Consider the following 60,948-nt stretch of genomic DNA (forward strand, 5'->3'; position numbering starts at 1 on the left):
TCCAGGATATCAAATGATCCTCGGACGAGCGTGGATCCATTCTGAAAATATGCCTACTGACAAAGCGCATTTGGTTGCACATCTCTCCAACGAAGAAAGTTCTGATCCGGATGATTTGGCGGACATTCCATCATTAAGGCACTTGGAGGAATTTCGAACTTTAACGAGGTTGAAGTAAGAACCTGCGAAAGATGCATAGACATTCATCAAGAGGTTCAACATTCAGGCAAGTCTCATTCCTTCCATGTATATGTCATCTATTTCCTCATATGATATCCTAGCATGGGGGACTCAATTCTGCTATCAACTCTGCTATTGCAAGACATTATGAATGGGTAGCTTCACTACATTATTTTTTTACCAAGTGGTTGAATATGACACCTCTCGGAATCGAGCATCTCACTGAGACATTCATTACTGAGATGACGTTCAAGCACGACAAATAATATCTTGGGTATTCCAAGTAACTTTTGCATGAGTATCCATATGTGCCACAAAATCAGAAAGCTTTGATGTCTGCACAAGTTTGCAATCCCACCGCAAAAAGAATGCCGCATCAACAGAAGATACTCGGGTCCGAGACGATCAAGCTTAAGACATTCGACGTTTAAGGGATGTGACGCTTCAACGCTCAAGTATCTAAGGTTTGAAGCATTTAGGATTTTCTTAACTTATCCGTTATTTTCAATTCCTCCAAATTATATGCAATACTTGCATTAAGTAATTGAATCTATAAAACCAAAAGAAAATCCCTACAACTGTCAATCACCTACTTCTCCAAGGCCAACCGAAAGTCAAAAACCTCTCATCTCTGAGTGTTATATTCTTCAGAAGCCTTCAAATTGTACTCTCAATCAAAGATTACACCTTTGATAATGGCGCTTCTAGCTTCAGCACAAATATCTCGATGAGGACACACTGATTCAATACCAATACGATCAAAGTACAATTGAACTACAATCGATAAATCTTCATTATCCCCATGGCAAGACTTCTGAAGCATATGTAACATTATTCGTCCATGGGTGGCACAAACTCCTTCAACATATATATTTTTCCAAGCAGATGAACACTTCTGGGATGCACTTGGGGACTTGATCTTTTTGTAAATATCAATTCAGATTGATTTCAATATATGTGTTCTACATAAAAAGTCACTGCAACCTAATGTGATGCCATGAAACGTCATCAACGGAACCTCTCTATATCAAAAACCTTGCACGACTAAGGAACTTTTTCTCCTCACCGATCAATTGGGAGCAATTGGAAAAGGATCAATACAAGGGTCATGCGTCATTCTCTTCATATGGATGTTCTATATGACATATCGAAAATTCAAGCTGATCGGACGAACGAGCTAAGAGACGTGGGTCAAACACTGGACATCGTCACTGCTGAAAAATCTATGAAATTCTCCTGGAACTTTTTGTTTCGTTGACTTGTGCCCCTAAATGAGCTCAAAACTCAAAAAACTTCTTGGATAAAGCTAGGAAATTTCTTGGGTATCGAAAAGCTAGGGTAGATCATCAAAAACGAACATCATATGAAGATTCTACATCATTTTCAACGACGACCTAACTTCTGAATTTTCTGATGACGAATTATGACGAAATTCCTCATTCATCCATATGGATCTTCATCCATTCAACTATCAAGTGAATATTTCATGTATCTATAAATATGATGCGATAGGAAGACTTATTTGGGTCCTCCACAATTTCTTTGGGGATTTAGAACGAAAACAAGTCCACCGCAGCCGGTGATATATATTGGTGCTTCGAAGACTAACAACTCGGTGGAACGATGATTCTCTCTTTCAAGCAGAGACTCAAAAATGCTAAACCCACCAAGTTGGTCATTTCACCAAGATTGGATGTTCCATCACCCGAATCAACAGTGCCTCATCACTCGACGCTCGCTGGACGGCGCTCTATCATACCACCAGGATCATTTTTCAAGTTATTGCTTGTACGTAACATCATTAGAGCAAATTGAGAATTCTGGTAACATCTTTTACGACTAAGTTCAATTACTTATTTCATTTATGCTTATAAAAAATCACCATCCCGTGCTTACTGCGGAACATAACTGTCCCACACTAAGCAGGGGACTTAGTGTTGATGGTGGATTTTTCACAAAGACTAGAATCGTAAAATCATAATTTAGCATATTTCTGACACGGCTTCAGACACGCATGTGAAACTATTTTAGGATTCAACGAGCAACCTCTGACTGAGCGTACATTCTCTCAGAGATCAAAATCTTGCAGAAACCTACAACACATTCACAATCCTTTGATCATCATAGATCTCACACACTCATCAGCTTCCGTCCTACAGATCGACCCATCCTCTCTTGTGACCGAATTGACTCTGGAACGACCATTTTCTTGGTTTGGGCCGGAGTCCTACAGATTGATCTCTCAAACTCAAAGCACTCCCGTGCAGTGCATATGTTTGCAAAAGGTTAAAGCAATTTGCTCGTTTGAGAAATCGACTCTCGTCTCATCACTTTCCCTCAAAAACCAGTAAATCGTTTTCTCTTATCAACAGTCATCCCATTAAGTCTAGATTTGAAGCATTCCTAATACCATATATGCAGGAATACCTATTTGTTTCCTGATTATGGAAACTCTTGTAGTATGGATGTTAAAACTGAAAAAGTGGGGGTACAACAACCACACCCAATATTTCGCTTAGCAATCTGTATGGACAAACTCCAATATACTTTCTAGAGAATCAACTAGACAGTCAGACTCAATCTAGATAAAAGTATATCAAAGCGTTTATATCTCAATCTCTCGATTTGATCTTTACTCAAGCAAATAGAAATTTGCGAGTCTTTATCAAAGAGAGATAACTTGGATGGTATCAAAGACCAATATCCAAGTGTCAATCAATTTAAATCAACAACCAAAAGTTCGGATATTCTAATTGATTGAACAACGCACAACCTGTGATATTTCAATTATATAAACAAATATAATGCGGAATAGAAATAACACAGACACCAGAATTTTGTTAACGGGGAAACCGCAAATGCAGAAAAACCCCGGGACCTAGTCCAGATTGAACACACACTGTATTAAGCCGCTACAGACACTAGCCTACTCCAAACTAACTTCGGTCTGGACTGTAGTTGAACCCCAATCAATCTCACACCGATCCAAGGTAGAGTTATGCTCCTATGTCTCTGATCCCAGCAGGATGCTACGTACTTGATTCCCTTAGCTGATCTCACCGATAACTAAGAGTTGATACGACCCAAAGTTGAAGACTTTAATAAACTAATTTGTATCACACAGAAAAGTCTACGGTAATAGATAAATCTGTCTCCCACGAATATACCTACGAGTTTTGTTCTGTCTTTTGATAAATCAAGGTGAACTGGAACCAATTGATAAACCAGACTTATATTCTCGAAGAACAGTCGAGTATTATCAATCACCTCACAATAATCCTAATCGACGCAGCGAAAAAAGATATTGTGGAATCACAAACGATGAGACGAAGTGTTTGTGATTACTTTTCTATCTTGCCTATCGGAGACACAAATCTCAAGCCAATTATTACAATTGTACTCGTAATGATAGAAACAACAAGATCAGATCACACAACTACAAGAAAAGTAGTATCGGTCTGGCTTCACAATCCCAATGAAGTTTTTAAGTCGTTAACCTGGTTTAGAAGAAGAAACCAAAGGTTAAAGGAGAATCGACTCTAGCTATGCAACTAGTATCACACGTAAGGTGTGGGGATTAGGTTTCCCAGTTTCTAGAGTTCTCCCTTATATAGTATTTCAAATCAGGGTTTGCAATCAATGTTCGCTTGGTAACAAAGCATTCAATATTCACCGTTAGATGAAAACCTGATTAGATCAAGCTAATATTTCTCAACCATTGGATCGAAAACTTAGCTTGTTACACACAAATGAAATGTCCAATTTTGGGTTTATGTAGCCGTTCCCAAACATTAACATTTGTTGGTTCAACAATAGTTAACCAAATGGTTAGCCATATGATCACTTTCATATCCACCATATTCTTCTTGACCATAACTAGTTCAAATGACTCAAATGAACTAGTTAGAGAGTTGTTCAATTGCTTAGATCTTATGTAACTACACAAGACACAGTCGAAGCAAAAACGGTTTGATTCATTCGAATCAGTTCATGAACTTTATAGCCACAGTTTGCAAAAGCATTCCTTAGTTTATATAAACATGAGTTCAATAACAACCGATTTTAGATATAACCTGCTCAAGTTCGCGGACTGGGTTCGCGGACTTAAGATCACGGAAGGAGTTCACAAACTCCAGCAGAAATTCTCGGATCGAGAATTTCCGCCAGTTCACGGACTAAGTTCGCGAACTTGGCTCACGCCACATTCCGTTTCTCTTGATCAATAAAGTTCGCAAACTTTGGTTCAAGGAATAAGGACTTATGCATATATGTGTTTCCACAACAATGCTTATATCCTACCAATGGTTACATAATCTAAACTTTCATTTCAATCATTCAAACATTCTCAGAGGACGTTATATAGCCGTTATTCACAGACCATTTTTCGTCAGAGCAATTTTCAAAGTGGTTGAAACATAACATGACATTCGTCACTAGGTAAAGATGAATTTGGCTAAAGCGAAAGCTTACCAACACATATTTCGAGAAATAGATAGGCGAGTTAAACTCGACTCGAAATAGAAAATGTATATAATGAAAGTCTATATATCAAAACGACTTTTGTCTCAAGAATAGGAGATAAAGTAGATAGACTTTTGAGTGACAGATAAGTTCAAGTCTCCACATACCCTTTTAGTCGATGAAGATCCACCAGTTCCTTGAGTAGCCCTTCGTCTTGTATGATAATTTCCATGGAGTCTTGAGCTCAACTACACTTTCTATCATAGTCTGAGACCTTTAGCTATATAGGATAGAAATCAAGACTTATAGTTTTGATTACTAACATTGACAAATATGCTTGAGATAGCAACGCATGCGAGTTCGACCGAGCAATGCTCTAACAAAAACATCCACATCTCAAAGAGAATTCATATGAATAGCGATGATCAAAATTTTATGGAGATTTATTTCACTATGGAGATCTAGATAAATGTTCACTAATTGGAACCTATATATCCTTTTTCTTGTTTTTATTATATTAAAATACTAAAAAAGAAAATGTTATCCGATTAGTCAATGATCGGATGAGGAAAAAAATAAAGGGAAAAAAAGACATGCATCCGGTCATTTATTGAATGGATGAGAAAAATAAAATAATTATACATCCGGACATAAGTGTCCGGATTGAGCATCCGGTCATCCCTATTGTAAGGACCCTCAAGCTCGTCAACGCTATTAGACTAGTCAAGAGACGTATTAGCCGAAGGTTAATTAATAGGAATTAATCTAACAACAATCTAGATACGAAACTAGTACCGCTGGATAGATCTCGAAAATTTACGCAGAATAGACTACTCGAACGTGTCAGTCGGATACCAGACGAAAAAGAATTTATCAGATTAGTGAAAAGGGTAAATTAGTATGTTAACACTCTAACCGACCTGAATGCCCCTATCGTTTGGGAGACTATCTTTATCATTTTGGTCGGCCTTATCCCCATGAGCCGAGAAGATATACTCATCTTCACTTTTCTTCTTCTCTCTTCTTCTTCTTTATTTTTCCTCTTTCCTTCTCTTCAGTTCTTCGTCTTCTGTGAGTTTGAGAGATCAAACGGAAGTTCTGCGATCAGTAGATGTTGTAGAAGAGCATACAGTAGTCTAGGGTGATGGTGATGATGTTTGTAATCGATTCCGAGTAGAAGAAAGAAGTAAATCATTAAGAATAGAAATTACGGTTTCTCTGAGAAGATTTATAAAGTGAAGCAGATGCTATTGATAAATGATTAGGAGTGGGTTTAGTCGATTTAGGAACGAGGTGAAGTTAATTATATGTTGGAGTTGTTTCAAGTTGAATCGAGGATGAATCAAATAGTTAGGGTTTCTGTATTTTGATTTGGATCTGGATTCGAGTAAGAATTAAGAAGAGTTGGATGGAATTATAAGATGGGTTTTGTGTTCTGAGAACAAAGATGAAGAATTTGGTATTAAATTTGGTGATTGGTTACAGAGAAGAAGTTTAATTAAGAATTAATTAGGGTTTTTGTGGATTGATGATGAAGTAATTGAGTGAAATAACAAGAATTAAAGGTTGGGTTTTACTGATATGATGTGAAGATGACGGTTATGAAGCTGATGAAGAACTAGGGTTTGGTTCTGCTATTAAGAACGTAATTGTTCTTATTAGTAAATCTGTTCAAGTCATTATTAAATTTATAAGTTTCTTAATGAATTATGAATTGAAATGGTTATCAGATAAATATGTGTCTGAGTTAACTGTGGTGGTGTTGTAAGTTGCAGGGGTGTGTATAGATGAATATTATTCTGAATTAATGTCTTGTGTGGTGTTGAGATGAATTCCAAATGATGGAGTTATACTGAGATTGTAGTTTTGGTTATGCATTTTGATAAGTATGTAGTTGTAAAGATGATGTTGTTAATGAAGTTGAGTAGATGTTATAGTTAGTTGGAATTGGTGATATTACTGTTGAACTGATAGAAGTTGGATATGAGGAAGAATGAGACTCTCAAGAGAAGTCTGGTAGTGATGTTGTGCTTTGTTGCTGGTGTTAGTTGTAGTTCTTATGGAGCAGTAGATTCATTTATGTTTGGTAGTGGTGGTTTTGTATGTAAAACTGAATTGAATTTTGTTGGTGGTATTGGTTTGATGAAGGCGGGGTTTTGAGATGATTGAATAACCATGACTAACAGATGGAGAATGTATGAACTGTGTGGTATGAATATGAGTTAGTGGAATTGCGAATGATGTTGTTGGGATTTGGGGAAGTTGTAGGCTTGAGAGAGTTGCATACTAGTTATGTTTGTTTTTGTTATGTTGAAAGGAATTGCAGTAGTGGCATGAACTGGAGATACGATGGCTAAGCAGTGGATCGATTGATAGCTAGTAATGTGTTGTGGTTGGTGGTGGTAATTGAGTTGAGTTGAGGAAGTCATTGTGTAATTCCAAACAGTGGAATTTTAATGTGCAGGGGAGTTGAATGGATGGTGATGGTTTTAGAATGTCAGATTGGGATTGTATTGCTATGTGTGATGAAGTTGTGTTTGAATCAGTTATGTGAACTTAGTGTTAAGGTATTTGCTCAACTGAGAATAGTAGTAGTTGTAAGTTGTTTCGGCAGTGGCCTTAATGAAAGCCTTCAATTGCAGATCAAGGTAAGTTGTATTAGTGTTTTTATTTAGATATGAAGTTGTTTAAGAATGAATGTATGGTTTTAGTTTGATAGATTTGAAATGTTAATGAAGTAGAGATGGAATAATGCTTGTAATAGAATTTTGGAGGTAGGCTGATGCACCATTATGGTACAGATCAGCTTCTGGCATGTGCAAGGGCCTTAGTTTGTTTGACCTGAATCAGTCTTGTGGACTGAGTCGACTCACCGAATTTCCCTGACTTGACTTGAGTTAGACCCTTGACCCGATTTGACTCAGTTGACCTTTTTGATCATGACGTTGACCTTTGACTTACGTTTACCGTTAGTTGACTTAGATGACCTTTAGAGACCGTTAGTTGAACAGTTAGACCAGGCCTTGGGTTATTGGGCTTGTTTTGTGGACTTGGGCTTAGTACCATTAGATAGTTCACTTAGTCTATCACTAGAGCATTGTTTGAGATTATGTTATGATTCTTGTGTAAGTCATTGTGGCTAGATTCTTAGAGTTCTTGTGTTATTAACAACGATAGATTCAAAGGATGGACCAGTGGATCGTGGATCTCGAGGTAGGCGAGGCTTGTCATAAAAAGAGGTGGGAATCGATAACGAACTATCTTGTATTCATTATTGTTTTACAAATAAATCTTGGTGTTGTGAAATTCATGCATATCTTTGTGTGCTTTATGTGGTATGAGATATGTGCCAACACAATATCAGTATTGTATGGCTAGGGCGATACACCGCAATATTACACGGCTAGGGCGATACACCGCAATATTATTCTTCCTTTATATATTCAGTATTCTATGGCTAGTGAGATACACCGCAGTATTACCTATTCGGTGTGGAATTGGCATCAATATTACTCTTCCCTTATGTGCGGAAACACACATCTTATACATGGATGTTTACTGTTATTTATGGATGTCTTTGAAGAAGTTTTTACTTTGTGTTTTACTGTCTTTCCGTGTATTAACGACTTTTGATAAAACCTGCATTGTCTTCGAATCATATTAATGTTTACTTGAAAGCTAGTTGTTATTCCTACGGGGCACCCCTTTTAGGGATGATGTGCTCACCCATTTTCACTTTCAGTTTCAGAGACAGATCAAGATGTGCATGTGACGATGAAAGCTTCGAAGAATTATTTATTTTAATTAGTTAGCTTCCGCTATCTTATTTTGTGTTTGTATTCTATTTGTAAATCAACTTGTTATTGAATATGTATCATTTGAGAGAAGTTCTTGTATATATATTTCAGAGTGGGGATAGTTTTCGGGTTAAGTTTTGTAGCAGATTTCTTAATTGAATGTTTAAGTAAATGATTTGGATTCTTAGTGCCTCTTTATTTAGTTAATCTCTTGGATTAGTCAGCTGCTAGGTTTGGGGGTGCTACAGTGTTGGTATCAGAGCTCACTATTAGATCTTACATGGGAAAAGATAGAAATAGCCAGTGCCAGTTAGAGAACAAGATTAGTTTAGAAATGGGTTGGGTTGTGAGATAAATCTTAATCACTAAAAGCTATCAATAATTAAAAGATTTATTTGATTAGTTGATTTGTTTGTTTGATTGTTTGCGTATGTAATGAAATCAAAATTGTAGGGTACTCCCATAACTTTAGCTAATAAGGATTTGAGAATAATTAATCTAAAAAGTATGCACACTTACACAATTCAATAGTAAAAAAAATAGTGAGATTAGTATTATTAATAAATTTTGAAAGTCACATAGAAACTTACCGAGTACCTTGACTTATATGTAGAATCAACAATTCATAATTACGTAAATGTTAATAATATTTTTGGGACTGAATAATATTTGTAAGAGTAGCTAGAATTATAGTTTGATCATCAGTGTTAATAATAAAAATATTATAAAAATAATTATAGATGACAATAATAATAATAATGCTTTTAATAAAGTAATGTTGGCATTTATAAATTAGTACCATATTGAACTTAAATTAACTCAAATTTCAATAAAGATATATAACGATAAAAGTAGTAGTTACGATTAAATATCTATGGAAAATTATTTACGCTTATCTACGATTAAGTTATGTAAATTAAACTAATTCAAAATTAGAGATATATGTTTGAGTCTAAACTAATTAGACAATATAATACTTATAAGGCGCTTGACGTAAAAGATGAGGACATAATGTATAGAATAAAAAGACTCAACTTGTGAGTAACCTTGAAATTATCTTTAGTTTAACAAAAGATTCAGTAAATCTTTAAAATGAAACAAATATACATGAACTAGTAATAATAGTATTCGGATGTTTAGTGTAATGGTAGAATTAAAAGAAAACAAATTTGTATATTAATAGGATACCTTACATTAATAGAAAAATCTAAAGACTATTAAGATATATTATAATTTTATGCAGACTCAAATTTAGATCATATTAAATTACCAACGCCAATGTTTAACAAGATATATTGTACAGATTCAATGTGAATAAATAAAATCTATTATATCAATCTTTATATGAATTATATTTAGAATATCAAGGCTTAATGTATCAACCAGACTATCAACTTAAGAATAATGAAAATAATAATACGGTTGATAATAGTATTCGAATAATTAGGCTAGTAGGAAATTTATAGTAGATTATGTTTGGAAAATTTATACAAAGGTATTATAGTAAAGTTAAAAATATCAGATATTATAAATTTCCGTGAATCGAACTTGAATCGAACTCGACGGGTGGGTCTTGAAGTCAAGCTCCCTTCTGCATTTTCACTCGAGGGCCAATCTCCGTCCGGCCCGAGGAAACCTTTGCATGCCTCAGTTACCTTTTGGGAGGCCTACGCCCCATAAAACTGTCTACCTGAGACTGTCCCTTGGCCCGTAGGTCCTGGCACAAGGATAAAATTCTAGCTCTTCCAGAGTGGTATCTCACTGATGGCTCGGGATCCCCCGGAAGGAGGCCTTCTTCGCCTTCCACCTAAGCCGCGCAGGAAAAGCCCAAAGTCAATCCCAGGGAATAGTAAAGCTTCATAGGGTCTTTATGTCCAGGTGCAGGTAGTCCGCATCTTCAGAGACATGTCTATTTCACCGAGCCTCTCTCCGAGACAGTGCCCAGATCATTACGCCTTTCGTGCGGGTCGGAACTTACCCGACAAGAAATTTCACTTTCATGAAGAGATTACGTAATTTCCTTCTTAGCCAGGATGCAAACCTTAAATTCTGTAATTCTCTTTTTCATAGGCTTGGTATCGTTATTCAGAAAGGTATAGGATCCCAATTGGTAGCTCGGCTTCCTATCACCGAAGCATCTGATGATGTGTGATGACTCCTTTGTAAGTTTGTTTTTAATAAAGGCCTTGATGGCTCCCCATAATAGTAATCATAATAAATAAAAATAAAATAAAATAAATTTTGATGATTAAATTGCTTAAAATGATGTGAACTATTTTACGAAGTAAATTCATCAGACTTACACCAGTTACGATAAAATTTTAGAGACTAATTAATCTTAATAAATTAATACTTAGTTAATCCAGCACTGGGGAATAGTGAGGTTTGTAATTCCGATATGTTTGTGTGGTCTTTTGGCCGTAGGAAAGCATTGTCAGGTCTGATCAGCCTAGACAGGGCAACTACATGCATGGATTACCATTCATAAAAGGAGAGCTTGCTTCTATTAGTGGACTGATAGATCCCAATTTTTTTTACTTAGAAACCTTATTATGGAGTATCTTCTCTCGTAATTAGAACCAATGACTTATGGCAATAAAAATTAGTATTTTGAACCTAGAGCCACAAATTTCAGTTGTAGAAAACCATTTAGGTTTGTGCTTTGTTTTATCTGTTTGCGCTTAGACAAGGGATAGAATTATATTCAATAAGGTGGGGAGTTATTGAAGACGAGAATGGTGGTTTGATTTCGAGGACGAAAATGTATAAGGTGGGGAGAATGTACGGACCCTCAAGCTCGTCAACGCTATTAGACTAGTCAAGAGACGTATTAGCCGATAATAACTCGATTAGTTTAACACGAAGGTTAATTAATAGGGATTAATCTAACAACGATCTAGATACGAAACTAGTACCGCTGGATAGATCTCGAAAAGTTACGCAAAATAGACTACTCGAACGTGTCAGTCAGATACAGGACGAAGAAGAATTTATCAGATTAGTGAGAAGGGTAAATAGTCTTTTAACACTCTAACCGACCTGAATGCCCCTATCGTTTGGGATACTACCTTTATCGTTTTGGTCGGCCTTATCCCCATGAGCCGAGAAGATAAAATCATCTTCACTTTTCTTCTTCTCTTTTCTTCTGCTATTTTCTTCTTTCTTTTTCCTCTTTCCTTCTCTTCAGTTCTTCGTCTTCTGCGAGTTTGAGAGATCAAACGGAAGTTATACGATCATTAGATGTTGTATAAGATCATACAGTAGTCCAGGGTGATGGTGATGATGTTTGTAATCGATTCCGAGTAGAAGAAATAAGTAAATCAGTAAGAATAGAAATTACGGTTTCTCTGAGAAGATTTATAAAGTGAAACAAATGCTATTGATAAATGATTAGGAGTGGGTTTAGTCGATTTATGAACGGGGTGAAGTTAATTAGATGTTGGAGTTGTTCTAAGTTGAATCGAGGATGAATCAAATAGTTAGGGTTTCTGTATTTTGATTTGGATCTGGATTCGAGTAAGAATTAAGAAGAGTTGGATGGAATTATAAGATGGGTTTTGTGTTCTGAGAACAAAGATGAAGAATTTGGTATTCAATTTGGTGATTGGTTACAAAAAAAAAAAGTTTAATTAAGAATTAATTAGGGTTTTTGTGGGTTGATGATGAAGTAATTGAGTGAAATAACAAGAATTAAAGGTTGGATTTTACTGATATGATGTGAAGATGACGGTTATGAAGCTGATGAAGAACTAGGGTTTGGTTCTGCTATTAAGAAGGTAATTGTTCTTATTAGTAAATCTGTTCAAGTCATTATTAAGTTTATATGTTTCTTAATGAATTATGAATTGAAATGGTTATGAGATAGATATGTGTTTGAGCTGAGTTAATTGTGGTGGTGTTGTAAGCTGCAGGGGTGTGTATAGATGAATATTGTTCTGAATTAGTGTATTGTGTAGTGTTGAGCTGAATTCCAAATGATGGAGTTATACTGAGATTGTAGTTTTGGTTATGGATTTTGATAATTATGTAATTGTAAAGATGATGTTGTTAATGAAGTTGAGTAGATGTTATAGTTAGTTGAAATTGGTGATATTACTGTTGAACTGATAGAAGTTGGATATGAGGAAGAATGAGACTCTCAAGAGAAGTCTGGTAGTGATGTTGTGCTTTGTTGTGGTGTTATTTGTAGTTCTGATGGAGCAGTAGATTCATTTATGTTTGGTAGTGGTGGTTTTGTATGTAGAACTGAATTGAATTCTATTGGTGGTATTGGTTTGATGAAGTCGGGGTTTTGAGATGATTGGATAACCGTGACTAACGGATGGAGAACGTATGAACTGTGTGGTATGAATATGAGTTAGTGGAATTGCGAATGATGTTGTTGGGATTTGGAGAAGTTGTAGGCTTGAGAGAGTTGCATACTAGTTATGTTTGTTGTTGTTGTGTTGAATGGAATTGCAGTAGTGGCCTGAACTGGAGATGCAACGGATAAGTAGTGGATCGATTAATAGCTAGTATTGTGTTGTGGTTGGTGGTGGTAATTGAGTTGAGTTGAGGAAGTCATTGTGTAATTCCAACCAGTGGAATTTTAATGTGCAGGGGAGTTGAATGGATGGTGATGGTTTTAGAATGTCAGATTGGGATTGTATTGATGTGTGTGATGAAGTTGTGTTTGAATCAGTTATGTGAACTTAGTGTTAAGGTATTTGCTCAACTGAGAATAGTAGTAGTTGTAAGTTGTTTCGGAAGTGGCCTTAATGAAAGCCTGCAATTGCAGATCAAGGTAAGTTGTATTAGTGTTTGTATTTAGATATGAAGTTGTTTAAGAATGAATGTATGATTTTAGTTTGATAGATTTGAAATGTTAATGAAGTAGAGCTGGAAGAATGCTTGTAATAGAATTTTGGAGGTAGGGTGATGCACCATTATGGTACAGATCAGCTTCTGGCCTGTGCAAGGGCCTTAGTTTGTTTGACCTGAATCAGTCTTGTGGACTGAGTCGACTCACCGATTTTCCCTGACTTGACCTGAGTTAGACCCTTGACCCAATTTGACTCAGTTGACCCTTTTGATCAGGACGTTGATCTTTGACTGACGTTTACCGTTAATTGACATAGATGACCTTTAGAGACCGTTAGTTGAACAGTTAGACCAGGCCTTGGGTTATTGGGCTTGTTTTGTGGACTTGGGCTTAGTACCATTAGATAGTTCACTTAGTCTATAACTAGAGCATTGTTTGAGATTATGTTATGATTCTTGTGTGAGCCATTGTGGCTAGATTCTTAGAGTTCTAGTGTGATTAACAGTTAGTTATTAATAACGATAGGTTCAAAGGATGAACCAGTGGATCGTGGATCTCGAGGTAGGCGAGGCTTGTCATCAAAAGAGGTGGGACTCGATAATGAACTATCTTGTATTCATTATTGTTTTAAAAATCAATCTTGGTGTTGTGAAATTCATGCATATCTTTGTGTGATTTGTGTGGTATGAGATGTGTGCCGACATAATATCAGTATTCTATGGCTAGGGCGATACACCGCAATATTACACGGCTAGGGCGATACACCGCAATATTATTCTTCCTTTATATATTCAGTATTCTATGGCTAGTGAGATACACCGCAGTATTACCTATTCGGTGTGGAATTGGCATCAATATTACTCTTCCCTTATGTGCGGCAACACACATCTCATACATGGATGTTTACTGTTATTTATGGATGTATTTGAAGAAGTTTTTACTTTGTGTTTTACTGTCTTTCCGTGTATTAACGACTTTCGATAAAACCTGCATTGTCTTCGAATCATATTAATGTTTACTTGAAAGCTAGTTGTTATTCCTACGGGGCACCCCTTTTAAGGATGATGTGCTCACCCATTCTCACTTTCAGTTTCAGAAACAGATCAAGATGTGCATGTGACGATGAAAGCTTCGAAGAATTAGTTATTTTAATTAGCTATCTTCCGTTATGTTATTTTGTGTTTGTATTCTCTTTGTAAATCAACTCATTATTGAATATGTATCATTTGAGAGAAGTTCTTTTATATATATTTCAGAGTGGGGATAGTTTTTGGGTTAAGTTTTGTAGCAGATTTCTTAATTGAATGTTTAAGTAAATGATTTGGATTCATAGTGCCTCTTTATTTAGTTAATCTCTTGGATTAGTCAGCTGCTAGGTTTGGGGCGCTACACCTATGACCAAACAGACTCTTAATAGCTACCTCCACATAGTTGAGAGGTCCCCTCTGGACTTCACAAACATATGGATGTTAAAATCATATATAGGCTTATATGTGGGAGGCAGATTGGTTTAAAGTCTTCAATTGAGTTGAAACAACTCTTAGGTTGTAAAGGACGTCAGCTAAGGGAATCAATTGCGCGGAGTCCTGTTGGGTTTCAAGAGGTGTAAGGAGCGCGATTGTATCTTAATCGATGGGATACCTTTTAGGGCTCAACTACATTCTAGTATGAAGTTAATTGGTAGTAGGCTAGTGTCTGTATCGGCTTAATACAGTTTGGTGTTCAATCTGGACTAGGTCCCGGGGTTTTTCTGCATTTGCGGTTTCCTCGTTAACAAAATTTTTGGGGTCTGTGTTATTTATTTTTCCGCATTATATTGTTTATCTGTATCATTGATATATCACAGGTTGTGCATTAATCAATCATAATAGATACATCCGACCTAGTTTATTGGATACGACTTGATTGATTCTTGGACATTGGTGTTTGGTACCGTTGAAGTTATCTCTTTGTGATTAGGTTCACGGATTTGATTCTTGTTGATAGTGGATTTTCAGCAAGGGCTAAAATTGTAAAATCATGGTACTGCATGTTTCTGGCCCGGCTTTAGGAATGTATGTGACGATTCATATTTTACGATCCGTGAACCGTTTCACGATCTCTGACTGAGTGAACATTCCTCTCAGAGCTATGATGAATATGTTTCTTGAAAAGCCTCCCAGCTGAGCGTTTGATGCTTCACACATTTCATCATCACCTCTACATAGAATCAGAATGATTGGGCGGCTTCTAGACATAATGTTTGTTAGAGAGCTTAACGCCTTCAGGACGTCACGCTGCTCGTTGCTTCCTGACTATACACCCCCTTAGAACGAGTATGATGCTTCAATTATCTCATATCTCGATTCTGCAAATAGATTAATTCTAGTGTGTCATTCACCAACTGAATTCCTAGAATATAATTTATTCTATCTCGTTACTCTGTTCCATGGTTGATCCTCAGCTGGATTCCATGGATTAGTAATAGATAACCATTTTATCTCATTACTCTGTTCCTTGAATCCCCAGCTGGATTTCATGGATTAGTAATAGATACTCAACTTATTTTATTACTTTGTTTCATGAATCATTCTCAGCTGAATTTCATGAATTAGTAATAAATATTCAACAATAGGGCGTCTGGGCCATCACTGAATAAGCCCCGAGAAAATGGTGCAAGTGTACTTGATAATAATGCACGAACGAGCACCCGAACGCACGAACGAGCATTCAAAAATATGGACGAACGAGGAACTTATGAATAATATTAAATAAAATAAACAAGAGATGTGGGACCGGGCCCACCGGCCGGTCGGCCATGCCGTTGTGTCCAGTCACCCTCTTCCGCTATTTTTTTTAATATGTTATTTCCCTCATCTCATGAAGACTCCTTCATTTGAGCAAACTTCCTCGTTTGAGCAAAACTCTTAGTTTCTCCATACTTTCATCAAACAAAAATAAGGAAAGGTGTCACGGGACCGGGCAACCTAGCCGGCCGGCCATGCCCTAGCCTTAAAATCCCTTATTTTCTCATATTATTATTTCCTTCATCTCATGGAACTCCATCGTTTGAGCGAAAACCCTAGTTTTTCAATATTTTCTCAAATATTGCTCAAACCATGAAAAAGCCAAAAAGTCAAATGGCCACATGACCGACTAGGCTTCTCACGTCAAAATTAAATTATTATTATTTTAATATTCTCAAAATATCGGTCGCATGAGAAAAGTTCTTCTTGCTCATTCGAGCAAAATTGAGAGTTTCGGTCAAGATCAAACTCTTCTGAAAATCCAAAATATTGCTCAAACGCGCACCTGAAAATACCAAAACTCTCAAGACTGAGACACGGGCAGTATGGTGACATGGCATGCCACTTTGACCGACCAGGGTCTTCCCTTAGGCTTGCAACGATCCGGTCCCACACTCTTTCATAAGCTTGACATAATTATCTCTCAACTGTTCATATTGGGTCCAAACTCTCTCCAACTAACTTGGGAATCACTCAATCGACCGTCAGCTGGTCCCACAACCACCAAAGGCCTGTCCCATGACCCCTTGGTCGGTCCTTTGTCTCTCCATAACTAGGTTTTACTACCTAACGCTCACACAAGCAGTATTTTAATAAATGATTAAACCAGCATTTGATCATCCTTTCACCAACTGGTCAACAAAGGACTTTGGTGCATGCTCAGTCGATCACTTAGGCGCTACATGGTCGACCATCATCCCATGTAGCCGGTCACTCCTTCACTCAGTGACTTTTTTTCAGTAAATCATCAACTGATCAGCAATTGATCAAAATTAGGGTTTCGAACAAATCCTCTGCAAATCATAATTCTGAGCAAGTTCAAACACTAAGAATTTTATGTTGATCCAACAATCAACATATGAGTTAAATCTATAATAATCGTTCAGCTAGCAATATTTTAACTAATATTTTATTTGGTTACGTTACCAATAATTCATTAAATGAGAAATATTTGCTCAGATGCTCGAATATTGATTCAACTATTAATATTCAGTAATTTATCGAATGAGAAATACTTGCTCAGATGCTCGAATATTCATACTATCAATATTCAGTAATTTATCGAATGAGCAATATTTTCTCAGATGCTCGCATATTGATTCAACTATCAATATTCAGTAATTCATCATACGAGCAATATTTTCTCAGACTATCAATATTCATTATGTTGATTCAACTATCAACTTCGAGAACTATACGTCCCAGCAAACATGTTCAATTCATGAATCCTAGGGCATTCAACAATCATGTCCGACTGACCAATAATTAGACTCATCATCTAATTAAGTCAATGATTGACTAATAAAATACACGTCTGCTTTGCAGACTCCACGTTCGTGAGACATCAATCACGTCACATGGGGGATATTAACTAGGGTTTTAGTCTGGCGGCCTACGGCACGTGTGTTCATCCACGATAAGAAATTTGAGTCAGTCGTGCAAGCAGTTGAGATATTTATCAAAGTAGTGGGTGGACAATCAACCAAGTATCTTCACGACTTGGAACTGGTTAAACCACGATTTCCCACTTTTCCACTCTTTCACTCAAGCAACCATCACACTTTTTGGAGATCGATGTTTCTACGTTCTAGCAATATAAATAAGTCTCTGAATCCACGATTGAATAAAAAGAATTATGATCCGAGCAATCACTCTCAAGAATTCAATCAATCGACCAGAAATTATTCGAACTCAACAGTTCACAGAAAACTTGCAGAAACCTTAAACACATTCACAATCTTCGATCACCATTGATCTCACACACTTCTCAACTTCCCTCCTACAGATCAACCCTCTTCCCTCTTTGTGACAGAATTGACTCTGGAACGGCCATTGTCTTGGTTTATGCCGGAGTTCTACAGATTGATCTCTCGAACTCAAAGCACTCCCGTGCAGTGCATCTGTTTGAGGTTAGGCAGTTTGCTCAGTTGAGGATCCTCCGTCCACACGGTCGTCTCTCCATTCGCTAAAAAACCAGCAAATCGTTTTCCCCGTCTACAATTTTATAAACGTTCTAATCGCAAGAGAGAAAGATATAACTCTAGATAATATTCCTTGATTGAGTTTAACTCTCGGAGTTGTATTGAGTTTGTCCATACAGATTGCCTAAAGAAAAAGTGGTGGTATATTTTGGTACAACCCGCGTTTTCAACTTTATTTAGATGATATCACATAGTAAGAAATTCTTAGCGCTCATCTAGGAAATTTAAGATACAAGCAGCCCCTGTAAATTCCACAGCCACACACCCCACAAAGAAATAGCAATTAAGCACCAGTTCATTTAAGAACTCTCCACCATTTGATGTCATTCCCAAGAGAAAACACATGAGTGACCTTACTTTATGGAAAAAGAAGGATTTTGTCGGTCGTTAACAAATCACATGGATTTGTATCTTGAATATCGACTTAAATTAATCTCAGCGCCAGTTACGAACAAGGAGATAATTTTTTTAATCGGTATTACTCAACATAAGAAAATCTTACGGAGTGTGTCAAGCAGTAATAACACAAAAGTGTGATCACAAGTAGATTGATACTGCGAGAAAATTCCCAAAGAGTTTGTTTTATTTTCAGTTTATAAATAAACATAATAGATTTAACTTCTGAGCACATATGAAATATCAACTCGATTCACGAAAACGTAAAGGCACATATATTTCATAAGACTTTTGCAATAATTAAACCAATGATGCTTACATACTGTAAGTTCATCTTCCAATAACTCTATAGTTTAAATAAATAAATTTAAAAACATGCAAAATGAAAATCGTTGGAAATAACTTGTGTAATCACAATTTTTGCTATACCAAACCCTAGTTGTCCTTCTCAAAAGCAAGAATAAATTCTCACAAGAAGTTTCCTAGAATTCCTTCTCATTGTTGAAAAACTCATTGATGATATGATCATTTAGTTTTTCTAAGTCTTCAGAGATGTATGTTAACTCACTAAGTTCTGCCCTCAGTTTACTCAGAGTATTTTTCGCCTGATCCAATGAGTGTTCATAGTAAGTTATCTCATCTAAGGAGCGGTTGATTCGAAATTTTCAAATCATTCCTCTTAGATACGAAGTTCTTCACTTTAGCCCTAAAATCATTATCTTGTTGACAAATAGATAAAAGACAAGTTGAGGAAGAACCTTCTACATCTACGGTTGATATCTTTATGATTTGATTCCTTCGCACAGGTAGACGTTGACAGCTTCTACCGCATCCTTCATGGTGATACCTCTTGTTACAGAAGCCATGGAACCGAATTTTTTTAAGGAGATAAAAGTATGTAGTCAACCCTTAATAAGGAAAAATGACCTTCTTTAACACGGTCTGTGAACAAAGTTTAAAGCACAAGAGATAGTTACACAATACTTAAGGACCATTGATTGGTGATGGAATACAATTATGTATTCTAGATTTTGGAGCTAGATCGACAAGATCATACACACCAACAGTTCTATGAGATTATTATGAGATGAGTCACATAATAATAATAAATCATATAAAGTAGTCAATTTATACTTGAGCAACCTTGTTATCACAAAAAGTAATGCGGTGAGTTTTTGTGCAACCTCATTTTCTCAAGCTAAAATATCGAGGTGGCAATCATTACTGCAATTAAGTAGTGATGGGGTGATTGAACACTCACCACTTGCATCATTATGTGACTTTTCAAGGCCCTTTGTGTATTCAGGAATCTTACCTTTTCTGGTTCTTCTACTCTGTTGTCTCCTCGTCTTTGAAGTTTTCGGATTATTCTTCAATAGTTGACTCATTCTATGCATGTCAATCTGAAGTTTAACAATTCTTGTGTTATTCTTCTTGAATTTCCAACATTTTTCCTGAACATGTCCTTTGCATCCACAAAAGCATCAAAGCATAGAGAGCTCGACTTTAGAAGATTCGGCTACATGTTTATTACAACAAATTGTTTTCTCTTTGTACGAGCCAGCAGGAATGATAAAATTGTTGGTGATTTTGGTCATTCTGGAGACCAATACCATTAGTGTTACCTAAGGACTTTTGACCAAACAACATAGTTGAGATCTTGTCTGAACTTCCTGATGGCATTTATAGATCACACTTGAGGGTATCAATCTCATTCTGTTTGACAGAGAAGGTTTCAGTTAACTTCTCATTAAGTTTTTCCAACACATGTTTTTTCAACTTTAAGAGATGATTTGAGTTTTTCCACTGTTTTCTTCAAACATAGGTTTTCTCGATGAATTTCTTCACTTTTATTCAAGAATTCTAAAATCTCCTTTTATGACTCAGAATCAGAGGCTGAATCAGAATCAACAGATATTTCTACACAAGGGGAGGAATTTTCTGTCTGATATTCAGAAGTAAGCTCATCAGGGTTATCAAGTGAAGCAATAGAGCATTATTTATTTGAAGAGAACTTCCGTCTTGAATAATTGAATTATCTTGGATCTCGGCTCGGGAGCGCCGCTTTCCAGATTGCCTGTATCTGCTTAGGACATTTTTGACTTGTTGTGTGATCATGGATATATTCTCTTCATCATGATCAACACAACACTCATCATCCCAAGATAATCTTTCTTTTGAAGTTCCGCTTGCTTTGGTTGTAGCTTCAAGCGCAAGAGTGCTATCTTTAGCCATATTGTGCTCGTGATCAAATATTTTCAACTTCCCAACGAGACTGTTTCTGGAAAGAGTTTCAAGGTTTTTTCTTTCTATGATGGCATATTTCTTAGACTCGTATCTTGCTGGTAAAGATCGAAAAATTCTCATCACAATGTCCTTTTGTGGAATGGTCTTCCCTAATGCAAAACAAGCATTAACAATACCAGATATTTTTTGATTGAACTCATCAAACAATTCGTCATCATCCGTACGAAGATTTTTCCAGTCAGAATTTAGGTTTTGAAGCCTAGCTTCTTTTTCTGAGGTATCTCCTTCGAATACGGTTTCTAAGATATCACAAGCATCTTTAGACTTAGTGCACGAAGTCACGTGGTACTGAAGATCTGGGCTTATGGAGTGGATAATATCGTTAAACCCGTCATAATTATGCTTTGCAGTATTTATCTTGGTTTCAATATATTATCCTAATGGCTTAGTGGTTTCTTTTCTAACAATTGTTGGTGCACCGTATCCAATAACTACATGTTTCCATGTCTCAAATTCACGGCTTGTAAAAGGAACGCATAGCAATTTTCCACCATAAGTAATGTGTGTCATCGAATGCTGGGGGTACGTTTATCGATATTTCACTCCTGTCCATAAAGTCAGCTTGCTTCAAACACATACTTTTTAGGTCTTAAACGTGTTTGTCTGATTTGATACCAATTGAAAACACATGGATACCAAAACACACCACCAACTTTTTCTTAGGAAATCTGTATGGACAAACTTAAACACAATTCTGAGAGTTCAACTTAATGAATCTCAATCAAGTAATAATATCTAGAGTTGTATTTCTTTCTCTCAATCAGAAAGTTTACAGAGACTAGTCTGTGAACCTGATTCTTGTGTGAGAGTACTTGGGTGATTCCAAAGATCAATTTCCCAAGTAATCAATCAAGTCGTATCCAACAAAAGGATGGATGTATCTACTTTGATTGATTAACGCACAACCTGTGATATTTCGATTATAAAGATAAATAACATAATGCAGAAAAGAAATAACACAGACACCAGAAATTTTGTTAACGAGGAAACCACAAATGCATAAAAACCCCAGGACCTAGTCCAGATTGAACACCAAACTGTATTAAGATGCTACAGACACTAGCCTACTACCAATTAACTTCGGACTGGAATGTAGTTGAGCCCTAACAAAGTACCACACCGATTAAGGTACAGTCGCGCTCCTTACACCTCTTGAATCCCAGCAGGACTCTGCGCAATTGATTCCCTTAGCCGACGTCCTTTACAGCCTAAGAGCTGTTTCAACTCAATTGAAGACTTTAAACCAATCTGCCTCCCAGATATAAGCCTATATGTGTGATTTCCTTTTCGGTTGTAGATCAAGGTGATTGAAAATTGGTAGCAATAGATAAAGTCTAGCTAACCTCAAAATCCGAACTTATGCAACTCGAAGTGCAGTCTAGATTACTATTCACCTCATAAGAATTAAACTTGTGAAATCAACAAAGTCTAAGACGAAAAGAACTTTGATGATTTATATCTATATTTTTCAAGTGAGCAGCTCAACAATAAAACAAGATCAGGATACTCGAGCTATCAGATAAACAATAGCTAGACCTGGCTTTACGAATCCCTATGAGGTCTTCGTAGTCGCTAAACCCTAAAATGGTTTTAAGAATAGGATGACTCTAGTTTTACAACTAGGATACACCAAGAAAAGTAGTGTCGGGATTCAAAGATCCTAGTTGTTTGAGGTTCCCCATTTATAGACATTCAAAGCATAGGTTCCTTTAGGTTTAATCTAAGATAGCTTTGGAACCAAGCAAACAATATCCACCGTTAGATGAATCTTTGAATCTGATTATCATTACAAGATATACACTCTGGTTAGGATGAACCGTAAACTAACCGTGTATATAGACCACGCTCATGAATGGTTAGTCGAAACTAGACAACTGAACTATAAGCTTGAGCATTTTCATATAACACCTAAGACTTAACTCGAGTCACAATTATGTGATCAAATATGTCTATGGTGTTTCTAAAGATTTTTCAAGGGTTAAATATCTCGGAAAAATAATTTATGTGCAAATGAATTTAATCGACATGGTAAGTATATGTACAATGTACAAATAATTAATTGGTTCGTGAAAAGTTAAGTCAAAGTACATGTACCTGTATGTATACCTTATGGCATGACCGAGTTCCGGAGTTCACAGAACTTTTCCCGTATGTGTACTGGTATGGATACCTTAAGACAGTTCCGGGGTTCACATAAATTTTCGGGTACGTGTACCGGTATGGATACCAAACCGGTTCCAGGACCAACGGTTCTTTTCTAGTACGCGTACTGGTTTGCATACCGATCCAAGTTCACGAGTTCACGTACTTTTTAAGGTGTGCATACGGGTATGCGTACCAATAGTCTTTTGTTGACATATAGCTACTCTACGTGTACTAAGTACGTGTATTACGGCTGCAGATCTTAACAGTTTTCCCAGTTTGTAAGACTAATGACACTGTCTTGCATCCGAATCTATAGTAGTTCTATATTTCTCTCTAAATCGATTCGAAACATTCCTGAATAACATCAATGACACATATCACTGTTCCATGCTATTTTCGAATGATAAACTTGAATCATGATTTTGATTCAGAACAATAAATTGTCCTTAATCAAAATTCATCAAGTATGAACAAATGTTCATTAAGCTTAGTGATTATATTTCGAGAACTAATTATCAAGATAAACTTGACCCGAAATTCTGGTCTATGCATAATAGTCTAATTAGTCATGCGACATCGTCTCAAATGATAGAAAAGTGAATATAACTTGAGAAATGTGTGGCTTAGTCTTCACTTACCTTTTGTTGATGAAGTTCTCCAAAAGCTTCGGTTGATCTTCGCCTTCAAACGGTAGAACGCAATGATGACTGTCGTGATCCACTGTTTCTCAACTACATTTCTATCCTAGTCCGAGACTTAGCTAATTGTAGCGTATAAATCAAGACATAGTTTTGACAACTTAATTTGACAACAAGATTGAGATAGCAACACTCGACCGAGCAATGCTCTAACAATCTCCCCCTTTGTCAATCTTAATGACAAAACTATCAATACATATGGATAAAAAATAAAGCTTTGACAACTTCTCGAATCCATCATGTCTTGATATCCTTGGCTTCTTCAACTCCTTGAACTCTTCCTAATTTCAAGCTGCAATGATTCTGAACGTGTTCAACTCAGCATCGTTGTTGTTGAAGAACCGATTCCATAGTGATAACAACTTTAAAAAAAAATATTCTCAATCGTTGTTATATGGAAACGTAGTAATTTTATCTTCTCCAAAGCTCAATTGTATCCCAACTCTGAAGAAATACTACAGTGATATGTTTCTCCCCCTTAATCAATACTTACATCTTTTGCATAATAGGTGAAACCTATAGATTATTGACTCACTCCCACTTACATAATGATCTGTAAACCATATGTATGTAGTATGAAACTATTAAATAATTCTCCCCCTTTTAAAATTAACAAAGGTACGAAAATCGTATCGTAATGAATACAATCAAAAGATATGTGAAGTTTTAAGGAAGTTAGAGTTTCTACATTATAACATAGTTAAAATGCAACTCCTCATATCAACTTTTTTAGATGATATCACATAATAAGAATTACTTAGGGCTCATCTAGGAGATTTAAGATACAAGCATCCCCATTAAATTCCATAGCCACACACCCCATAAGGATATAGAAATTAAGCACAAGTTCATTTAAGAACTCTTCCCCATTTGATGTTATTCCCAAGAGAATAACATGAGTGACCTTGCTTTATAAAAAAGAAGGATTTTGTTGGACATTAACAAATCACACGGATTTGTATCCAAAAATCGACTTAAAATAATCTCAACGCCAGTTACGGACAAAAGATAATTTTAATCGGTACGACTCATCATAAGAAAATCTTATGGAGTGTGTCAAGCAGTAAAAACACAAAAGTGTGACCACAAGTAAATCAATACTGCAAGAAAATTCTCAAAGAGTTTGTTATATTTTTTTCGTTTATAAAAAACATAATAGATTTAACTTCTGAGCATATATGAAATATCAGCTCGATTCACGAAAACGTAAAGGCACGTATATTTCATAAGACTTTTGCAATAATTAAACCAATAAGGATTACATACTGCAAGTTCATCTTCCAACAACTCTAGAATTTAAATAAATAAATCTAAAAACATGCAAGATGAAAATCGTTGGAAATAGCTTGTGTAATCACAATTTTTGCTATACCAAACCCTAGTTGTCCTTCTCAAAAGTAAGAATAATTCTCACAAGAAGTATCCTAGATAAAATAACAAAATATTTATTTGTGTTCTTCATCATCGGAATCACCCATAGAAGCTTGAATCGTATCTAATTCGTCCTTGATGTCGGGAAATTTTGTAGCAATCACACATAATTGTTTTTGCATACCTTTTATCTTGGAGTTGATCTTGCAAACATCCTTGTGCATTCGTTGAAGAATACTCAATGTTGTTTGATCACAAGAACCGTCAAGAGTTGAAATAGATTCCCTTTTTATTTTATTCTCGTTTGTTCTCATACGTTTAAATGTACTTTTACGAACTAAAATGGGAGCTCCAATAGAGTTTCCAATTGGATCTATGTCGAGTTCTCCACAAATAAGACAAGGAAACCCCAATTTCTTGTTGGATAAGGTCATTGTAACCATTTGATAAATAGTCCATCCACAAATGTCAAGACCTTGAGTACCCATTTCAAGAAAATAAACCAACTCCGCAAACTCACTACTCCGACGAGCATCTTCTACCATAGAGGGACAAATGTTTGGAATTCCAAACTTTCTAAAGACCTTAAAGCCATGCTAAGCTCTTCGGTAGGAAACTGCCCATCTTTCCAACCAACACTCTTTCCACAAAGATTGAGAGAAATGGTTTCACATGATGGTTTTTCTCCCTTTGGTCTTGGAAGACGAAAATCACCAATAGGAATAATGGTGAGTTCCGAAATCAATTCTCGAGTAACATCGATCCTTTTTCTTCCAATAATAGTTGTAAAACACAACTTCTTAAGATCAACATCATAAATGTTTGCATAAAATAATTTTGTAAGTATATCAAATCCTTTTCCAAAACCACAAAAGATGTTTCCTAGTTCATATTTATCAAAACAACCTAGATCTTGTCTTTTAACATACCCTTATTCTAATTTCTTTCTAGAATAATTTCTCTAGTAGAAATTCTCTCGTAGGTTTCATGAAAATCCTTATTAACAAATCTCACCCTAGGTTCTTCTTGAAGATTAGGTTCAAGGGCCTCTTTAGGCTTGGGTTTCTTACTAACTCCTTTAGAGCGGTTCCTATGGACTCAACAAACTTGAAGTTTGTTGATTTTGCTCCCACTATGGACTCAACAAACATGAAAAATGGATGTACAAACCAACAAATTTTTTGGTTTGTTGAGTGAGATGGAACACGTAGCGCGTGCTTGATGGAAGGCCAAGCTACCTTGGCACCAACGCTGGCGCTTGTCCAAAAAATGTTGGCGCTTGTCTTCCTAACGCGCGTTGTTATTTCACACGCCAGCGTTTTTCCTGAAAGCGCCAGCGTTTGACATAGAAGCGCCAACGGATCCTTCCATCCTACGACTGTTACTCCTTTTCGTTCCCTTATAAATTCAGTCCATCTTCAGACTTAAAACTCACACCTTCTTCATCACTACCTTAAAATTACACAATTTCATACCATCTCTAATTTTTCTTTTTTGCAAACAAAACTATTCTTATCAACTCAATCTACCAGAAAAAATTTCATCTCTATAAATTTCATTTCTAACAAATATGGCATCCTCACAACAACGATCACACCAACAAACACCAAAACAAACACAACAACAATCACAACAAGAAACACAACAAGAAACACCACAATCACAACCAAGAAACACAAGAATTCGTGGTGTCAAGTATACGATGGATGGAGACGAGTCACTTTACAGAAATTATGTATTATATACATTAGATGAAATCAATGGTATTTATCAAGAAAAAAACTTTTTATGATAAGATTTTACAAAAAAATTGTGAAGAAACAGGTAACCCCAATAGACGTGATGCCGATGGGTTATCTCATCGTTTTCACACAATTTCAGCCGTTAGTGAATTTGTAGCTTTGATTACTCAAATGTGGCATAACATAAGAAGTGGTGAAGGCAAACCGGATGTGGAACGAAGATGTCGGGAAGAGTGGCAAATATCCCACAAACAGGGCTTCCAACATGAAACTTGTTTCACCATTTTGAGGGCGCTTAACGAGTTTAATCCGTACTTGCTGAAAAGTAATCAAGTGCCTGCAAGATTACCACATGGTCCACTCTCGCAGGATTTTCAGAATGTAGGGCTTGCTTCCTCACCTGATGGAATTCCAAGTAGTCAGGAACAACACATCACTAATCTAGACGTTAACACCAACGTCAAGAGAAGAAGAAGAGGGGGTCAGAAAGCTGCAAAAGCAGCGAGAGACGCAGTCCAACGAGCATTATAAGGAGGTTCAAGCGAGTTCAAGTATGCTGATCACAAGGAATTCGAGATGCAGATAGAAGCAGATAGAGCCAGGGACCGTAGCATTGCTATAAATAATCAACAAAAAAGTCGTCTTTCGCGAGAACAATACTACAGGGATTGTAAGCTAAACAAGTTACTCTACTTAAACACTTCAATAATGAATGAACGACAACTTGTTGCATGGACTAAGGGAATGGATGCGGCCGAAGCTCAACAAGTCGTCGCCGAACAACAACAAGTCGTGGCCGAACAACAACAAGTCCCCCCTCAACAAACTGGCCAGTATGTGAATGTGGAAGAAGACGAAGATGATGCCTTGGAAGAAAACGAAGATGAATACAATATTGATAACTGATTTTAATTCTTGTTTAATTTAATTGTACTCGTTTATTTAAAATTACTTTTAATATAATTGCCTCAATTTTAATTTTACAAACAACTTTAATTAAAAAAATATATTAATTAAAATAAGCGACACTAAATTGAAAATAATATCTATCTGCCTCTCCCTCTCCCTCTGCCTTGTCTCACCCCCGCGCATCGTCTCTTGCTCCTTTTAAATCCCAAAGGTGCTTAGTTACATCTTGTCTTAGTTGTCCATAGATTCCCCGGTTTTAGAGTCTGTCAGTGGCAAGTCTATATTATCTTGCTGGACGCCCATGCTCCACCACCGATCGGGCGCCAAATCTTCATCTGGAAAACTAGTCCAGGTTGGGTCACACCTGGTTACTTCAATGACCATGTTATGCAGAATGATACAAGTCAGCATAATTTTGTTCATTTCTTTGAATATCAAAAAAGCGTGTCGGCCCAGCTATCATGGCAAACTTCCTTTCAGTTTTCCAAAAGCGTGTTCAACATCCTTTCTGCATTTCATTTGTTGGGTGTTAAAGTACTTCATATCCTTCGAAGTCGTCGGTCCAAAACCTATTTGTTTATAAGCTTGAACCATAGTTGACCATTCTGGATAGATTACATCTGCTAGATAATAACCCTGAGTATAGTGATGACTGTTGATGGTGAAATTACAGTGCGACGAGATCCCATTCTTAAGATCTTCAAACAATGGTGACTTATACAAAATGTTGAGATCGTTATTTGAACCCGGGATTCCAAAAATGGCATGCCAAAACCAACAATCATAGCTAGCTAAAGCTTCCAAAATTACAGTTGGTTTTGGATAATGACCCTCATATTGGCCTTCCCATTCAACCGGACACGCGTGCCACGTCCAGTGCATGCAATCAAGACTACCTAGAATTCCTGGAAAACCCTTCGCGATGTTTTCTTCAGTTATTCTTTGAACATTTTCCTGAGTAGGCTTTCTTAAAAAGGTTGGACCAAAATGCCCGACAATTGTTTCGCAAAACAATTTGAGATACCTAAAGGCAGTTGTTTTCCCAATACGGATGTAATCATCCATGGAATCCGCTGGTACCCTGAACATAGTACACGGAGGGCCGCATTGACCTTTTGTTCGGAACTAAAGCCTCGTACATGTCGTGCATTATACTGATAATTAAATAAAGGTTGTACCTGACAAAGCTCGGAAATAATCCTTTGCGTCAAATTGCGGCCCATGCGGAATCGTCGCTGAAAATCCTCATCGGAATAGACACAATCATGATTAAAATAATCATGCATCATATTTTCGTGGTAAAAATGTCGATCTCGCCAAGTCCATCTTCTAGTCGCAACTTCATATGGCTCTAAAGGCTTTGGTATGATCCCGGATTGTAATTGCAACATAAAATTTCGCCTTCTTCTATCTTTATTTGCATCTTCATCCATTTGATGCAAAAACTCCATACAAATTTCTTCTTCTTCTTCATACAACATTTCATCCATCTCCATATCTTCCTCAGAAGAATCAAAATCAGAATTCATGGTTGAAAATTGAAAGAAATTGAAATTAAGAAAAGATTGATTGGATGAAAGATTGTTCTGAATTTGTGAGATCAAACTCGAGCTGTATTTATGGAGGTAGAAACTAGTCGTATCGCTGACCGTTTAAAAGTAGTCGTTGGCGGTCTTGATTGAAATGCCGGCGATTCTTCTACGATCGCTCGCGTTGCTTCTTGAATCGTCGGCGCTTGAACCTAAGCGTCAGCGTTTTAACGACGCGCGCCAGCGCTGGGACTTCGTCCGGGCGCTTAACTCTCAACCTCCCACTTCTTTTCCATAGTGGAGAAACCAGTTTGGCCATCCACCTGGCTCAACAAAGTTTTTCATTTGAACATTACCATAGGAATTTCCCTTAGTTCTTCCCATAATTGTTTATTATAAACACAAAGAGAATAAATTTGATCTTACTTGAGTGGCTCCTTTTGAAGATAATGGTTAGATTGGCTCCTTCTTGACACAACTACTTGCTACTAAGAAAAAGAACAAAAATTGTGAAACAACAACCCTTAATTCATGAAGACATCACACCGGTCCGGAAACCCTAAACTCAACTTCCGATCCCGTTCATGAACACAAGGAAGAAGGAGTAGGGAGTACGCTATAAAGCCTTAATGGGCTTGGTCGGGTTCGGGTGCGGAAACCATGAAATTAGGAAAATATATATATAAATTCGTTTAGAAGTACATAATCATATCAAGTTTTGATTACCGTACCAAGTAATTGTCATGGCATCATTCCTAAAATACCTTGATCCTAACGTTGGAGTTGAATTCTGGTGGAAAAAGTCTTAAATTGTAAGTGGTCTGCTCTTTTGAGACCTTGACACCTGGAAATATTCTCATGATCCTACATCAGCCTCATTGCCCAATACAATTATGATTAATATGGTTGACACAGTAAGGGCCTGTTTGGTAGTGTTTTTGGAAAATGTTATCATAATTCATGAAACCTATTTTGAGGCATACTCATTTTTTTTGAGGCATACTCATCCATTATATTATCTAGGTGGGTTTATAAGGGGTGTCTAAAGGTAGTGTAATTACCTATATATCCCTAAATAATTTCAATTTGTCATAGTTCCCTTATACTCAAAAACCTAAAATTAAAAATCAAAATAAACTTTAAACTTAAACATCTAGGACTCCAATTCAATAAAGAAATTAATCAAACAAAGGAAACACGAATCGAACTGAGCGATGTTGGAATGCGAAATCCAAATCTCAATTGTTGTTAGATGTATTTTAGAATGTATGCGTAACAAACCCATCTTGTTTTTGATTGATTTTATTTTGTTTGATCGGTAGAATATGATTTCAAAGATGAAATTAGGGTTTTCAGAAGATCAGTTCGGCTGATCTTGCAGTATCAATTTTGAGCCGAACTTAGTGTATGATTTAGAGAAACACTATGTTCGGCTAATGCGACTTTACAATATTTTCAGCCGAACCTCAATTTTCCAGCCGAACCTCAATTTTTCAAGACGAACCTAGTGGATGATTCAGTTTCTGAGTGAAGTTCGGTTGATAACTTTTGAGCTGAACCTCTGTTTTTTTGAAATTATACCTAGGTTCGGCTGATAACTTATCAGCCGAACTGTTCATCTGGTCAGCAAATCTGGGTTTTAAAAATTCAATTTTTTGGCAGATTCAACTTATAAAAGGAAATTTAACCTCGATAGAAGTTTACCTCTGATTTGAATCACACATTTTAGTCACTTCTAATCACTAAAATCTCAAAAGTCAAAACCCAAACCTTTTTTCTTCACTTCTTCTTCTTCCTCTCAAAAATCCCAACTCTCTCACATAAATTTGATTTTTCTACTAATTCACCACTAATAATTTAATGTTTAATCAATCCTTAAAATTCATAATTAATCGATTCAAATCATAATCATTTACACTAATTATATAAGGGTAGTTATGTCATTATCAAAAATGGTGGATGAGGGGTGATGTTGTTTTTTATTTAATGACCCTATTTTGGCATTATCTTTTATGCCTCAATAAAAATCTAGTATGCCTCAAAATAGGTTTCAAATTCATTTGTAATTGTTTTTGTGAAGGAATAGTCTCACATTGCTTAGACCCTTAGCCTAGATCCACTATATAGTTGTATGGGCCACTCCACTCATTGTCAATTGGTTTTGACTTGGAAGTCCGTACAGTTATTTGACATGGTATCAGAGCTAGGTAGGCGCGTCAAACGACGTGACCCGTATTAGTCAAACGACGTACGAAGGTCCACGTGTAGAGCCAAGTCTAACGACTTAGTGCCCTACACGTGAGGGAGCGTGTGAAGGAATAGTCTCACATTGCTTATACCCTTAGCTTAAATCCACTATATAGTTGTATGTATATGCACTAACACGATTGTTATATGCATTACCTTGGATGTAACTTAGAATTGATCTTTGAAAATATGTTTTCAAAATTTCATAGCGAATATCCTTTTTAGTCTAAAAGAAAATGAAAACAAGAAAAATGATATGTTTTGAAAACTGCCAAATAACTGTATGGGCTTCCAACTCAAAACCAATTGGCAATGAGTAGAATGGTCCATACAACTATATAGAACAACATAATGGTGAACAACATGTATATGCCCTGTAAATTTGTTCTAGTTGTAAAAAAGAATTTTGCTCACCAGGTGATGATACCTGTGAGTAGTGACCTGAGTTTGAAACTCATCAACACCAAAAAATTTACCGATCGAAAAAAAAGATCCTCTTCGGCAAGTCCCGAATTGCATACTTACATTAATTACCTAAAGGGAAATCCAAAGTCACTCTTCCCTCGTTCTTTATCTTTTTTTTTACAGTTGATTAGATTGAGTCGTAATGTTACTTATGAATCGAAGTTAGATGATGCATTACCAATCCACAAATAATAAGTCATATAATGGTAGGTTAGAGAGAGAGGAATCGACGGGAAGAGAGAGGAAGCTTGCAGGCTGTAAAAACGATTTTATTCCGTTTTCCTTTTCTCGTGTAAATTTTTTGTTTTATAAAACAAATTTTAAAAACAGTTCTCTGCCAAATGTGTTTTCAGCCGTTTTCTGTTTTCAGTGTTTCCGAAAACAGAAAACTCTTCTTAACTTTTGAACAACCACATTCTTAAGTTTCTAAGGACCTGTTTGGTACAATTTTCGAAAACAAATTTGAATACAGTCAGTTTCTTAGGACCTGTTTTGAAAACATACCCTTTTTTCTTGTTTTCATTCCCTAGAAGTTGTGGTAGGATAAAAACTGACTGTATCTTCTCCTATAAGGCAGATTCATATTGCAAGGGAGACATTAGAGACAGAGAAGAAGATATTTATCACTATTTTATACAACCATGTCAATTTAGCTACACTCGTAAAACTTCACATACATTTGTAAGAATGAAGGTTTATGATAAAGCAAAAATGTACAGGCAGGGCTGTACATATTACTATACATGAGATGAACCGTAAAAAATATATTGACAACAAGCTGAATAATTGAGTTATTTACCATCTCTAGGAGACTGACTTGGGTCAAAACCACTCTACCATGCAACTAGGGTAGAAACCAACCTCAGTTGCAACAGTAGAAACAGCATTAAGTTCTTTCTGGACTTTACGTCTCTGGTAGAATACTGAGCATGCAAGCGATGTACACTTCACTCCACTTTCTATGATCCAGTCTCCGCCTCCACAATGGCCACATATCTGTTGGACAACACCCGTACACAGCTGAAAGTTATAACACAAGGAAAACTGCAACCGACAGCAGGTACACTTTCGGGTTTGACAACACTAGCGCTAACATTAGAAATCCTGGAGACGTCTAGCCATTTAAGAGCTAACATAGAAATCCTATAATGGCCATGATCTATCAAGCCAATGTAGCATGCTTGGGATAAGAGTTGAGACTTTCTATCAGAGGGTAGGTTTAGGCTAGGCCTGAGTATATCAGACAGGGAGATCACTTCAGTCCAAGTACCCAGCAAGCCCGACTTACAGTCCAATGTGAACATCTTAAAAAGCAATATTGTGACCGTAATTTCTAGCATCATGTACAAGAGATAAAGAATTAACTTACTGCAGCAAGGTGTTGAATATCCCTCTCTAGCTTCGAGGTTCTGCCTGTCACAGCAGCGGCCGCAGCTGGTCCTTTTCTAGAGCACTTTTCACACAAACGAGTTGATGCTTGAACTAAATCTCCACAAAGGATACAATGCTTGGAGAGATAATAGTAATCTATTCTGTTTCTTTGTCCATTTGGCGCATGGTTCTGGAGTTTACTAGTTGTCGGCCTAACTGGACGGGGGATCTCCAAAAACCACTGGTGCAAGTCTGCACCCACAAGTCCAAAAACTCGCTGTAGAGCAGGAATTATTTGTTTGGTGATGTAATAAAGATCGTTTAATCTGAAAGGAGAATCGATCTGCAAGAGATCCAACGGATCTACAACCATATCAACAAGACGTGCTCCCGGCTCCCCATGGATTACAACATAAGGTATCCGTTCAGCATATCGCGGTTCTGCTTTAGGATCAGCTCTCATTGCTTTCATGGCAACAATTGCAGCTGGAGGAAGGGAAGAGGCCCTAGCACTGTATGTACCCAAGCGGACCTCCTTCGCAAACACAAAATCTTGAAGAGAAATCCTACCACTCAGAATACGTGTCCATTGACGCTGTAAATATACTTTAACCTGAGGGGTATCAAACCAAAAAAAAGAAAGAAGAAAAAACTAAATTAGCCAACAGATCTCATAAATCATAATCGAAATACTGCAGGAAAGCGGTTGCTGTTGCTGTTTTACTGGTGGAGGAGATCACACATCATAAGCACAAATGCTGAAGTAACATATAAATTAGCCATTACCTTAAATATGTCCTGTTGTTCAAAATAAAGTCTTAGTGATTGTTCCAATGTCTTTGATACTACTCCACAACCATCTCTCCGCACAGTCTCAATACCTTTAGCGTCGAAAGAAGGTTCAGTTTGGGATGGGCTCTCATAGCTGCACCCAACATATCGTTTCTTTGTAAGGAGAAAACAGGGGTGATAAACCTTCTCCATTTTCAATGCGACAGGATATGGATTCATTGACGTAATCACAGATGCAATTTCTTGTCCAATTAAGAGAGCTTCCTTTGCTGATCGTCCTTTAAGGAGAACAAACATGCTACCAGAAAATGGATATTGTCATGTCAAGGAATCACACAGCATACAGTGTAAAGTACGAGATAAAAAGTGACAGAATATCAGCAGATGATAGACCATAAAAACAACCCATCTTATTTTGGATTTTGTTAACGCTTAGGAACCACCAATAAGATCCTGAAAGCTAAGGATTTAAGTAGTTGAATGTGCCACGACAAAAAGCACTACAGATCGTTTACTACCTCCAAGTAGTCTAGAAATTTCACACAAGTACATAAATTCCTATCAGGTGTTCCAATACCTGTCAGTATCACCATATATTACTCGGCCTTTCCATTCTTCATGTGCATTTACAAAAGAAATGGCTGTCTCCAGAGTTCTACGACCGCATTGCACAATACTATCAGCAAGCTCAGCACAAGGCATGCGGCCACTAAAGCCAGCAGCCGTATAACCATAAGTTACGTTGGCAATAAGCTTCAGAGCAAGCTGTCTTGCATTAAATATCTGTCCGGAAAAGATAAAAAATAACACTCCATCAGCTTATAACTTAATATTCATGCCAACAACTTGAATCAAGAGCGGCTAAGACTTGTGGAGAGCCTCAGTGAAACCCGCTGCAGTGATTGGCACATATTGCTCGGCCATGGTCCAAAGTGGATGAAATGACATCAATAGGGGCAAACTCGAAGGAGAAAAATCAAGGTCAGTAAGTACTACCCACCCTAGACAGAACTTGTTGTGAAGGTGTCAATTTCTTCATTGCTTGCTTCACCATGATTCTAGTTGATAAAATTTCCTCCAACAGACGGGGTAGCACACCTTTTCGGATCTGTAATGAACAAACAAATGTTGCTGATACCATGAATAAGTTGGATGAAGTGTAACCCATAATACCACCAAGACTACACTGGCCACTAAATTGTTGGAGAGGCGATTAAGAAGAATCATGTGTGAAAACATACCTTTGAAGTTACATACATGACACCATTAGGAGTGAGCATTATTTGATCCTTCAAATTTGCCAAGAGTTGGGGATCTGGCACATACTTGCTGACACCAAGTGTATTTTCTTTGGAAGGAATGACTTTACCAAGGCATGTCGAGAAGCAGAGGTTATATGCGATTATCATAGATGGATAAAGAGACTGAAAATCCAAAACAACAACTGGATCCGCATAAAAACCAGATTCAGGCTCCATTACAAGAGGTAGACACTCCATTGCAGGTTGGGAAGCTACCTGATAAAAATTCGACTTGATCAGCCAATCCCAAATAACATTTACGACATTAGGTACTTCACCTCAAAAACACATTGCACACTGGATCCAAATTTAAGAAATATTGGCAATTTATACACTGTTAGTGTAAAAGCTTTCGTCAGTAATTCTCAATATGTACTTTGTAAAGTGAAGTATCTTGGAATACGCCCAGTAGAAGAAGAAAATGGAGTAGATTTGGCATGGCTGAACCTGAGTTCACCCTGAAATAAAACTCACATAATACAAAAAACAGACTTATGATGAGAAGGCAGAAAACCTGTTGGTTCCCAGGCGAGATGGCAAGGTAGTTCTGTGTATGTGCTAATCGCAGAAGCATAGATTCAACACGATACTGGGATCCTCGAGAAAGAACCGAGAAAAAGTCAATGCCGAAAACGCGAGCAAGCTCTGATGTTCGATTTATCTGCAAAAGTACAAAATCTAAACACATGGGGTCTACAAGTAATTTAATATAGCTAAGACAACTATAGCATTAATCGTTTCATATTTCAGTATGTTAAGTCATTGTCAACAGGTTTTGTGGCGTATATTGCGACCAAACGTTGACTTACCAAATCATGCTTATTCATTATCTCAAGGTTCAGCTTCGCTCTTCCTAAGACATACTCGATGCAACGAAATCTCGCTCGTCCAGGACCACTTGAAAACCACTGTGTCAATATTCTGAAAGGAATGGACGGGATTTTGCGCCTCACCACTGCCTCAGCTACAGCCTCAATGGTATACATATTAAGCTTGATATCTCCTCGCATCAGCCGCCAAAAATTTAGAACAATTCTTCCATCCACATGCACACCACTGGCATGAGTGCGACCCCATTCATCACCAATTATTGCATCCTCGAGAACAATCATCTCGGACATCAGTGCTTCAGGTAGCAAATTATCTGGTATCTCTTTTGCAGGAGAAGCCGGATTTCCAGATGGAGTTTTATTATTAGGAGTAGGCATCCTAGATATGCTACTCAATAGACCTAGACCAAAATGCGCAGCCCTTTCAGCTAAATAGCCAATTGAACCACCTTGAATTTCCCAACCCAACAAAACATCTGGATCATACAATCTAATTATTTTCACGAAATGGTGGAACAAGAGTTTCTCTTCAGAGACAGTAACCACCTTACAGCCAGATATCCCATCAAGATTCCTACAGTAGCAAAAGACCCATGAAAGATTAAGAATACAATTAACATTCAGATTTATAAAAACCTAAGATGAGATAAAATAATTTAATGCACATCTATAAGTAAAATTACTAACCTCCTACATGATTCTCCAATGTTAGTTCTCAAAAGCACAAAAGCTTCAGGAACATGATCATTATCCTCCTGAATTGCAAGAGAAATAACATTGATGGCATCAAACCGAGGATCCGGGCGAAGATCTCCTCTTGATTCAGTGTGAATCTGTTAACCAGAACAAAATCAAGTACATGAAAACTTGGAGCAAGCGAACATTGCAAGACAAATATATTGTGCAAATGGTCAATCTCCAGACATGATACTCCAGTAAGTAATACTAGCAGCCAGCAGCTGAAGTTTTTAGGGATGATCTGCTACAACATAACCTTCATAAAAGTGGAGGCTAACTTACATTTTTAATACGTACAACGTTGAATAGAACTTAGTAGCCATCCTCACTTTCAAGGATAGAGGTCTCATCACCCCAAAAACACGTAACTCATATTCTAGATGCTATACAAAAGTATGCACTAAAAAGGTAGAATGCAAATGACAAAATAAATAATACCTCTATGCTCAACAAAGTTAGCTGCTGGCCAGCACCAACACTAGCAGGATCCCGAAAGCCAGTTTGGCTGAGAGGAGTAAGCTTCGACCTTCTATCTGGGCCTGAAATCTGAGAGACATCTTGCCAGGTTTCGATGAGCTCTTTTTCTTTTAAACTACTCTGTTCAAGACATGTTTTATTTGGATGACAGACAACAGTTTCTGCCTTAAGGGATGGAGGGTCTTCTTTCCTCGATGGATCCAAAAATGGTTCCGCACACAACTCGATTTCTGGTTCACGTGATTTCTCATGAAGAACACCAGCCGGAAACCCTTGTGTGTTTTTCCTACGTAACTCATGGGGTTTTGGGGACTCGGGCAACATTGTCACATTTTCCTCCTGTGAAAATCCATGACCATCACTGTGTTTAGAAGATGATTCTGGCAGTGATAATTGGACATTCGTCTCCGGGGTACCTAAATTCCGAGGGAGAAAAAACTTAGATCAGAGGAGTGACCTTCTAACCGACATGACCTGCTCATAGATAGTCATTCTTCATACCTGGCTTGTCATCTGCAGAATTTTGCAGTTGCGGATGCGAAAGCCAATTTTGAACACTATCCACAGAAGGTGGCGAAAATACAGTTGTCAGTAAGTATAAGACTGAACCATCATTCTGGTAAAGAGTAGGAACACCAGTAACAGTTTCTTTACGAAAATTTAGAACAGACTTGCACTGATCTTCTTTCTTCTCTTGGCAGTAGCCTGAAAAAAAATGGGAGAATCCCAGCTGTAAAAAGGAAAAAGATGAAAGAAAGCAAAAAAAAGCTATGCAACAACAACACAGGTACGAGTGACAGCATCCAACATAGAGACCTCAACATCACACCCAGGTATGGGATGTTAGACAAAGATTAAGAACCAAACAGATGGGTCATGGAGAAGAAAACGCAACACTCTAGGTAGAAGGAGACGTATATCTGACTAGACAAATTTGGTGGAAGAGTTGGCTAGAAAGTTAAATGAGTTTGGTTTCATCTTCCTCAATTTTCTTAAGGAAACTGACAAACATTAGAGGATAATGGAGACTGCAGTGCGACCATCAATATCCTACATGAGCACCAATACGTGTCAGACATGGAAAATTCTAAAACCTGCTGTCCCCTTGTTATATAGAAGATGAGCAATCTTTTGTTAAAGATCGACTATATGCATCGTATTAATTTTAGCACAGTCCAAGAGTAACGTGAAAACCTAAATTTCCACCTGACACGTACAAATCAAGCATGGAACCTGTAGAAGTCCCTTCGCAGTAAAAGATAAATTGTTTATATCAAACCTTGATATGACAGGTCGTCAGATAAGCCTTTGATCTCATCTATCATACAGGGTTTCTTGCTTAAGATCCCTTCAGAAGGCCCTCCTTTACTCTCAACGGATTTGTATAACGAACTATCATGTATTGACAAACAGGTAGGTCTCTCCTGTTCAACACTGGCATGATTGTCAACCTGCGCCGGATTCACATCCACTGCAGTAATTGGATTTTTGCAAGTGTTAAATATGACTCCAGGTACCCGCTGTAATGTTGGGCAATCGCCCTGGTTATAATCTTCCACGGATCTTGAGCTGGAATCATGAGGCAAATGACAGAGGTCTGAGAACCTAAAAATTCCACTTACAGCAGAAGCTCCTACATGCACTTTATCACTTGGTCTCACCTGAAAACCGAAGATTCCCAATTCACTGCAATGTGGGCACATATTCCTTGAGTAATATATCACTACAACTAAAAAATTGCACAAGTCCGGGAACAATACCTCTGATGAGCATGTTGAACGAAATGAACTACTTCCGTGAGTTGGAACTGGTTCTCCATCATGCACCGTATGAAATTCTAGCTGCTTTGGACAGAGATATGCCTCCGCTTTAAGGTCCTTTGATGAAAGAATCTTCTTTGCTTCAGAATTTCCACATGGCTGAATTCCGGTGCGTCGCTTTTTCCTCATTAAATCCCTTACGGAACTTCCAGTTAGCTGCTTTCCTTCTTTTAAACTGGAAATAGGTGTACTATTATTGGTTGTGGATACTTCACAGATTTCGTCAATTTTGTTTCCAGATGAAGAATGGGAAGAGGTATGATGTATCATGTCAGCACATGAATCAGCAGAGTTAAAACACTCTAAATCATTGTCTAACTTTTCCTCATTGGAAAAAGGTAAGGATCCCCATAACCTTTTGGTCTTTTTCATCTTACTATCAAGGTGTACGCCTTTTTGTTCGCGTACCTGGTATGAAGGTCCTTCCAATTCATTACTTATCTTTTTTTCATTTGTATTACCAACATGATCAACTGGGTTATCATCATGCGAACCATCTACTTGAGGAATGGTATTTTCTGACGATGTTTGGCATAGAGAGCTACGAACCGGAGATGCGACCATTCGATCTTTGAAATCCTCATCATAAGCCACGTGGTCAACTGAATCAAGTATGTCTTGACATTCTTTTTGGGATTCGCTCTCATGATCCAAATTAGCGTTTTCTAAGACCCTGTCTATTTTCTCTTTGGGGATAAAGGGACTAAGAACCAACTCATGGACAAATTCATCATCTGTGTCTAAGTCATTTGCTGCTTGAGATGAAGCAAGCCACCGCAAAATTTCAAGGGTTTCCGTATCTGTTATCTGGAAATGAAAATGATATTAGGCACGCTTAAGACATAGAGATTGGTTTTAAATAATCAAATCTAGCAAATTATGATACAATTATTTGAGGGTAAGAACATCAAAAACCATGAGAGGTCACCTTAGAATCTGAGGTCTCAGGCATTTCAGATGTTAGCAATCCCTCATCACCTGGTACCAGTTCATGTTCACCCTGACCCTGTTTGCATGGTGATCTTCCAGCATCTGCGGGAAAGTTTTCATTAACTTCTTCAGGACACTTCGAAGATTCTCCTGAGTCGACCAAGTTGCCGACATCAGTTAAAGATCTTACAGAGAGCATGAAATTTTCAGCCTCTGCCGATGGAGTATTTTGATAGGATGACGCCTTATCAGTTTTCCTGCACATATTCCAGAATGCAGTCTCGAGTTCGTGCCCGTGTGAAAAAGTTTGCAGCACGTGTTCAGGAAGTGGCTTGCTAGGATCGGGAGATATCGGCGCTTCATGCAAACCCGTTCTTTCATACTCCTCCTAAGTCAGGAAAGTTCTTTTATAAAACATTAGAGAAAGCAAATCTTCACACATCAGAGAGACAAGATTACAGCAACATACCTCCCAAATTGGTATGAGTGATTGAACCATTTTCACATCTGGTCGAGTCTGAGACATAGATGAGTATAGCTTCAGCTGTTGATTCAGAATCTCTGCACATTAAACACACAGAATACCATGTAAACTTCATCTCATATACAACGGATAAGTGAACATTTCTATTGAACGAGTATCAAGAAATCAGGCGTACCATCCACAATCGCATCTCCCTCAAGCTGACAAATGCTTTGACGCTTACTGAGGTCAAGACCTTTATCAAACGAGCCACAATGCTCCATAGGATAAGGCCACATCCACCCACTGGGAATTGTGGAAGATATCCAAATTGGAGAACCCAGAAATGCATCATTACTTGGGTCTGCCTAATGGAAATTTCCACAGCCAAATTATTATAATAATAATTATTATTATTATCAGAATTTACAAGCATAGCAGATGATAAGAATCCTCAGTATGCATACAAGTAACTAAATTGGTTAGGAAAGGGACCTGAAAGTTAGCAGAAGCACTGGTTATCTTCTCTGTAACATTTTGATTCTGGTCATTAGAGTGATCCCTTTTTGGGGTGAAACCATCAGGTAAAGGATGGCGGAACTTCACCTTTGATACGTGTAGCTGACCCATTCCATACAAGTTGTGGTCGATCTACAAATTTACAAAAGTAACATAGGAATCATCTACTTTTTTGCCCAAGTTCATGGTATAAAGAAGATAGCACCAATTCTATAAGTTACTACTCTATCTTTGCCTATATAGACAACATCAACTATCGAGATAATAATTTTCCTAACCATAAACTGAAGCAGGAAAGGAATATGTGATTCATACGGCTGGAAACTTTTATCCAATATTGCACCATCCTGCAAACAAGTAGTTTCAGACTTCAGTTGACAAATATAAATTTTGCACAAGTAAGCAACCTCAAGTAAAGCATTAAAAATTAAATCATACTGGTGAACAGCAACAGCCAGATAATCCAGGTGAAAGATGTTTAAGACCAACATTAGCAGAACAAGGGGGGTTCATACTCAGTATGATTCAAATAATCAGTAGTGCATATTCAGCATATTATATGTACCATTATTCCAACAATTATGCAAGCAAACATCAAATGAAATATTCATGAAACAATTAAAAGCCCAAAGAGTCACAACACAAGTTTTCTTGGATACCAAAAGGAGTTTAGCAACGCGAGCAACTTCGTGCGGGTAATATCTTTACTATGTCAAGGTCCTTCTACGATAGAGAAAATAAAACCAATCTCAACAAAAGTAGAACCATCAGGATACAAGTATATTTTTACAAATAGCTCCTCCGTGGGATGGTAACCGTAAAACTTCCTTGCTCGTACCAAACTGCAACCATGCACATGTTGTCTTCTATTACCAGCACTTCCCTTAAACTGAAAAGATTTCAGAATACAACCTCCATTTAATATATAATCAATCAGTACTAATAAACAACATATGAATGCTAAAAACAAAACATAACCTTTCAGAGGCGCAGATACCTTTAAAGCCTTTTCGATTGCACTAGATATGAGCCTTAAATATTTGTCACCTATAATTTAGACGAATTGAAAACAAAATGTCCATAAAGTGAGAACAAGAAATAGCAGTGTTTGATATTCAAGAAAGCTACGAGATCAGCAGCAATTTGATAACCTTCTTCAGGTGTTTCCAGTGAGATATCTGAACAGGATATATACAGATAAGGTAAAGCCTACAAAAAAAGACAATTACCATGAGTCAAAATGCATTTAATTATTAGCACTTTCTCTAATCATACAGATATATGATCCAATTAGATGAATGAATAACTTGTCATACTTATTAATAACTTTTGAACTCAATAACTTTGGACACTCTTTACTTTTGAATTCAGTAACTCCCTTATGAAGGGATACTACCTACCTAATCCTAAACCCTAAAAGCAAACTTGTTAGAAGAATGTGAAGAAAAAAAAACATCCCGATTAGGAACTCTAAAAATCGGAAACTCTTCTAAACTACTAGTAACTTCCAATTCTAACCATTGATACTCTCCTGTATCACATTACGATTTAGGTAAAGCTATGGAAATGCACTGTGTACCTTGTTTGAATTCTACTTTTGTAAACTTAAGGAACTATCGGAATACAGATTTGAATGCTAAATTTGAATAATAAAGAAATGGTAAAGAGAACTTACACGATGTACGTGCAAGCAGGTTTTCTGACCAGCAGGAGTAGAACCGAAAATTCGTATAACTGGAACTTCATTCACTACTCCACCTTTAAGTCGCAACAAATTATGATGATCATCAAAATAATTAACAGATACCCTAATATTCAGAAAAAAAAAAAAAAAACATTACAACAGAATCAAAACATTTTTTAAGTGGAGAAGAGTAGAGTTACCTTGAAAACTACTGTAAGAAATATCTAGGTCTGTAATTGGAGGCGACATATAATGATCGATTGAAACAATTCGAACGCTGAAAATGTTCGATTCTGATTTCGGTTTCTCCATCTTAATTTATGTTTAGAAGATTGTCAGTGGAAACGTGAATTTAAAATTAGGGAAATGAAATTTGGGTTTTTAGTGAGAGAGATTCAGTTTTTTAGACTCCGTTGGCGCCTGTTTTAGGGCATTATATAGATGGTAGTGGTACGCGTCCCAGCTGAGTTCCCCAAGGGAGCCGCAGTGACATATATATACCCGGATCTGCACCTCCTTGGTTTAGATCAAGGTTCGAAAACGAAAATGCTATCCCAAATTTTTCTTGGCTAGGGACAATATGGCAAATGGCGAAATTTTTGATTTGCCATGCCATATGTGTTTCTCGGCTATAGCAAGACCGGCAACTTGATAATGATAAAATATACTTGCTACTTGTTGGTTTCATGGATAAAATTTTATCCATAAAACCAACCTATTATTTTGAATTGAAGGAAATATATTGCCCATAAAACTAGCATATCATCATTTTAAAAACAGAGGGAGTATATTTCGAGGTTGGTACTTATGAAAGATCTTTTTTCTTTTATATTAGCCATGTAATGTGGCTAGCTAGCAAACTCGCCAAGTTACGATGGGAAGTAAATCGTGTGGCAGAGTTTCTATCGAGTTATTCGATAGAGATTCTACCATCAGCGATCAAGACCTTTTTTGTATTATTATTATTAACATGCAAGGTAGCTTGGCAAACTCGGTGCAAGGTAGCTTGGCAAACTCGGTGAGTCACGATGGAAATAAATTGCGTGACAGAGTTTCTATCAAGTGATAGCGATTCTACCACCAACGATCAAGACTCAATCGATGGTGATAGTGCGCTCAGTATGGACTCTATCTTAATTAGATCTTTTTCTACCACCTACAAATATATGTAGCTCAAAATTTATATTTAACATCTGAAACCTCACATTTCTACACAATTTTTTTTTTCAAATGGCATAAATTGCAATCCAGCTTGATTTTTCCAGTGCTATACTTGAAGCTCCTATTAACAAAATGTATGATGGTTATAAAGAAATAGGTAAAAAAAATAAAATACAAAGGCATACTTGTGAGGTTTGCTAGCTTTTTCTATTGCAAACAGAATTTCAAGCCTTGATCTAAACGATCTAAAGGGAAATCAAATAGGCTTATCTGATAGAGGTAAATTTGTATCAAAAGTCTTCACTTAGGTTGAAGCAACTCTTAGGATGTAAAGGACGTCGGCTAAGGAAATCAATTTGTAGAGTCTTGCGAGGTTCAAGGGGCATAAGGAGCATGACTGCAGCTGAATTGCTTGGAGGGTGAATTGAGTCTCAACTACACTCCAGTATGAAGTATGATAGTATGCTAGTGTTTGTAGCAGCTTAATACAGTTTGGTGTTCGAATCTGCTTGAGATCCCGGATTTTTCTGCAAGTGTAGTTTTCATCGTTAACAAAATTCTTGTGTGTTTGATCTTTTTAAGTTTTTGCATCTTTTGATTCTTAAAAGTACTACACATGTTCATAATCCTATCAAGCGAAAAAAATTGATGGTGTACTTGGTATCCTCTCATTTTCAATTGGTATCAGAGGAAGTTCATGTATTACGATGTCACAACCGACATGATGATCCATTGCTTTTATAGGAGCAGTCAGGTTATCGATTATGAGTATATTGTAGAAACCATCAATGATGATCTGTGTACTGATCCGAATAAAGTCATTGATAATATTTGTCATGAGAAACAACGATTGATAAGAAAAATTGATGAACTTTGTGAGCTATACATCAGAATTTTGATCTTCGAGAAGAATCTGAAAGAGAAAGGGTTCTTCAAAAAGGATTGGATGATCAAAACCATATTAACAAGGAAATTGTTTCCATGTTAGCTAAATCAAAGGCTACCTTAACAAAAGCTCTTGAGGATTTGAAATCTTAAAAAAAAACATACAATTCCTCGAAGAACCTAATTCGTCTATCTTTTGATTCTTGTTTAAAGAATTATTGACGATCAGGAGATAAACGAGGCCTTGGCTTTGTTAAACCTGATATGAATCAGATTCTTCTGAAAGGATCTGATGATGCAACCACTACTTATGTTGGCTCCTATATGTTTTGTGGTTCTTGTAATCATTACCAACATACATGTAAGCTCTTTCGACAAGAATTAATGTTTGCTAAAGTTCTTCAGGAAAGAGCCGAAAAACTTCTTTCTGGCGTTAAAAGACTTACAAAGAATCTGACAAGATATCTTAATATAGGGGGAAATAATATCAGTATGGGAGCTTTCGCTTTAAAGTCTACTTCACTCTTTCAGTGGTTTCTCGATAATGGATGTAGCCGACGCATGACCGATGATCTTTCGTGGTTTGTGAATGTGGACGACTTTAAATGAGGACCTGTAACTTTTGGGGATGAGAGTTGTTGCTATATTAGAAAAAAGGGAACGGTCAAGCTTCCTGGAGTGCCTGAAATTCATGATTTTTTTTACGGCAAAGGTATGTCATGCTAATCTTCTTTATGTCAATCAAATTTGTGACAAAGGTCATAAAGTTGTCTTCAATGCCAAAGGATGTGATATTAAGGATAAATGAAGAAAAGTATATTTTCATGGTAATCGTGGAAAAAATAATTGTTATCTTCTTGATGTTCGGTTCAATCTTTGTTGTAGCTCGACTAAAGTGAAATATAAACACCTTTGGCATGAGATTTTTGGTAACATCCATTATCGCCTTCAAGGCAAGATCGTTAACAAAGAACTTGTCTGAGGTGTGCCCAAAATTAATGCTAAGGTTCATGATGTTTGTGGTGCTTGTAAAAAATATAAACAAGCTAGAATTGCACATAAGTCATCACCAGACATTGCCACTATAGATGGTGATTTTCGGACCGAGGTAAGATGGTCACTTTACGGACCACGGATAAAGTTGTCATTGTTAGAGCACTGTTCGGTCGAACTCGCAAGCGTTGCTATCTCAAGCTTGTTTTTCAAGTTTAGTTGATCAAAACTATATACTTGATTTCTAGTCTACTTATAGCTATGTCTCGGATAATGATAAAATGTAGTTGATCTTTAGACTTCACGGTGTTTACCAATTGAAGAAGAAGATCTACTGATGAGCTTGGAGGAACTTCATCAATGGAGACTAAAACTTATCTACCATTCAGAAGTCTATTATATTTTATCTTCTAATGAGACTAAGTCGTATATCTATATAGACTTTTACATTATAAAATTTTGATATTTCGAGCCGAGTTTATATCGCTTATCTATTTAACGAAATATGTGTTGGAAGATTTTTGCTTTAGCTATGTTCATCGTATTCTTGACGAGTTTAGTTGGAGACAATTTATTTGTTAGAAACTAAAGTCAAAAGATGATCATGTGAAAATTACCTTGAATATCTTATATCATTTGTGTGAGACAGTCATTTGATGTTAGCTTGGGAAGTTTCGTATTGATCATTCGATCACTTGAAAATTACTTGAAGCTAATGGTATGTGTGAGATTACCATTATCGTCTTCCAAGGATGTTTCAATGATTGAAATGAGAGTTAAGAACAATTACCCATGTCTGGATACAACACGGTACGCATACCTAATATATGAACTGTATTGTGATGATTCAGGTCTGTATTACCCATGTCCAGAGCTACTGTTCACGTACCTAGTTTGCGAACAAAGTGATGAAGTTCTAAAATCGGCAATGTATGATTCTCATACTCATGAACTAAAACATTTATGATTTAAGGTAATGCAAATTAACTTTGCAAACCGTGGCTTAACGTTCATGAATTGATTCTTGTATATGTACTTTGTACGATTACAAATCAAACCGATTTCGATTCAGTTTATTCATATATATTTCTATGAGATAGTGAACAATTGAACAACTCTATTTGAAACACAATTATTTATGATAAATAATCATGAACAATTATTTATCATGATTGATTGATCTAGAAGTGTTAGATGAATATGGCTAAGACAAAATGTTCATGTGGCTAACTTCAGTTAACTATTATTGAGCCAACTCAATATACACGTTTTGGTATGGTAACCCATATCTAAATACAAGTGCATTTCATTTGTGTGTAACAAGCCAAGACCATCTAACGGTGGAGATTGATTGCTTAATTTCTAAGCAAACTTAGCTTGAATCTTAAATCAGGAGTTCATCTAATGGTGAATATTGAATGCTTTGTTACTAAGATATCTTAGCTTTGATTGTAAGCAACCCTGATTTGAAAGACTATATAAGGGGGAACTCTAGCAACTGGAAAATCTAATCTCGGCACTTTCTTGTGTCCTAGTTGCAAACTAGAGTCGATTATACTTTAACCTAGGTTTTCCAAAATCATTATTAGGTTAACGGCTTGAAGACTTCATTTGGGATTCGTGAAGCCAGATCCAATTGCTTTCTATGTGGTTGCATATTCTGATCTTACTTATTCTATCGTATTGAGTTTTATCTTCTCTAAGATTTGCTCGAGATTTATCTCTGATATGTTAGATATAAAAAGTAATCACAACAGTTCTTCGTCCCAGACTCTTGTAATTCCGTAATAACTTCTTCTGTTAATCAGTTAGGTTATTGTGAGGTTATTAATATTTCTAGACTGCTCTTCGGGAGTATAAGACCGGATTATTAGTTGGTTCTTGTTCACCTTGATCTTTGTATCGAAAGACTGAACAAACAAAATGAATGATAGACATATTTGTAGGAGACATATTTGTTTATAATTTTCCGACTTTGGGTCGTAGCAACTCTTAGTTGTGGGTGAGATCAGCTAAGGGAATCAGGTGTGCATAATCTGACATGGTTCTAGAGGCGTAAGAAAAGCGACTGTACCTTAATCGGTGTGAGACTTGGTTAGGGCTCAACTACATTCCACTAGAAGTTAACTTGTAGTAGGCTAGAGTCTGTAGCGGCTAAATATGGTGTGGTGTTCAAATCTGGACTAAGTCCCGGGGTTTTTCTGCATTTGCGGTTTCCTCATTAAAAAAATTTCTGGTGTCTGTGTTATTTCTTTTCCGTATTATATTTGTTTATATAATTGAAATATCACAGGTTGTGCGTAGTTTAATCAGTTGATAAATCCGACCTTGTTTGTTAGATAGAACTTGATTGACATTTAGGCATTGGTCTTTGGTACCGTCCAAGTTATTTCTCATATCAATGAGGCTCGCGGATTTCTATCTGTTTGATTTGCTGATTGTATTGAGAAAGAGATAAAAACTCTTTGATATAATTCTTGATTGAGTCTCACTTTTAAGTTGGTGCTCTCGAAATTAAATTGGTGTTGAGTCCATACAGATTGTCGAACGAATTATTTGGTTTGGTTGTTATACCCCGGCTTTTTCAATTGGTATCATAGCAGGCAAACATGCTAAGACCTTATAAGTTTGTGTTTGAAGTAATCCAATGTGTATGGACAATAAATCTCTGTTAATGCTCCACCCGTTTTAGATCCACCTAACTCCGAGTGTATTCTAGAAACCATCGATGAGTTTGAGGGTTTTGATCTGGAGAAAATCATCAAAAATCTTTGTCGAGAAAAACAACGATTGATAAGGAAAATTGATGGTCTTCATTGCGAAATTTACATCAAAGATTTTGATCTTCGAGAATGCTCTGAAAAGGTAGTTGATCTCCAGAAAAATTTAGATGAACAAATGCGGATCAATACTGATCTTGTTGCAGATATTGCAAAGAATAAGGATTTGAAGTCTGTCAAAGAATATTCAATGGATTTGAGAAACTCCTTTAATTCCTCTTTGAAGGATTGTCGTAAGTCAGGAGATAAGCGAGAATTAGGCTTTGTGAAACCTGATGTGACTCACAATTTTTCAGATAAGTTTTGTGATGTTGGTTCATGTATGTTATGTGGTTCTCATGATCGTTTCCATCATACATGTATACCTTTTAAGAAAAGTTTAAAGGTTGCTAGTGATCTTCATAAGAAAGTTGAACAACTGTTTACTACTCTAAAGAGGTGTACAAAACTAACATGAAAATCCAAATGGGAAAGTAGTTTTAGTGTGGGAGCTTTTTCTCTAAAATCAACATCACCCTTTCAATGGTTCCTTGATAGTGGATGTAGCCGGCATATGACAGGTGATCTTTCTTGGTTTGTGAACACAAACGATTTTGAAGGAGGACCAGTAACATTGAAGGTGGGAGTTGTTGCTAGATAAGTAAAAAAGGGACGATCAAATTACCAGGTGTTCCCGAAATCCATGATGTCATATACGTTAAAGGTATGACTGCTAATCTTCTTTTTGTTAGTCCAATTTGTGACAAAGTTCATAAAGTTGTCTTCAGTGCAAATGGATGTGACATTGTAGACAAGACTGGAAAAGTAATTTTTCAGGTAACTCGTGGTAAAAATAATTGTTATCTCTTGGATACTCAGTTTAATAATTATTGCAATTTGACTAAGGTGGAAAACACATCTCTGGCATGAGCGTTTTGGTCACATCAATTATTGTCTTCTAACTAAGATCATTAACAAAGAACTTGTTAGAGGTGTTCCCAAAATCAACGCCAAGATTGATGGTGTATGTGGTGCTTGTCAAAAGAGTAAACAAACTAAAGTACCACATAAATCATCTCGAGATATTCTCACTAAAGCTCCACTTGATTTAATTCATATGGATCTCTTCGGTCCTATTCAACAACATATTGTTGCTATAAATAAGTATGCTTTAGTTATAGTAGATGATTACACCATATTCACTTGGGTGACATTTTTAGCCCATAAAAGTAAAACCTAAGTGAGTTTAAGATTATTGTTGATAAAATCCAGAATGAACACGGTCGCAAGCTAAAGAAAATTAGAAGCAGTCATGGAACTGAGTTGAAGGACACCAAAGTGTTTGAATTTAGTGATAAACTGGGGATTATTCAACAATACACACCACCCATTACTCCACAAGCCAATGGAATTGCAGAAAGGAAGAATAAGAATATTCAGGAAATGGCAAGGTAATGCTCCATAACAAAAACTTACCGTTAAAGTTTTGAGGAGAAGTTGTTTTTACAACATGTTATTTGATCAACCGTGTTTATTTACGGTCTAAGACCCTTGAAAAACGGGGGTACAACAACCTCACCCAATATTTCGATTAGCAATCTGTATGGACTAAATCTAATATACTTTTATGAGAATCAACTAGACAGTCAGACTCAATATTAATAAAAAGTATATCAAGGAGTTAATATCTCTATCTCTCGATTTGATCTTTACTCAAGAAAATGGAAATCTGCGAGTCTTTATCAAATACTAGAGAGATAAACTTGGATGGTACCAAAGACCAATATTCAAAGGTCAATCAATATAAATCAACAACCAAAGGTTGGATATTCTAATTGATTGATCTTAACACACAACCTATGATATTTCAATTATATAACAAAATATAATGTGGAATAGAAATAACACAGACACCAGAAATTTTGTTAACGAGGAAACCGCAAATGCAGAAAAATCCCGGGACCTATTCCAGATTGAACACCACACTTTATTAAGCCGCTATAGACACTGTCCTACTACAAACTAACTTCGGTCTGGACTGTAGTTGAACCCTAATCAATCTCACACTGATTCAAGGTACAGTTGCGCTCCTTATGTCTCTGATCCCAGCAGGATACTACGCACTTGATTCCATTAGCTAATCTCACCCACAACTAAGAGTTGCTACGATCCAAAGTCGAAGACTTCAATAAACAAATTTGTATCACACATAAAAGTCTACGATGATAGATAAATCTGTCTCCCACAGATAAACCTATGAGTTTTGTTCCATCTTTTGATAAATCAAGGTGAACATGAACTAATTGATTACCCGGACTTATATTCCCGAAGAACAACCTAGTATTATCAATCACCTCACAATAATCTAAATTGTATGGTAGCGAAACTAAATATTGTGGAATCACAAACGATGAGACGAAGATGTTTGTGATTTCTTTTTATCTTGCCCTATCGGAGATATAATCTCAAGTAAATTATTCAATTGAACTCGTACGATAGAAAATGGCAAGATCAGCTCGCTCAACTACAAGAAAGTAGTTTCGCCTGGATTCACAATCCCAATGAAGTCTTTTAGTCGTTAACCTACAGGGTCTCGAGAAAAAACCTAAGGTTAAAGGAGAATCGACTCTAGCAAAACCAACTAGTATCACACAGGAGGTGTGGGGATTAGTTTTTCCAATTGCTAGATGTCTCCTTTATATAGTTTTCAAATCAGGGTTTGCAATCCAAATTACCTTGGTAACAAAACATTCAATAATCACCGTTAGATGAAAAACCTGATTCAACCAAGCTAATATCTTTCAACAATTAGAACGAAATTTTGCTTGTCACACACAAATGAAGTGTATTCATTTAGGTTTGAGTAACCATACCTAAACGTGTACACTTAGTTGGTTCACAAATAGTTAACCAATGGTTAGCCATATGAGCACTTTCATATTAACCGTATTCATCTTTCTCATAACTAGTTCAAAGGTTAAATTGTGTTTGGAAGGCACATTTGGGGGTATATTATTTCCCACTACCACGGCTTGAAAATACTTCACAAAACATACCACGAGCTTTCCAATATACCCGAGCCGGATACTATTTAATTAACCAATAACGGATGTATCCCAAAAATTGTCGCACTGATGTCGCGTTTGTATGGGCCATATAAATAGGAAAATCATACTCTGGATTCCATACCATTTCTCTCTCTTGAGAAATGCAGCGAGTATCTCCCTGCGTCGCCTTCAAACCCTAGTTCATTTGGTGCAAAATATACCCATAATAGTGCTTTTGCCATCAAATTCATTAAACGTGAGATAAATTCAATCCCGTCCTTCACCGTTACTCGAATGATTTCAATGAATTTGGGTGTTTTCCTAAATTTTGCTTTTATTGTGTCCGGGGTTTTGGGCTTTCGGCACTGGTAAAAGCTTCATATTAACCGTATTCATCTTTCTCATAACTAGTTCAAAGGTTAAATTGTGTTTGGAAGGCACATTTAAGGGTATATTATTTCCCACTACCACGGCTTGAAAATACTTCACGAAACATACCACGAGCTTTCCAATATACCCGAGCCGGATACTATTTAATTAACCAATAACGAATGTATCCCAAAAATTGTCGCACTGATGTCGCGTTTGGATGGGCCATATAAATAGGAAAAGCATACTCTGGATACCATACCATTTCTCTCTCTTGAGAAATGCAGCGAGTATCTCCCTGCGTCGCCTTCAAACCCTAGTTCATTTGGTGCAAAATATACCCATAATAGTGTTTTTGCCATCAAATTCATTAAACGTGAGATAAATTCAATCCCGTCCTTCACCGATACTCGAATGATTTCAATGAATTTGGGTGTTTTCCTAAATTTTGCTTTTATTGTGTCCGGGGTTTTGGGATTTCGGCACTGGTAAAAGCTTCATACCTGGTAAATTCTTCTTCATTAAACTTATTGATACTCGGTAAAGTGGTTCCATGGGTTTCTGATAGTTATTTCAATTCTGAAAATAATAAATTACTACATAGTCATGCTGGTGATATTCAAAATCATATGCATCGTGCTTACTTAATTATTTGTTTATTTTACAATTGGAGACCCAATTAGGACAGGTAATTAAGGTTTTATCGCTGAATTTAATTTGTCAAGACCATGGTTTAGTTCAACATCTTGAAAAAGATAACTGTTTCTCCTTTCAGATACTGACCCTATAAAACCATATATCTTAAATATAGATTTTTAGTCCTTTGACACCTTTGGGATTAAGAATCGGTGGATGTAGAATTCTTTGCAAACTTAAGTATGTGTAGTTCTTCTTTCTCGAAACCCACTGAAATTATGAACCTGATTTGTTATATATCGGCAGTTGAGTGAATTGTTGTGATGGTAAATTGATTGTTTGTCCATGGTATTAGGGAAAGATGTCTGCTACTACAGCTGGAGGTTCAGCGGATACTGACCTCCAAGATGATGTCAATTCCAAAGGATCTTTAAAGACGGCTTTTGCATCTGTTGAATCGTCGGAATGTAATTCATCAGGAACCGAACCATAGTATGTTTTTTCATTCGTTCTCATAAAGTCTTTTCTTTCATAGTGTTGTTTAGAGATATGTTTTCAAGAGAGAAGATTTGTTAGTTGGTAATATCTTCTCCCTATAGTGCTCTATGAAACTACCAAAGGCAACCGGTAATGAATTACCTAATAACACCACCATCTACCACTTGGTAAATTTTTTAGATGTTGAGGTTTGACATTTGGAGATGCAGTAATTTTTTATGGTAATGTAGATGATTGTAAGATGAACATATTACCAAAAGTTAGTTTCAGTCTTTTAAATTCATTAGCATTTGCGTTTTATAACTACATTGGTGTTGAAATTGTTAGATGGTTTGAGAATAACCTTGTCAAAGAATCCTGCTCCCTTCAAAATATTGTAGTTGCTGCATATCCTTGGAAGAAACTGACTTGAAGCATCTCATGTGTATAACAAGTTTGTTCACCCACAGAAGTATCGGGATAACTACCCGAAAGTAACAAAACACGCATATATGAATCTTATGTCCACGATCAAGGGTCGTTTGAGCGAAAAGGCTTACCCAGTATTTGCTTCAACGGCAGTTGGCCACTTCCTGGATATGCCTGAAACCCATAAGAACAGTACAATTTTGCATTATATATTCTCACGGCAAATTGTGAGACAAGATGATGGTGATCCATTTTGTATGAACTTTGGGGTTGGATGGAATATCTTGAGGTTTGGGATGAAAGAATTTGCACTTGCTACAGGACTTAACTTCAAGTTGACAGCGGCAACAAAGGAAGATCTAGATAACCCACTCCCAAAATGTATCGTGGATTCACCAATCATGAAAACTCATTTCCCTGGGGAAAAAAGGGTAACAGTAAGAAAACTCCAGACGCGATTTGAGAAAGGAGATTTGACCACCTGCACTGACGATGAGAACGCTAAGTTGGCGCTTCTCTTTTTTGTGCACGTTTTTCTTTTGGGCTGTCAGGCGAGAGATGTAGTAAAGGGAGAATATTTCCATTTGGTGGACAACTTGAATAACTTCAACAAGTTCCCATGGGGTCATGTTAGTCTTAAAAAAAACATCCGCAGCTTTCGATCAGCTCTGGTTGTGAAGGATGGAAAACAAACTAAGAAAGCCAGTGTTGTCAAGAAAGAGAGGGAACCAGAGAAAAGTGGTCGGTTGGGCTTGCCGGCTCATTACAGGGTGTTTGGACTGTTATACGCTCTGACAATAAGTTCGCATATTCTGTTTAAATGGATCTTGTGTACTTGGGTGGTTTGTAGTTTGTACAGTTCAAGTTCTACCTATTGCTGCTATTTCAGGCTTGGGCATTGGAAACTAGTCCTGCAATTAGGGGTTTATGTGGACGGGTTGTGTCCAAGCATACTTGCGGTCGGTGGTGCACTGTCATGGAACGTGTGTCATGCACAAACGAACCGAGATACAGTGAACTTGTATCCTTGAGACAGGGGCTAATAGTGGATTGTGATGAGTACGAGCTGTACAATGGTGGCTCCCTTAGATTTCTTGGCATAGTAGATGATAAGGAGGTGTTGGAGGATACTGTGGAACCGTCTGATGTTCCAAAAGAATCTAGCAAGGTATATGAATCCTCTTGGTCGGGAACGACCAAGGAATTTGCCAGGGAGGTTGGCGTAGGACCTGGGTCAGATACTTTATACACTCTTACGGAGTCTCAGCTAACAAATATGCTTGTTATTTTCTTACGAGAGAAGTTGTCTCCAGCCGGCGTTAGTTATGTGGATAAAAACACTGCAGCGGGGGAGACATCGTGTGATGGATATCGGGGTAACGCAGCGGCGGCTTCCATACAGATGGACTTAGTCATTAATACTGAAGCAGTTTTAAAATCAGAAGAGACGGTAAAGAAAATAAGTACTCCAGATGATGACGGTAAAGGGATGGAACAAAAAGAAGAAGAAAAAAACCGATATAGGAGATGCAACATCTAATTCTCCAGTGGGTGCGGATGTAGAAACATCTAAATCCCCTGACGTACCCAACTTAAAGAGGCGTAGAATCATAAAGGCAGGACCTCAGATCTCATCTATGAATGCAAGCCTCACTTACCAAAAAAAAAATCTAAAAATTACTATGCTGGGGAAAATGTTGAGGATCAAGGTATCTCAAAGAACTATAAAAGGAACCTGAACATTTACATATGGACAAGGCAAGTGTTTATCGCTTATTTACCGTATTTAACTCGAAAGTCATTGTCTCATGATCGTTAAAATGCGCAGGGAAAATGTGGATCCAAAGGAAACCAAGAAGGCAAACGCCCCACGTCCTAAGAAATCTTCGGTGGAGGACATTGTAGAGACAGAAGAAAGTTTGAAATGGTATGAATATGTCAAGTTATTAGGAGGAACATCACAACCACGGTCCGACTGGTTATCAGAAACTATAAGTAGATTGTTTTATTATAGTTTATGTTCATGATATTTTATGAATTTACTCGTCAGCTTATCTATTTTGATACCTCTTGCAGATTGTTAATTGTGTATTGCACTCGATGCGCAAACACCCTGAATTCACGAAGAAAACTCGGTGGACCACAGTTGGTAGTTACTTCGTTGTGAGTATTATATGAAAACTATGAAACTTATCACATTTGCACTATAAACATACTTGAATTTTGTACATGTTAACAATGGCTTGTAATGTGCGGTTTCTCACGTTCTATTAAACATTATCCTGAAAAACAGCGGCACGCTAGAGATCAAAAACTGAGATCCAAGACCAACGAAAAGCAACAATTGTATTATACAAAATTGCACATGGCGGGGAAATACGGCATTGATGGTAAACCATGGTCCGAGGTTGATGTGGTTTACGCTCCGGTGCTGGTGAACGACAATCATTGGGTAGCAATTGAAATCCTCTTGAAGACACAGAAGATTTGTATCTACGATTCCCTATACAATGATCAAAAGCGTAAAAGATCCACCAGGACAGCAGGGAACCCATCCGAGGTCATTGCTATCTGCGACGTTCTGAGGACAATCCTAGAGAATGGATAATGGAATTGCGACTACGCAGGCTTTGGTCAAGTGGTCCCTAAACAAAGATCGAGGTTAGTTCTTTGAGATCTCGTTAGATGGGCAGACCAACATCCTATATGGTGCAATTGGTAATCTAAACGACACTTCTATTTTTATTGGTTTAGTTCCGGTGATTGCGGAGTGTATGCATTGTGCTTCATCCTGTGTTTGATAAAGGGAGTTTCTCTAGACCGATGGCAAGACAAAGATATTATTAAGGCTTATCGTAGGAGGTTTATTGTTTGATTATACAACAATACAAGTATCGAGGTAATTACATGTAGAATTGAATAGCAATAGTGACGCTGATGATACCACTTACCTATATTTTTGGTGCAGGATTATATTCTGTGAATCGGGTGGAAATGTTGGAAGCAACTTAATTTTTTTGGTGCAAGATTTCATCCTTTTAATTCCGTAGAGATAATTTTAATTCCGTAGAGATAAAATCTCTAAAAAGTGTCTCGTCTCATCACATCTCGTCTCCTTGGACCCGGTTTTGATGGTTCATAGAAAACTTAATTTTCATAAACCTCCAAATTTTTCTTCTTTAATTCAACACCTTGTTGGTTGGAGTGTTCTTGCAAAAAATGTTACAAACCAATTAACATAGTTTGCCGGAACTATAATTTATTTCAAATGTAATCCTTGTCGCAGGAAGCACGGATGCACTTAGCACGTGCATCAAGCATGTGAAGGTTATAGTCTCGTGAGGGTTTACATAGAGATCTACCCACAAAACCTTACCAAAACACTACCCTAAAAACCTAACCAAAAACCACTAAACCTATCAATCTTCTTACGATGAATCCATCTCCGATTCACCCAGCTGGTGGTACTCCGTGACTTTGGTTACCATGTGGTTCACGTTTTCATCAAACATGAATGCATCCCCCTTTTCCTGTAAGTTACGCGCTTTCACGGCTTCGTGCTACAAAAACAACACACAAACTTAGTTTGTTACGTAAAAATTGAAAAGAGTGGGTTGTGTCGAATTAATCATAAAGATACTTACGAGTTGTTGAGGGGAAAATCTATTGTGAGTAGCGTGCGCGATCCGGTGATTGATTTTTAAAAACTCAACCACTGTATCAAGGATGATGTCATGTCGTTGATCGATTTGTTGAGCAGTTCTTCCTTTCGGGTTCCCATAATCGTGAGCAAATTTGTTAAAAATCTTCAACCACATCGAATCCCCCGAACTGTTATCTATAGTTGAAGGACGAGTTGCGGCGTACCATGCTTTGGTGATTGCCAAATCTTCCTCGGAGTCAAACGATGCCATTTGTTGTATGTGGGAGTAGGTTCTATACTAAGAGTCTTCTAGGGTTTAGGCTTTCATAAGAGTCTCAAGAACACACGAGTTTGGGTTCAAGTATTAGTTTTGTTTCATAAGGAGAAGCGTAGTTTAACTTCAACCAAAAGAACATTCAGAAAACAAATATCTCACCTCAACTTTGATCGACTAATATTGCCAGGTATACAAAATATATTTTAAAAAATGAAAAAAATAAAGACACACAGCAGTAGGAACATAAAAGAAGAATAGCTTGATTGTAAACTATATTTTTCACATGAACTAATATAATTAGTTCAGGTGATGTTTACTTTCTTCACATGAACTAGTATGTTAGTTCATGTGATGTTTTTCTTTTGCACCTGAAGTAGTGTAATCTTATCTCTAATATTAGGTTTTCTAAACCTAGTATATAAAGAAAGAAATGAATAAAGAGAATGTAACTTATGGTTCTAATGATGGTATGATGGTTCTAGGAAGAGACTCCACTGAGCAACCCCTTGGTTACCCCTTGTCAAGGTGTGCAAATCATAAAAAACTAACAAAAACATCAAAATAAAAGTAAGGACACTACTAAAGAATAAGATGCTTTTCCAGACAAAAGTTCACTTAAGCAGCACATGAGTACAGTCTTAATTAGCAAGCATTGAAATCCTTAATAGACATTTCAATCATATTGTTTCATAGAAGCACATATCACAGAAGAAGAAAAAAACAAAAAGGAAGAAACCTCAAAATACTAGATCTAGCTATGGAATTCTTATATTTTCATTATTCAAGTACATCATCACGTATTGTGACGGTTAGGACGACATACTATTTTCACACTTGAGGATGTTGTTGGAAGTGCTCTAACCTTCTCTAGAAATAGTCCCTTTCTCCATCGGGCGAGCAAGTACCAGCACAGAAGGACAGAGCAACTTTAGTCAAGACATGACCATGTTTTAACAAAAAACTCAAAAGTTTGAGCTCAGCATCACATCCTTCCACTTCGCAGAAACAAACATAAGTGAGGCGAGACAACATCCCCTCGGATGACAACCCTGCTTCCCAATCTTCCCCGACGTCCACTAAATTTGGCTACATCAAAACAATCACAATAGCTAATAGGTCAAATTTAACTACATCAAAAAAATCACAATAGCTAATAGGTCACTTGGTGGCAAATAATAATTGTACAAAATACGAAATCCTGCATACTCAAAGGTTCCAAAATGTTCTTAAAAAATTAAAGTCACCATGAGATGCATGATAAACATTAACGCTGTATTAGAATTTTCGGAACTACATCACAGGCCAGATCAGTAAACGTAAAGTACACTCTGTACTCGAGGAGAAATCTTGAGCAAGTACGCTATAGCCCGCAAGCAACCTCTTGTAGACCGCATTTTCAGATACAAAGATCGTACATTAAACAAGCAAGGTTGTTGTTGAGAGTCTAATAAGTCAGGCGCTCTTGAGAGAACCTTGAGAAACAAAAAAAAAATTAAAATAATATAAGAGCTAATAGATATTAATACTAGTCAAGATCTCTATTGTGTCAGGCGCTAGGCCAGGCGCCAAGCCCTTCGCCTAGCGCATAGGCTTTACTTTCCTTGTCATAATCGAGAGCTAATAACAAAAAAAACCTTTATCATATAAGCCATACCTCGAGTAATCCATATGATAACCACAGATTTTTCACCATACAAGCCTCTCTTAGAAACTTCGTCGTATGTATAGCATATACCACTTCTTCCTGTGAGAGAAAATTACAATATGCTTATGCATTCTCACCTAAAACTCTTTCTTTGAGCCCCAAATCAAAAGATACCTCGGATAGAAGAGAACAGTTTTCTAGAGAGTATAATTGAGTCACGCAAGACGTGCACTCGAAAGCTTTTAGATTTGGAGTAGTCAACTTGATAACATTGTCTGTACTACCAAGTAATCGCTTATACAAGAATTTCTTGAGGCTGAGAGAATTAACAATCAAATTTGGTATGTCACAATGACATAGGGATAACTTTTCAAGAACTGGGCAACTTGAAAAGAGCCTTTTAGATAGTTCTTCATTGGGGATCGAAACTCCATGAATCCACAAAACTTTGAGCCGAGGTAAGTCCATTGAATTTGGTAAAATAGCATATGTACATCTGACACCAAGATTCACTTGCACTTCCAAATTCACCGGTGACTTGCAATCAACAAGTTGATTTGGAATTTCAAGAGCTTCTGGACGACCTTGACGGATTTATAACCTCATTTCTTCAACATTGTGCTTAACATCTTGAACAATCCATCTATAAATCATAATATCTTCATCTTCTTGATATCTATACCATGAATACCATGTCGACAAAATGTATGAACATTTGATCATGTTCTTTGCCTGGAGAAAATGAACTTCTCTTGATGCTTAGACATGAGACAGATTTCCAAATATGAATCCATCTTTTGGACAAAACACAACTTTGGACTACATTTCTGGTATCATTAAAAGACATGATGTAGTGAATTATTTCATCAGGTAAGCTACTGATCCTATCTTTCCCATTAGAATATGGAGATTCATTTCTTGTTTCTTCCAAAAAATTTAACCGACACTGAAAAAATAAAAAAAATTAGTTATTCAGATGAACCCTAATCTACAATTTGGCAATGAATCAATCAATCTGAGAAGAAACAACAACCCCAAGATCCAATTTCGCAATGAGAAGAAACAAACAAACGCTAAATTCCAATTTTGCAGAGCCAATTAGAATTTGTAATTGAAACCCAGAAAGTAAAAGATGGATGAGGATGTACCTTTTGTTGTATTGCCCAGTGGCTGATGAGGAACTCTTAAGTGCAGTTTGAAGTTCTTAATGTGGAAGAAAATTAAAAGCACCAAACCACCATCGTTCCCGGTCTAGTACAAAAAAATGGAAGAGGAAGTACTTTTGACAGAAACTTGAGGTGACGCCTCGTTTTTATAAAAATCTAATGGATGATGCTTCTCTTTCAAATTAATTACGGATCCCTAGAAAATGCATTTGAAAATGAATTATGAATACCGAGAAAATGCATTTGAAAATGAATTAATACCTAGAAAATTCAACGGCGATCAATAATATGTGTTGACTTTTAATTTTGAGGTGGTACGTGTTATTAGGCGTGTGAAAGCATGTGATGTGGGACAGTGTTTTTGTTTTTTTGAAGCATGATGTTAGGGCTACATCAAATTTATACGCGGAAACAACAAGTTGTAAACAAGACTGTTCACATGAAGAAAAATGGTTACATCAAAATATGTTGTTGGGGCCAAAACATCTGAAACAACTCATG

At 36.9% G+C, this 60,948-nt stretch overlaps 2 protein-coding genes across 3 annotated transcripts; both read right to left on the reverse strand.

Moving 5' to 3' along the window:
* Window positions 1-32,641: 32,641 nt before the first annotated feature.
* LOC113357497 (DNA polymerase zeta catalytic subunit-like) lies at window positions 32,642-43,408 on the reverse strand. Of its 2 annotated transcripts, none has more exons than XM_026600908.1 (24): window positions 43,161-43,408; window positions 42,952-43,034; window positions 42,428-42,485; window positions 42,274-42,323; window positions 42,053-42,165; window positions 41,936-41,978; window positions 41,555-41,623; window positions 41,364-41,408; window positions 40,954-41,125; window positions 40,764-40,855; window positions 40,293-40,682; window positions 39,305-40,171; window positions 38,824-39,205; window positions 38,046-38,249; window positions 37,506-37,960; window positions 37,017-37,162; window positions 36,309-36,903; window positions 36,014-36,160; window positions 35,440-35,715; window positions 35,199-35,306; window positions 34,776-34,981; window positions 34,193-34,496; window positions 33,405-34,019; window positions 32,642-33,031 (listed from the first exon to the last, which is right to left on the reverse strand). In XM_026600908.1, the coding sequence occupies exons 1-24, from the start codon at window positions 43,270-43,272 to the stop codon at window positions 32,858-32,860; spliced, it is 5,706 nt and encodes a 1,901-aa protein (XP_026456693.1). In that variant the 5' UTR covers window positions 43,273-43,408; the 3' UTR covers window positions 32,642-32,857. The 2 variants fall into 2 exon arrangements, with proteins under 2 accessions (XP_026456693.1, XP_026456692.1); XM_026600907.1 differs by having other exon boundaries at window positions 41,253-41,408.
* A 15,095-nt stretch (window positions 43,409-58,503) lies between these two features.
* On the reverse strand, window positions 58,504-59,749 carry LOC113360026. Its single transcript, XM_026603578.1, has 4 exons — window positions 59,501-59,749; window positions 59,291-59,380; window positions 58,962-59,108; window positions 58,504-58,722 (listed from the first exon to the last, which is right to left on the reverse strand). Exons 1-4 carry the CDS (start codon window positions 59,747-59,749, stop codon window positions 58,504-58,506), a joined length of 705 nt encoding a protein of 234 aa, XP_026459363.1.
* Between the last annotated feature and the right edge of the window lie 1,199 nt (window positions 59,750-60,948).

Source organism: Papaver somniferum, chromosome 3 (genome assembly GCF_003573695.1).
Source record: "Papaver somniferum cultivar HN1 chromosome 3, ASM357369v1, whole genome shotgun sequence".
NCBI classification, from domain to species: Eukaryota; Viridiplantae; Streptophyta; class Magnoliopsida; order Ranunculales; family Papaveraceae; genus Papaver; species Papaver somniferum.

What these genes read in the sequence shown, in the direction of transcription:
- LOC113357497 (XM_026600907.1), bottom strand. Translation starts at nt 43,272, where the DNA reads ATGGAGAAACCGAAATCAGAATCGAACATTTTCAGCGTTCGAATTGTT. An exon ending in TAATGAATAAGCATGATTTG is followed by an intron (nt 36,161 to 36,308) that starts GTAAGTCAACGT and finishes GTACTTTTGCAG; the next exon opens with ATAAATCGAACATCAGAGCT. An exon ending in AACAACAGGACATATTTAAG is followed by an intron (nt 34,020 to 34,192) that starts GTAATGGCTAAT and finishes GATACCCCTCAG; the next exon opens with GTTAAAGTATATTTACAGCG.
- LOC113360026 (XM_026603578.1), bottom strand. Translation starts at nt 59,749, where the DNA reads ATGGACTTACCTCGGCTCAAAGTTTTGTGGATTCATGGAGTTTCGATC. An exon ending in CTTTCGAGTGCACGTCTTGC is followed by an intron (nt 59,381 to 59,500) that starts GTGACTCAATTA and finishes TTTCTCTCACAG; the next exon opens with GAAGAAGTGGTATATGCTAT. An exon ending in TTTCTCCTCGAGTACAGAGT is followed by an intron (nt 58,723 to 58,961) that starts GTACTTTACGTT and finishes GTTTTGATGTAG; the next exon opens with CCAAATTTAGTGGACGTCGG.